This window comes from Tyto alba, unplaced genomic scaffold (genome assembly GCF_018691265.1).
Source record: "Tyto alba isolate M040663 unplaced genomic scaffold, T.alba_DEE_v4.0 Super-Scaffold_18, whole genome shotgun sequence".
Lineage (NCBI taxonomy): Eukaryota > Metazoa > Chordata > Aves > Strigiformes > Tytonidae > Tyto > Tyto alba.
Window position 1 is genome coordinate 27,128,364 of NW_024881280.1, and position 72,089 is coordinate 27,200,452.

Sequence of the window (72,089 nt, forward strand, 5' to 3'; positions counted from 1 at the left end):
ATAAACCTGGGTCCTTCATGCTTATGCTGGGGTATAGTTTAACAGCCTTTCTGCTGTGCAAGTGTTATATACTTTAGATACAATATGTGCTGTTTATTTTTCCTGTGGTATATGGCTTTGATATCACCACCTCATCAATAGTCCCAACAGATGGGTAAAACCAGCCTGTCTTGCAGTCATTTTGCTGATGAGGTACTAGATAACACAAACTGTTTAAAATAATTCCATACCATACAACCAATGGATTTTCCCACTGTCAAACCTTCTGTATTGAGAATCTCCTTCCAATTCTTTATAAGAATTTTATTCTCTACCAGAAGAGAGTCACCTACTCTGGCCTTCAGTAAAGGGCACATCCACGGCATTTAGCCTACCCTCAAAACACAGTTTTGGAAAAGAAGAAAAAAGTAAACTTCTTCACAGATTGTCATCATTGATCTTACAATCTCCTTGAGTTCTAGGGCATCAGAAAAGCACTGAGAGGTTGAAATATAGATAACAAAATAGTATGAGAAATGTGATTTTTTAGGAGAATACTATGTATAATTGATTTAAAAACTATTTCCTGATGTGCAAATTGTTATACAAACTGTTTTTCTGTAGCTAACTATTGCCCTACCTGTTTGCTAATCTCAGGCTTTCAAGTTCCAAACACATGTAGTCAGAAAAAGACACAACATGCCACTAAGCACTTCCCAGCTATCAAAGCAGACCTGGTAATTCCTCCAAAGAGCTTTACTCCAATTCCAGCCTGCCTGCTGTACCGTGGTTTGTATATGCTGCTTGCACAATCCCTGAAGAATCTCTTTACTGAAGCTGAGCTAAAATATTTCACTCTAAACAAACATGGCAAAATGTACTGTCTTTATAAATAAAATTACCCTAGTCAGAAAGCTGTCCTATTACTTCAGATGTATATGTTGAAAAGCTGATTAAATTCCTTCTATCTTTTCCATTGGAGCTCTCAAAGGAAGAGTGTCTCTGCTCTCATATTTTCCAGCCAGCTCAGCAGCCACATTTAATTCCACATTGCTTTTTCTTTGATGTGGAGTGACATGCAGTGGGTTTTGGATGACATACCAGATGAGGAGGATTGTGTTGTTCTTGTCAGTAAGGTGGTGAAGTTTGCATGCAAAGGCTGTCTGGACATTTCAGTAGCCTGAACAGGACCGTGGAGACAAGTGCTTCTCATTGCTTTTGTTTAAGCCCCTATCAGTTGTGATTGAATCCTAATTAGAATTGTGAATTACAAAAACATTAAAATTAAGAATGGTAAAACAGAGTTCTCCCCATCTCACCTGTGGAATAAAAACAGACCAGGAATTTTCTGTTCCCTGATTGTTCCTTCTGACAGAAAAAAAGAAATTTCAGAAATAGAAAATATTGTATCTTCTGCCTATTAACTTTAAGTTTTGTGTTTTTTTTGTTGTTGTTTGCTTGTCTGCTGTTTGTTCTGGCAGTTGTGTAATAGGATGATAGCATGGTGCCTCAAAGGGGTGAAAATAAGATGCCTCCTGAACTTCTGTAGCATTTCCTTTAGTGGTTGTAAGTGGGCAAAAATCCAAGTGGAACCATTTGTAGCATTCTTGCATCTGGTGGGGGGATGACCAAACCTTAGAGAAAACTGGGAGTTCTTTGCTGGAGTGAATATAGAAAAGAAAGAGAAGAGTCTTAGTGGATGAATTAAAAGAAGTTTTCAGTCATAGGCAGCTGTTGCAATTTTAAATTGAAATTTTAGGTCAAAAGGACATCTCTTAAGAGTTACAAATCTACAGTCACAAAACTCCACTCTCCTCAGAGGGGCCAAATCATGTTACACTCTACTTCACAGACAGGAGCGAGACGGATTTAAAGTTATGCTTAGCCAGTTCTTGTCCATTTATTGCCCTGTGATACTTAGTAAACATTGAAAGTAAAGGATTTTACAAATGTAATTGTACTGACTGGCTCCAGGCTGATCTAAAGCTATTCCCTTTGAGCCAGAGCACTGGATTCTCGGAACAGATTTTGCTTCTCTGGATGAGTTTCAAAGCAGATTCATTATCAAATATTTGTCAGGGTCACTTTGAGTGTGATGTGAGTATTAAAATTAAATAAACATTGGAAAATCAGAGACAGATATGCAAACACATATTTTCTCTGTTTTTAAACGGAAACCAAAATTTTCTATTTTTCTTAAATAGTAATGTCTTATCACTTTGGTATATTTCTTTTCATCCTGTCAGGGCTGGGATTTTTATAGATTTTTTTGTTTGTTTTTCTGTGTTTTCTTATTATTTTCAGTACTGATTTTGCTACCCTTTGACAGGCAGACAGAATAAGAAACTGCCTGCCAGATGTTTATAGAGTAAATTTAATCAATAGAAGGCATTGCAAAGCCTTTTTCATTAGCCCAGCTGTGACATATATCTGTAGTACAAGGGGAAACTTAGGCTCTTCTTTTACCATGTTTCCTAAGGCAGTTTCATAAGTCCAAAAGACACGAGTAGCAGAATTTGTTGAGATGTCATATGAATACAGGAAAGTTGGAATGACCCGAAACATACAGGGTCACTTATCTCCAATGCTGTTGAAAGGTAAGAGCAGAAAGGAGGTGGTGATCTACTGTGTCATGTTAAACAGAGGTGTATCGCCAGCTCTCCCTTGACCTTGGAATGAGGCTTTCAAACACTATGAGGTGTGACTTTGATCTCCCCTAAGCATTGAAGAATCTTTTAAGACCCATGGAGAATTTGTCTGAGCTGGTATCTCCAGGAACAACACAGATGACTAATAGAAGTCAGAAGTCCAGACTCCTTCTAAGAGAATGCCTTTATATTAAACCATATCATTGGCAACACACAAACACTGCAGAAATGGTAGAAGTCAGCTGTAAGGTTATTTCTGAACCTTTTTTCTCTACAGTTTCAGATGAAGGCATGCAAACTCCTGCACCACAGGTAATTTCCCATGAGTGCAATTGTATGAAATTTTATTTTGCCTCTATTTGCCTTTTTCTATGCCATTATTCTAAGGATTTTCTCCACATGTATTCACAAGATTATATAGTATATATACATGCAATCATTGCTTTGAAGTGAATATGGTTCAGTTTTGGGCAATTTTGGCAAACACTTAAGATTTTAAATAGGTCTTGTATCTCCACTTCTTCCATAAACTCATCAAAAAATATCACTTTAATCTCCCAACTAGGATTTTGGTTTCCTACAGGAGAAAAAAAATATACCCTTGGTGTTTTCATCCACACTACTTTTCTTAGAAATAAAACGAAACTGGAATATTTTTCATATTCCTTTGAAAATGCAAAACAGCTTTAGCAAACTGGCTATGTTTATTTTGCGTAGATCTACCTACTGCAAGATGCAATACATTAGGGAATGAGTTGAAATGGAGAAAGTTCTTGAACGCACAGTACAGAAATTTGCAATTGGTAATACTGGTACTTTGCAATGGAAGATAATACTAAAATGATGTCTCTGATGCTGTGTCAGTTAATAATGCTGATGTGGTAATTTATGGCCATAGAAAAAATGGTTGTGGCGGGGGAAGGAATTGTTCAGTGCAGGTGGCATGCAGTTACTCTCAGCAGCACCCGCCAAATACAGGATTACAAATGCAGCTATAATTTATGATCTGACTGCACTGTCAATGGCAATGTTACAGAGGGACACAGAAGCAGACTTTAATCAGATGCTCTGAAGCTTAGTGAATATAGAGTTTAGCAAATCTCATGCTGAATTTCATTTTGTTATGGCTGCATGTTAACTGGTACTACTTAGTATGGATGACTATAATGTGTTTAAGTCTGATGTGTAAGCATACTGGACATGCTGCCTCCGATATTCCAGGACCACACTGAGCCAAAGATATGTAAAAGTACATAGTGTATTCTCCCTAACTGTAGTTCTGCAAAACACCTTGGGTAGGTGGCAAAATTTAATTCTTGATTAGACTACTTTTTTTTCTTGTGATAACTGTAGGCGTTTTTGCTATTGTCTTAAAGTTTTATTACACACAAAATCTTCCATACAACTCTGAGCTTGAGCACAGTTAATTATTAGCATATATGCAAGTCTCGTGGGCTGTTATAGAGCCCAAGTCTTTATACAGAATTAACCATATTCTCAAACAGTTTGCCCTTTTTGTACTTTCCCTCTTTCTTTCTAATTCTGACAGTATTTTCCAGAAATTCCATTAATGAAAGCCTATAACTCACTAATTACCAAATTATGTCACTGAAACTGTAGTTCAAAATCTATACAAGTTAATAAAACCTCTCTAATGGTATAAATTGTGGCAATTTATAAGCATAATTAAAAGTACAACTGAGACTAACCAATTTTTCACCTTTTGAACATCTTCCAAGTCCCTTCTGACTTCTTTTAATGTGGCAAATAATGTACCAAATAAAATGACAAAGTAAGACATAGAGATAAAATCTTGAGGATGAGATCTTCAGCCAGTGGTGTAAGTTCTATAGGAATCAGATAGTTTTCTACCTGTGGGTGATTTAAGCCTGTAAGGTTTACCATTCTATCACCATTTCTTTCCTGTTTGTTAATATCTGTGGGCACCACTGGAAAAATTATAACGAAAATACAAAAGAGAACAGGGTCTTGACTGGGATTAGGTGATGCAGACAACTTTAATTGGCACCAGCTTCTCCCAGGGCAGTGATGAGTAAACGTTAAGCCCATTGCTTGTTCAGAAATGTCATAAAACAGAGAGACCTTTTCCTGTACTTGTGTGTGATTGAACACAGTGTTGATTTAATTACAACAAAAAAGTGACTGGGAAATATTTTTAAGAGAGATCAGTCTCCTGTTGTCACCTGTCACTGAAATGGATGGAACTCAGACTTACTATTGAGGCACTAGTTATGAGCTGGTTTGCTGGTGGCTGAGACAATAGGTTGCATATTTTTAAATTGTATCAAGAAGGACCTATTATTTAGGCCTCCTTATTACTGTCAGTGTCACAACATCTTGCATTATTCAAAGAGAGGATTGCTTCCATCCATCAGTCTCCCCTTTGCTGTCAAAGATGCAAATACAGGTTCCCATTGCTTAGGGGAAATTTGTAATATAAAAGGGAGGGAAGAAAGATGTCAGGAAAAGTTAAATGATATAGGATGAAAATCCTCAGGGGAAAGAGCAACTAGAGCTTTGAATTTTTATATGTGCTATATAATGAGGAAGAAAGAGGAACAAAGTTTCCTTTTAAGAAGTGCTGGAGAATTTACATTTGTGAATATATGGATGTCTTCTTCAATATAAAGTTGGGATGTTAGAAAAGGTGCTGGACATACCTGAGAGAAAGAAGAAAAGGAAAAGGAAACTATTCTTATACAAAGATAAATGATCGAGATTTTGAAAATGAAGGCAAGTTCAGAAGTAACAAGCAAGTTGAATGACAGTTGAGCATGTTTCAGAATGCAGTAATAGGGGATATAGCTAGCCAGATTTTTGTAGTAACTTTTTCACTAAAACTGTTGATTTCTTGGAGCAAAAGAATGTTATCAGCATTTTCTTTTTAACCCAACAGTTGTTTTGGAAACGGTTTCAAAATTATTTTCAGTATTTTTTTTAATATTTTTTTTAAAAAAACCCAATTTTCCTTTTAAAAATTACTTTTGTTAAGAAAATAAAGAAAACTTTGCATCTTTTAAAATTATTTTGAACAAAATGATGCATTTTGAGATTGTTGGAATAAGTTTTCTTTTATGACCCCAAACCATTTGAAAATATATCTTTCAGTCTTGAATATTTTTTCAATTGCTAGTGTTTATCCTACTTTGAGAAGGGAATATTTTTGATATTTTGAAACATTTGGGTGTCACTGAAAGAAGTTTCCTGTGAAACTAGAGTGCAATAATCCTCTCTCTGCTACCCCTGTATCTGCTGTTCTCATTCAGGAAACTTTATTTAGAGGAATCCAGGGGCCTATCCACACAAGCCCTCTGTGACTTGAAAGGGACAACAAAGGATTTAAATCATGAAGGTCATAAAGGTTCTATAGATTCTGAGCAAAGCTTCCTGGGCTGACACTGAGGTAGTTATGTTCTCCACAGGCTTAATCTGTACATTTGCACAGAAACACTGTCATTGTAAGGCATGCCAGTCACAGGGCATGAATGATTGGGGTGTATTGCTTTAAGAAACTGTTTTTTGTTTTTTTTTGTTTTTTTTTTTTTTTGTTGTTTTGTTTTGGTTTGGGTTGTTTTGTTTTGTTTTGGGTTGTTTTTTTAAAAGGAAGGAATATAGGACACTTCATCTACTTCATGCTATCTTTTCAGTTTGCTCATGGAATGCTTACTTCTGTTGGTATTACTATTGAAGTTACTGAGGGGAGTCATACTTTTATATTTGAGCTGGGACTTCCAGGTTTTCCTGCTTCTAGTGTTACCCAGAAGGAAGGGCTGCAAATGGAGAGTAGCTATTCATCGGTTGACCAATCTGTTTTCTGTGACACTGTTCAAGGCACTATTTGAAAAATATTTTAATTATGAAAAGTAATCAGAAAAAAATATTCAGGTGTTTTTAATTTGTGAAATCTTAGTGAAAAATCAATTTCTGGGTGATTTCTAAGCAAGGACTGCAGGCTGCACAAATTAAAACAAAACATGTGGTCTTTGCAGTGTCCCTGTAAGTGAATTCTGCTATCACTGCACCTGCCTGCCACTATTGTGTTAGCTTGAGAAATGCATTCTCCATCTATTAGCCTGAAAACCCTTTCAGTCAGAGAAGGACCAGCATTCCATAAAGGGAATTTATTATATTTCAGGTTTTGCTGAAGAATTTTAGCTTATTTTGCAAAGAGAAAAAGGGAATTGATTCAACAGGAATAGAAAAGCTGTTAGAGAAGAGGCCAGTCTGAAGTGTATTGCATTTTCATTAGTGCAAAGACTTTCTATCTCCTTTAGCCTGCACTCTCACCATATGTACAGTGAAGAACAAGGGATTCTATTTCTGCTAGAGCATTGGTAGAATTAGACTAATTGATTAACAGCAATTTCCCTCATCAAATAAATGGAACCATGTGATTTCTCTAAAGGACAGAAAGAAAACCTGGAGGCTGGTAAGGATACTGGTTTGAAATACAAACAGACAGAGACCAAGGACAGCAGTCTCAACTTAACTGCAACTCCTGGGCAAAACATTACTATAAGACTGCAGAGTCCTCTTATAGCTCTTTCTTAAACAGTTTCTTCTTCACAACAGTCTGAAAGGAGGTTAGACAGCTGTCCCAGATCAGATAGCTAGTCTTGAGCTCAGGCAGCTGAACACCTAAGAGAAGAAGATAGTCTCCTTACTTGGAAACTCCCTTGCCACAAAGCAGGTTACTTCTGCACTTCTTTCATTTTCAATGGAGACTTAGTCCTGGCAACCAGTTCTCTACTTTTTGTTCCTTTACTGAAACTCTATCCTTTCAATAATGCCAAGCCTATGGGCCTTGTTTTCTTTCCCTCCTTACCCATCCTCCTTTCAGTGAGCCTCAGTAAGAGCTCTTTCCTTCTGAAGAGTGCTTTTTTTTTTTTTTATTTTTTATGGTCTTTTGTTTTGCATTTTGCATCGAGTTCCTGCTTTCTTCCTTGGATTCTTCTTGTCACTTTCTGTAATGTATTTATATCCAGCAGAAAATATGACTATGGAAGATCTAGATCAGCTATACAAGTTATCTGGGACAAAGCACAGTGTTAGGTATTTAGATGCTAACACAGCAATCAGTAACACCCCTTAAGATAAAACAGATATACTTCAGCCATATCTGTAGGACCAAAGGATAGAGAAGAAAGAATCTAAAAATGAAGAGTGTCTGGTCTGTTTTTTGAGCATTGCTAAGTTAATTTATTGAAACACTAAGACCTGATTTCATCCCTGCAAACTTGTGTTAGCTAATAGTGATCTTGAGTATTTTCTCTGAATCACCCTGACTAAACTCAGAGTTTTGACAGTGCCTTCAGGAGGTGTCTCTCTCCCCTGACTATAAAACAATCCTAAAATGACTTCTCTTTTAGAGGCCTAATATTTGACAGTAGTATTGCTCTGGGTCTTTGTTTCCACAGAGATGTGCAAATAAAATTACATGTAGATTGATTATTGACAGATTAACACATGAAAGCTATTAATTTGCTGCCAGAGGATCATAGATCTGACTATCTGCAAGAACATTTAGAATCATTGGCATAATCAACAATGGAATGATCTTCCCATAGCTAAAAATGAAATACAATTAAAGAAATTTGTGATAAAGAAATAGCAGGCCAAAAATGTAAGCCTTCAATTGCTTTTGTATAGAATCATCTCCTAGGTTTAAAAGATTAGGAAATTTAGAAGTGAAAGGTCAGTGAAAAGAGTGAAACAAAAAGGAGAAGAAATATCTAGGGTTTGTGGAAAACAATATAGTGGCAAGGAATGGAAGCTAACAGAAAGTAGGAAGCTAAAAATGTAAAGAAAGTTAGGGAGGGAAGCCCCAAAGCTAAGATAGGTATTAAAGAGCTATCATCTGCAAGACACAGGAAACTTAAAATAAGGCAGTTGAACAAAAATTTTTCAATACCTCCTCATAAGAATTCTAACAGATGAATAGAGAGATGTGTTAGTAGGTTCTTGAAAATAGCCCTTCAGACAAAAATTGAAACTTTCAAAAGCTATTTTGCTGGTTATACCTGTAAATGGTCTTTTAGGTGAAGGAGAATGTCACGAGATCCAGCTTTAGAAGAAATGTCAAAAAATTACTCATTTGCTTATGACTCTTAGGCTAGCAAAATTTCAGTATTGCTGTATTTGTGTAGAATCATTTCCAAAATGTTTCTCTGAGGCTTGTGTAGTCAAGCAGGTTTACCTATGCAGGAGAAGATTTTGCAACCTATGTTCTCTCCTGTGCTACTGTTTTCTTTTATTCTCTCAACGCTTCCTGGTGTTTGCCTAAAGTTAATTCATCCCTTCCCACCTCATAAGCAGGACCTTTACAAGCTTTTCCAAATGCACTTTAATTGCCTCAGTCTTAATTCCTGTTTAATAGTGTTAAATTTTGTAGCAAATTAAAACCTAATTTCTGAATTTGAACTGTATCATGTCGTGTGACTTACATCTTGACATTACTATGTACCTAGCTACCTGCATGATACTTTATATCCTGAGGAGAGTTTCATGGTTATTTTTAATGCAGTAAAGCACTGATGTTAATCCTCTGCCATTTCCAGACTAGAAACTGTGAAGAGCAAAAGTGGAATATTTTCCTTAGAAGTTTTCATGAAAACAATGGGACTGAAAAGTATTGCATAGTGGTAAAGACTGAAATCCTCAGCAAGGCTAACAAGGAGATGTATCAGAGGCTATTGGAGAGCAAGTTTTCCTAATAATACCCAGTTAGTAATGCCTCAGCCTACCAGTCTCTGGCTTCCCTGTTGAGATTGGAGGTAGGAAGGGAAGAGATGAGGAAAGGAACTTGTGCTCATGCTAAGGTGGAGGGCTGAGACCCCTATTGTTTCCAAGTATTTGGTGAAAAATTCTGGGGGTGAAAAGAACCTGAAAAATGTGAAGCCTTTCAGTCATATGTGGGACAATGAAACTTGTAGGTTCTCTTCTTGCTGCCTTTGTTTTTGACTACAAAACCAGTCCAAAAGACATAAAGAATGAGCAAACATACCGTAAACAGCTTTAATGAAAGGCTTCTACTTTAGTGCAAAAAGCAATGTAGCTGACAGAGACCTTCACTGATGTCTTTTGATTGACATGTGTACTTCATTGAGTCCCACATTATGTTCATGTTATGTGCGTTCTGAGACACACAAGAGCTCACCACTAACAACTGATAGCTCTGAGCGTAAATAAAGCATTTCATTGACCATGGAATGACTGCGCTTGGATCCCTGGCTGATCATGTGCAAGCCACTGCAAAAATAACAGTAGTGTAGTCCATTTCTCTACCATTCACAGTCCTTTCCACAATGATTTTACTATTCATGCACTTTAAGAGATCAAGTGGGGAAGCTGCGGGCTGTTACTGCAGGCTAAAGGCAGGCCTCCTTAGGTCTTCACTCTGTTAATGTGCTGGCAGTGAGCTCTTTCTCTCTCTTTCCCTACTGAGACAGAAAAGCGATGCAATTTCAACAGCTACACTGATTATTCTGCTTGGAGGGCTGTCTCTTGAGAGTTTTTCTGTGAATACTGCTATATCTTAAAGTGATTTCACAAGTAAGCAGGTGAATGTAGAATACCATGCATGCTGACAACTGCCTCTAGAGGAAACCTGGTACAATGACACTAAGCACAACTTGTACTCAGATAGTCTGTGTAGCATCCTCTGTGTGGTCCAAGGTCTACTGATACACAATCATTAAAAAAAAAAAAAGCTTTTTTTTTTTTTTTAAGTAGGAGAACACTACAATGGGACAGGATAGGTCTCACAGTGAAAAAGGATGTTGTTTCATGAGGGACTCTCCCAACCAAAGTCCTTTCCCTTTCAGAACTGACCTATCATAGAAAACCCATGCAGTCTTGTTTTCTACTGTGAACTACTCTTTTGAAGTGAACTAAGTACAGAATTTTTGGCGGTACTCTGAATTAATCGAGGGTGTCTAAATTCCAGTCTACTAGTTTGTATTTTCATAGACAATCCACGTCACTTTTCAGCAAGGCATTGTAAGGTGGATTTGGATCATGCTGATCAGAGTGGAGAGTCACTGATGATATAACAATGGTATAGTAGAATGAAGTAGACTCAATTTCACAGTAAATTTTTCAACAGAGGAAATGTGGTATATTGGAGTTTGTGTACATGTAGCACAATTCCTCTTGGGGTTGCTGGACGCTACCATAAAATGAAAGTCCTGTAAGTAACCTTGGCAATACACAAAGACTTAAAAACAGAGTCACAAAGTAAAATAATACTATTAATAAAAAAATCAAATAGCAAAGACTGTGGAGGTCAATTAAGAAAGCTATTTACAGAATGGATGGAAATCCCAACCACTGGCCATCCAATAATTTCTCTTGCTTGCAGTGCTCAGTTATAAAGGTAGAGATTTTATGTGGCTTACTTAGGGCTTGATCCAATTCCCACTAAAGTTAGTGGAAATCTTTACACTGACTTCAGGGAGCTTTGCATCAGATGTTTAATTTCAGTCAAATCACTACTGCTGCAGTATTTGAAAAGCCATAGATAGGATAATGAGAGAAAGAAAGAGAGAGACTGGAACTATCCTTTTACCAATTACCTAGAAAATCCAATTAACCAGTGATTTAAAGAAGTGGAAAGCAGTGGAGTTAAATAATTTTATTTCCTTCGGTTAACAATAACACATTAGATTGTTAAGATGAAAATCATTTAAGAATCTAATATGCTTTTCATTACCCATGCTGTTTGTTTGTGCATGTTAACTTCAAAAGGGAAACCTGACTAGTCAATTTGCCTTTCCTCAGCTCAAGCTTGCAGACTTGTATATTTCAAAATGCTGGACAGATTGCTTTTTAAAAGATAAATTTAATATATATATATACAATCTTGAAAACATTTTTTTTTTTTAATTCATAATAGAATTACAAAATCATGTTTTGTTGCCTGAACAAAAATTTAAATTTAGGAACTTAAAGGAATATGTTAATTATCCCGGTTCATATTTGCCTCTGATCAATCTTACTTAGCTTGAAGATTCAAGTATTCTCTTCGTTATTTCGTATGTTGTTCCTGATTAAGCCTTAAAAATAGCAGACAGAACTGTTCCATAATTTGCACCTTGACCTCATAATCTGTGTGCTGCTAAGTTCCATTGTTTATGGGATACCCAAACTTTAAAAATCATGATGTAATAAGAGCATCTATAACTTCCTGTGGGGTACCGCATGATTATGGTTGTCATATTCTCTTTACCTTTAAAATACATCAATAACATTAAAATGTTACCATCCAGTGATGCTGCTGCTTAGCAGGTCAAGAGTTAGTGGACCAATAAAATACATTATGGTTTCTGAGTAATTTTTAGTCTTTTCCTATTAATGTTGAAAGCACCCACATGTACTTGTAATTTTTTTTATATTGCCAGGAAGATTATTATTGTTTACTATCTTTCCAGTTGTTCGAAGTGTTGGTATATAGGTCTTAATCTTGGCTTTGTAACATCAAATATTTGGGCTTTTATTTTTTTGAAAAAGAAATCCAAACCATACTAATTCTAAATATGCAAACAGTATTAAGATATTTAATTTAAGATATTGCATACTTATTTACTGCAATGGAATTCTTGAAAATCAGTTCCCTTTAATTTGCCAGGAGCAGAACAGATGGTTTGGTGGTTCTTTTGCAGTAGGCAATGGTATCGTGAAAAAAAGAAAAGGAAACAAAAACCATAGATATCTAGATGTGAAAGGGTTTCCACTGGCATCTCATATTACAGAAGAAGGTGGACTTTGAATTCAGGGATTAACAAATCATTTAAGACATATGTAAACAGTCTATTAAAACATCAACACTGCATGTACAGAACAGATTTTGGAGAGATACCATCATGTGACTGGGACACATGTAATCCATTCACAGATTTTCTTCACTCAGCCACTGGAATTGATCTGGTGTATACAGCCAAAAGTCTAACCTACAGTGTGGGTTTCTGTATTGTGTTTGTGTATATCTCTATGGAGTTTGTATGTACTGTATCCATGCATTTATACTGTGTAGAATATTATGCATTTCCTCCTTATTCTACTCCTTGATTGCTATGGAGCAGGAGTTTCCACAGACCTTCATTACATTATGCAACACCAGGCCTAATCTAGGTAAGTGGAGTATATAGTATGGCACACATTCAAGCTGGACAACCTTTGTTTTACCAGTCTAACAATGAAACAATGGATGCCAGCCCAGTCTAAAAAGAATGAGATAGGATAAAGGAATACTTGCTGTCAGATCACAAGACAAACTATGAATATATTTAGAAGAACAGTGATACCAGAAAATTGTACCATCCCTGGGAAATCCATAGTTGAAGTAGAGTCTAAAACAGTTGTCCACAAGTAAAAGAAATGGATACAGTTAAGGAGGTTAGTCAGAGATCTATGCCTTCTGTAGGCTTCATGATCAGTTTTATGAAAGCCTCAGACTGAATATGACCCTTCTTATATCTGAAGATCTTAAACGTGGAAGGGAAAAGGTTGTAGAGGCTAATGGAGAATAGTATGATTAAAAATGATCTGAATGAGTCTCTGAGTATCCTCAGCAACTAGAAATAAGTCTAATATAACACACCTTCAAGGCATTATGAAAGTATAGTAGTTCTGGTGGTCCAAGACATTAACAAAGGTCCTGTTTGCAGACAGAGGCAGCTTTTTGCAGTGGTTTTGTGCCTGAAAGTTTACACTGTGATATCCATGCACATGCATGCACTAAGAATATACACATCTGCACACTTAAACATGCATATTAGGTAAATATAACTTGTTTGTATTGAGAACTTTTAATACTTTCACTTCTGACATGTATGAGAGCATTTGTAACCCACTTCTAATTAAGCTGTCAGAAAGCATAAAAGTTTCATCATGACCACAGGACACACTGTGTGCACATTTGTTGCAGTAGTGTAAATTTGGAAAGTTACTGCCTGGAATAAATGAAAGGTACACATGCAGCATTAGTGTTGTGAAGACTAGGATCATACTTACAGAATACATGTGCTATACATGAAACACTTTTTCTGACCATGGAAGTAGAAAGGAGGATAATTTTTTTTTTTTAGTTTCATTAGCCAGCAGATTGTAGCTGTCAGTCTTGACTCTTTGGTATTGTCTAAACCTAGTAGCTAAATAAGAATGTGATTTCCAATACACTTAAAAGCAGAATCATATGTCCTCTTGCTCAGCCAAGTGTGTACTTGAGCAGAAGAAAGCAGAGAAGTGCCTTCAGCCCAAGGACATGGAAAGCGTAACCCTATCAAATTAACTATCAATAATTAAGGTCTTTGATGCTTTGAATCATTTAGATAATAAGATTGCTTTGAAGTAAATAAATAACAAATTAGAATTTGTGGCAGTCACAGGTGTTTGGCAAGACCAGCTTGTAATCAAAAGCAAAATGAATTCATTTTACTCTGTGTAATTAGAAAAAGAAATGAAGTTTATATGCAAATTGTAAAGCACTTTACTAAGAGATAACTGGTCAGACAGCTTTTTGTAATTTAAACTTTCATTTATGGGGATAATTTGCAAAGTATCCATTTTCAATGCAATTTCAGTGCAGCTGGTTGAACTATCTTAGTCTTCCTAAGAGAGAAATTCAAACATCACTGGTACCATGCCAAACTTGTTACGGCACAGTAAGGACAATATATGCATTTTTAAACTTGTCTCTCTTTCCCCCCTCTGAAATCACAGCAAACAAAAATCCCTGAATGTGAGGTGGAATTACTTGGTGCCAGTAAATAAGTAAATAGAGAAACACTGGGGGATAAATAAGAAGGAAAATACTGCTAATAATGTGTTTCAAGCGTTTTGTGGGACTGAAAGTTAATATTGAAGAACAATGAGGGCTTTTCCCCAATCTTCCATAGTCAAGGGAAGATTTCCTCACTGGCTGGCATTGCTGAAGCACCTCATACATTTACATTTGAGTATTACTGTCACCTTCGGAAATTATGACTGACACAGAATGCATAAGGCAGAAACTTCTTGGAGTAGTTATGCCAAGAAGAAGATGGAGGCAAGTGTCTTAGCAGTGGAATTGGGTTTTCTGTGAAGCGACGTGGAATAAAGAGAGGAGTGTGGAAGCATCAAGCTAAAATACAGATTCAGATACAGAAGTTGAGAAGAGGATGTGGTGGTGCAACTCCCACCCCATCTTGGGTCGCTTGGTGCTTGGTGCAATTTTCCCACCCTGGGCCACATGCCAAGCCATGATGAATTGGGAGAGGTAGTGGACCAGAGTGTTAAGGCACCCCGTTAATACACCTGGCTTCTGTCCCCTCCCCTACCACTTGAAAACAATAATAACAAAGGCCGTGGATCACAGCGTCGAGGCACTCCCATAATGCACCTGGCTACTGCCTCCTCCAACAGTTACTTGGAAATGGTAATGACAGTCAATCACCTCCTCACATACTAGTACATCTATACATGCATCATGGACAAAAGGGGGTGATACCAGAAGTTCAAGATCTAGCAAGTTCTAGGACTGTGCAACTGGTGGAAAGTACCAGAGTATTTCATCATCTGAGATGGGCTGAAATAGAAAAGTACTTGACAAAAGTCAATTATCTTGGACCCTATAAATAGTGAACTTAAGCAAGACGCTTTGAGAACTCCTGGATTGCAGAGGGCTGTGACCAGCATCTTCCCTGAGTTGGGACACCTCCCAGTCATAGACTCCTCAAGGTTTAAAGACTGTCTGCTGACAAAACAAATGAAAGGCCAGGATGAAGTCAGATTTCTCGAGGCCCAGTCATTTCCTGCTGAGGAATAGCAATGCATTGGGAGTATTTGCTCCAAACTTGAGAAGAGGTAAATTTTAACTATAGACTAGTCTCTTTCATCCACCTGTTTACCTATCTATGTGCTTAAATACACATATTTGCCTTCATGAGTGTGCATGTCTATATTTCACTAGGTGTACTAATATTTCCAAGCTGTTTGTGTGTGTGTGTATGTTTTGTGTTTATACATATATACATTTTTTTTTGTTTAGAATACCTTGTAATAAGTCAATGTGAATCTTGTTGTTCTTGAATCGTAATTTTAATCATAGCATTTTCTGCCAAATCACCTTGTTAATCTTTAAGTTGCTCAATCATTAAGTGCTGCTAGAATTCAACATTTTGATCTACTTCACACCATTAATAAATCTTAAATTGCTGCTAAATCATAACCATGTCAAATATTTCCATCTGCAACAGAGGAATCTGAATAGACATGGAGAATGAAAAGTCTAAGGTAGAGGAGAACAGGAGAGACAATGCATGAAGGCATAATGAACTTGTTTTTTGCAGGGTTTAGTCTTCAAAATTAGGCCGGTAAATTTCAAGATGTTGTGACTGAGAAGCATAGAATTAGCTGATATAACCAGGATTTGTTTTTTATATGTTGAATCACTCATGGCTTGTAGTCACCAGTGTTGGAGATATCGTATCTTCCCACTATTGTGTCCAAATATAGTAAGATATCTTTTTAAGGCATCAGAAAAAGAAAGAAGGAATGAGCTTTCCTTACCGTGTTCTTCCCATCCCATAAACATCCAGTCAACAGTGGCTGCAAATCAGTGATTGTGAATATGACACCCCAACTGCTCTTTGATTCACACTTCTTGTCCTATGTCATTAATGCTACCTTTGTTATTAGCAGAATTTGTTGTCCTTTGAAGAAAAAAGACCCAAATTCTCATGTAATGGATGTATTTGTGAACAAAACCCAGTATGTAGTCTTTACTTGCATGTCGTTTAAAAATATTTGCTTGCTACTAATAAAGTCCTCCTTTCAAGCATAATATAAACAAAAGGATTCCACCTTTCCTTATTGCTGAATGTCCTGGGTTGAGTGAGTGGTGGAGTTTTTTGGTGGCAGTGGAGGGGGTTATCGGGGCGGACATCTGTTTTGTTTCATTCTAGAACTGATTAATGTGCTGAACTGGATAAATGATACAAATCATACTTTTTATAAAGACTTTCAGGAACTTTTTCCTTGAAAGGTAGTGCACTGCAAAAGTGTCTTAAATGCTAACCTCCTGTATCCACTCTTTTTCCCTATTTTTCACAGTAGCTGACCTTTTGGTTTTATACAGCATCTATTTTCTTGATTAATGTTAAAATACATCACCTTTATGAGCAGTTATGCTCCCTTTCTCTCAATAGGTTTTTGCTGGAAGTGACTTCTATGACTATTAATTATTTCCCATAGAATTCAGCCCCAACTAGTAACCTTGCTTATTAAGAAAAAAAAAAAGAAATTGTGTATATAGGGAGCTGTAAGCATTTCCTTAATTAACATATACATACCTCATAGGGGGAATAATTACCAGATTATTTATATCAAAACAGGAAAAATGATCCAGAAAGGCCTAAGAATTCTTCTTACTAAATTCTTTTTGAATATTAATTACAATTTTAAATCGTCTTTTTTTGAGGTCTAAATTGTCATGATGTTGTATTAGCTGTGAAGTATTCTTTTTAATATCCTTTCTATTGACAAATTCTTGGACTACAGAAAAATTTTGATGTGTACTCTTATGTAACTACTGTTGTATGAGTGTAGTGATTAGAGGAAATCTTAAAACCACAAGGATAGAGATATCAGCTGTAGTGAGCTGGCCAAATTTTAGTGGAGCTAGATGCAGGGGTTTTTATTAAAGTGTGTTTGCAGTGTCAGTGCCTTGCAGTATTTCCCTTTTTCATTGCTAGAATTTGGTGTTGCTGTCAAGCAGGTTCCATGTTCCAACCCAGCAGTGATTTCAGTAGTGACAAGTGAAATGATCAATAAGTATCACCTTTGTCTTTCCTCTCTTCAGCAGCTATTTAGACCATCACAACTGCAAGTGAGAAAACAGATCCTCTTGTCCCAGAATTGGAGATATTTTTCTATTGGTAATGATTTCTAGTATAGCATTGTTGCTATTTGCATTGTGTTCTGTTCATCTGTTTTTTCCTTCACTTGTTTATTGTGCTGATATACTTGGCTAAAAGCCTTTTAAAGGAAAGCCCATCCCTGTCTTCTGTGTTTATATTTAGCTTAGCAGAAGGGGATTCTGATCATGTCTGAAGATCTGAGCCAGTATCACAATAAAACAGTTTTTAAAAAGCCATAATAAATACTTAAGTGAGTCTCATTCCATCTAGAATAAGAGAGCGGGACACAAACCTAAGGTGACTTCTTCATGGTGCAGTGTCATGCAGTCTTCTCAAATCCAGGGGTTTAGCACAGAAAACCTTCACCAAAATCTCTACACACTGGGAAATTAGTTTCACAGCTATGCCTTGAAAATGAGGCATGAGATATGTTGAAAAGGGTGGGATTTTAACTTGCATATTTATTCTTGGCAATGAATGTTTCCAGATATTGTTTCTTTTACAAGTTTTTGTTCAGTGAAAGATAAGCATGTTATCAGAGAAAAATAATAATAGATATGACACATATGTAGAGGTTAATATGACCACAAATATCAGCTTTTGAAAACTGCATATTTCATTAAAAACTCAGTGAGGTAAAAAAATACTTTGCACTGTGTCAGACCCCACATGGTGAAGTGATGTCATCAAATTCTCACTTATGCTATGCACTTATTCAAGTTATATGTTCAAAGGGGATGAGGGGAAATTTTAAATAGAGAATCATTATTCACATGATGATTATAGCACAATATCAGCATGATTTGGATGTCCAGGCTCAAAAGTCTAGGGGAATGAAATGCCCAAAGAGTTCAGCCCACAAAGTGCTGCACATTCCTTTCTCCCTTTATCTCCAGCTGTAGATGAGGACATTCATTATTTCCATGTGTCAAGCACAGAAATTGATTGCAAATTAGAGGCACATGCTTTTACTAAAGACAGGAACTGAATTATGATTAGACTGTAACTCCAAATTACACCAGCATATGAAAATATATAAGCTGCAGGGGAGCACAGCTCTAGACAAATTTGTCCTTTTTATCTCACAAACAAAACCTATTCTTTATCCAGCACAAAACCTAGAAATAGTATTCAAAAATGTCACAAAGTTGATACAACACTTCATCTTATTATTTGTCACTAAAAAAAGTCGTTTAAATATTTTTATTTTATTTCATCTCATTCATCTAGATAGGCTTATCATATTTTGTCATTTCTTATTAATGGGTTCTTTCTAAGTGTGAAAAAAACTAAAAAAACCCCAAACAAAATAGAGCAAAAGAGAGAGAGAATAAACCATCATTCAGTTTCAATGCCTCACTCAATTCCAAAGCTCCATTTCTTTTATCAAGAAAAGCTGATATTTATAAACCTGTGTTGAAAAGTGTGGAGTTTTCTTTTTTTCCTTTTTATTTCAGCCTGTGAGTTACACATAGTTTTGAAAGAACTTCCAGGTTCTCTAGTCGAAAGAGGTAATCATATGCCTGAGGAGATATTCAATAGGAACTGGCAACGGAGTATTTCCACTTCTTACTTGTTGAAGAAAAAAATAGTAACTATGACACTGACTTGGAAATAAGAAAATCTTTCTTTAATTGGAAGAGTTCTGCATACACCTTGTTGAAAAGAAACTACAGCCTAGCACAGTTCTGTTTCAGTAGTAAAAAGTCCTTTCATTCTACCGAGAGGAACCTGGACTTCCTTCTTATTCAATCCTGGGGAAGGGAATATTGTTTGAGATGCCAATCCTCATTTTAGCTTCTGTTCCAGATTTAGAATAGTTGGCTGAGAGTACCAGGACTGGATCACAGGAAATCCAAATTTTCTTCTCAGTTTGGTCACAGACTTTTCTGTGAGATCTTAGTCACTTCCTTATATTGCAATATCCTAAAAATAAAAGACACCATGATACTTACCAAACTACTACATTACTCCCAGATTCTTGGATGAGTAATGTTAATAAAAGAAGATAAATTAGGAAATATTTGCAATGAAATCAGAATTTGATACAAGAAAAGACTAATTACAAAAATCCATAGAACTTAGCTGACTGATGAGAAATGGCATCTAAAACTGTCAAATCATTTACTGATATTACAAATAGCAATATTTTGCTTTGGTGATTGCCAGTGTGAAATATACATCACTTTCCATTCAATCCAAATTCTTCCTATTTTGAATTTTTTGTTTGGATTGAAACAGGAAATGTCTTTCAAATCTTAACATTTTCTGCGGAAATTAAATTCTGTATTTATAGCTGTTAAATACTATTTCTAATTAATACTAGGGTCCATTTTTAATAGTGAAAGCTAAACTTGACGAGACAATTGAGAATCCACTTTCACTCTGGGCTAAAGAGAGATCAGACTGTCAGTCCCGTTTTGCCTATCTAGCTGGTGTGACCTGATAGCAGCTAGTGTATCCTTTAGTTTAACAAGAAATTATTCTGCTGGTCTCTATTAACAGATAAGGAATAGCAAAGCAAAACAATAAGTGATATTAATTTAGTGTAGCATAAACCTTATGCCTAATATCAAACACCCAGAAGTTTGTACCACTCTCTCTCCCCCAAAACACAAGTCACCTTGATTCCTTTAATCACTTTTTTTTTTTCAGATAAAAGAAAAAAATACAAGACTTTTTTTTCCTTAGCATTTTGTCAAGTTTCTATGGGTAAAAACAGTGAGTTATACTCCTGAAGCCACATTTAACATGTTTCTTCTGCACAGAGTGAACTGCAATATATCATTTTGGTTTCTGTCAGCTCACCTAGACTCCTAATTTGCTCTGAATGCATGTTTCTCAACTGCATTTATTCAAAGGCAACACAAGTGGCACACTCCTGTCCACCCACTCTCTGGAAAGACGCTATGAGCAGATGCTTCCAGCTGCAATAGTCAGAAACCTTATTTCCTTTATACTTCCAGGAATACACTCTTCTTTTCTTTGAAGACTCTGTGTGTATGTTCAGGGATGGGTGAATTTTGTTAGCAGATGGAAGGTCACAGGTGGTTTCTCATGGAAACATAATTAAATTGCATTGATGGAATTAAATGACTGACAAAGATATGGCCTACTCATCCCACCCTGAATGGGACAGATAAAATGCAGCTCCATACTCCAGCAGCAACCATTTTATACTTTTGAAAAGGGAAATTAATCTGGAGTGAACTCATTTGATGATCCCTGACTCTGAATCCTTCATCAGAATTATTCCTCCATCAGCTTGGAAAGAGAAAGCAAGTAATTCACAATTAGCAGGCTTCTTTTTATTTATTATTTTTTATTAGCATTTATGCCATTCTCAGAAATGCTGATGCCAGAGAGGACACCTTTCTCTTACTAGATAGAATTGACTGATACATGCTTGGGAAGATTATGCTGATCAAAAACAATTAAGGAGGAAGGAAAGTTATTAAAGCCTAAGAGAGCTATCTAATTGTGAATACTGAATAGCATAACATTTACCACAGTACAAGGGAACACATTGTAGTTGTTGTTTCATTTGTATTCCATCTATGACCTCAATTTACACAAAGCAGGAACCTAAGTATATTCTATATAATCTGTGGATCAGGACTTTGGTGTCTGTCACCAATGTTTGCAGAGACGTCATTTTGCCATTTACATCTCTGATTATATATAATTAAAATGGAATCAGTGATGAATACTAGTAAAGGTCTAATGTAGTAAGGTTTCTGAACATCCACAACTCTGCATGTTTTCAAAGTACTGGCTCATTCAAAGCAAATACTCAGAATTCAGTTTAAAGAGACGTCAATGTTTTATAGATAGATCATTTTGCATCAATTGGACCGGTAAAGTAAAATCAGATCTTTGGAGGATTAGGACTTGTTTCATTAACTGATGCCCAATAAGAACCTCAAACAGAAATCAGTATAAGAATTCTCTTAAGAGCTTTATTCCTGTAACATGGGCCAGTATAAAAATTTTCCTCAAAAATCAGTGAACTGTGCTGTAACTACTCAAGTATCTTCAGTCAGCCACCATGGCTTGAAAATCCCATAGGAAGACATACATTATGAGATACTGGATTCTTTCATTTCTAGATGGAAGAAATGAAAGCAGCTTTTTCTATGAATTTCATTCCTTGGTTCCTTCTTGTGATAAAATGCAGAAGTAGAACATCACAATTTAGTACAAAAGGTTTAGAATGAAGTTTGCTTTCAGTATTTGGAAAAATTTCAGGTTTTTTATGTTCTTTTACATTCCCTTGGGAGGGGTCAATATGGGGGAAAGAAAAAGAGATAGATTGCAAGTAAGAGATTCATAGAACTATACAGCTGTTTAAAGCCTTAATCTGCAGAGCTATGAATTCTGAAGCAGAATTATTTCAGATGTATTCTCTTAATTTTGCCTCAGTGAAGGAAATGTATAAATAGATAGGACACATCAAAATAGATTTGTGTTCTCCGTTAATGTGTTTTGCTTAATTGCATGGGTCAAAAGTTGTGACCTTCAGTTCTTTCAACTATTCACGTGCATTATTAGTGCTTGCCCTGAAATTATGAGTAGTTATGAAAACCTAATTAGAGAGTTGTTTTTTTTTGGCATTCTTACCTGAAAAAGTAAGTTTTTCACAAAGGTAACATGGAATCCTGGTGTGGAGTTTTTTCATCATCAAGAAAGAGCATTGCAATTGCTTCTGTGAAAGATATTGTTAGGAGACAAGCCAGTTAAAACCAGCTTCGGTTTTGTTTGTTTTTAAATAATAGTAGATTTGGTTAAAAACAAAGTGTTGCTGGAGTTGTTCTTCCTTGGGTACATATATATGTAAGGGTTTGTGGGCATACTAGATTTTTCTGGAATAGTCTTAGAAATGTCTTTTATGTGACCTCATATAACATTTTACTGGTATGCTATTGCATCCATTTAGAATATCCTGGCAAACACTTACTTAAGAGCAGAAGGTTTTCATGTTTTAGTGGAAGAGAATATGATAACATTTCCCCTCCTGTAGCTGGAAGAATTTCTTCCCTTTTCCTAAGAGAAGAAACACACTCTTCAGAATAATCTTCCACTTGGCATAGCCACAAACACTGAAAGCTATCACATGTTATGTGACACAGAGCAAGTCAGTTTATTAAAAAAATCATGGGGTGAAAGTGACTTGCTTTAGATGTGCTCTCCAAGAATATTTCTACACATGTAGTTTATTCACATTTTGAGATAGTATTAGCAGCCAAGAAATCTTGCTTTGATGTGTTTTCAAATCTACTTAAATCAAGATAATACACATTTAGGCAGTATAAAAGATGTCTTGAGCGAGAGCTCACATCATGAAACTGAACTTGCTTCTTAAAGTATGTGAATGCAAAGGGAAAGGACCAAGGCTTCAGCCTTTGGCAGGGCCCCAAGGAACTATCCCTCTTGGCTGCTCCCAGCTGTATGAGCATTCCTAGTACAGCTCAGCAAAAGGCCAAAATGGCAGAGCTGGAAGTGGGTTAATCTCACCTGCTTGCCAGTGTAACAGACAGGAAGCACTCAAGTCATTTACAGCTGAGAGACAGAATTCAGCAGGTGCTCCAGCCACCTCTTCAGTTATTAGATACTGGCTTCTAGTTGAGACCAAATAGCAAGGGATTAATGCCTAGCTGATGATGCTATTGCTAAAGTTAATCAGTGCTGTGTTATCCCTGCTAAGTGTCTGAGGGGATATTCCTCTTTGAGAACTCATCTGCCCTGCTCCAGGGGAACCACAGATGAAGATGATGGATGTGGAATATTTACACATATAGACACGGATTTCACCTCTGTCATTGCAAGCACCAGTCCCAGCTGCAGGAGAGCAGACACCAGCAACCAAAGCTCCTTAGCATGGTAACCATAGTACATTTTAAGGTTCATACGTGGTACTAGTTTCTACCGAGATAATCAGTTACTAAGAAAAGCCTGCCTGACCTTCAGATTACCTCCATGTCACAGGATTTCAATACTGAATTCAGCCACATATGAGTGGTCACAGTGTGCAGAGTTCTCAGAAAGCCTTTATGGTAGTGACAAGTCATGCAGGATGCTTCCACCAAAGCCAGGGGCACAGGCATGGAGATGGCTATTTTCTATACTGACAAATTTCTCCAGGGTAAAAAGTTAATTTCAGTTTTCAATCCCTTTCTTTTTACAGAAAGTCCCAGATGCATGTCAAATAGCATAGCAACCATCTTGCACAATGCATTGTAGCCTGTCAGAAGCTAAACTGAGACTAACACCTGATCTAGGTCTGTGAGCTGGAATTCCACAGAGGCCTCCAAACTACAAGGCAAAGCTTTACCTTTGAAGCTGTCCACATTCCCTGCTCATTTTTCTTGGAATTGTCTTCAAAGTTAAAACAACTTGGGGATTGTGATATGTGATAATACAGGAAACAGAAATAGATATTTCTGTGAATGTTGTGAATGCAGAACTGACCTGAAAATTCCAGATACTCTTAATAATATGCCTTATCATTGCGGGGTTTCCTCCATAGATTCCACAGCAGACCATATGAAACTTTGTAGGGTATCACTTTCAGAAGGAGGGGGGAAGCTCTCAAATGCACAGCACAATCCACTCAAACCTCTTTTCCAGTCTGAACTACTATTCTGTTCAGCTATATTCACATGCGCTTTCTGATGATGATTAGAGACATTCATCAACTGGATATTTGCTCACTCTGATGTATAGAAAGTAACATTAATCCCATATTCAGCAATAAACATTAATATTTATTATTTGCCATTTTATTACTTTAGTCATCTAATAGAGAGATAGGAATAAACCCATGTGATTTAGATGTATAGTTGCACACTGTGTATAAAGTATAGGGAATGCTGAAAGGTAATTGATCATAAACATGTTGAGTCCAAAACTTTTTTGACAGTGATAGAGTGAATTGTACCATATGCCATTTTATTGAACATGTCCACACAGCTGAAATGAAGTCAAAGTTGCTGACCATATGGATCGTGTTCTCTTGCATCCACACTGACACTGAACTGCAAATAAGTAAAACAACTGACAATACTGAAATTAAGCCACTCAATGAAAGTAGTCTAATGTGCTTTGTTTTATTTGGGCTCCCTTTTAGTTGCTTACACGTTGCTTTCTAGGGGTATTTCAGGCATTCAAAGGGCACATGTAGCCTTCTAGGGGCACTCAAGGCACCTGCAACATTCATATAGCTAATATAACATGGCACCTCTGACAGAGCAACATGCGCCTTTCCAGAACAACAGTTGAAGGCCCAGGAGGAACATGCTGATAGCTAAAGACTCAAAGAATAGAACTGAGACTTGGAATAAATCGAGTTTTTCTCTGTTACCACACTGAAAATGTTTGCATTTCATTCTTGACCAGCAGTACAACGTTGAATACGTTGGAACTCCTTCTGGATCATGTCTTACTGTCCAATGTGCTTCTAAACTTTATAAGGTGCTGTACCCAAAAAGTTAGAGCTCTATTGTACTATTTAGAGTACAAACAGAAAGGACACACCAGTCCAGGGCATCAGGCAAGGTCATGATGACGAGCTGGAAAGTCTATCCATGGGTTGGGGCCCAGATCAGAGGGTCCGTGGCCAAGAACAAGCATGACTGTGAAGGGAACAATAGCTCAAGCACGGCTCAGGTTCAAGAATTTCTACCTGAAATCAGCTCCCCTGGGTCATGCCTTGCAGGCAAATCCCCAGGGATGATAGAGGATGTGCTCAGGGTCCTTACAACACAGTTGCTCATGTACAAACAGGCTACTGTTGAAGGATTCAGCATTTCGGGTAAACCATTTTATCTATCTGCTTCCGGATCACTGCAGATGTGAAGTAAATTACTTCACAATTGCAGAAGTATAAGGGTGTGTAAGGAATTGATTAGGAAGAGTCAGCTCAGAAAAGGTAATTTGTTAAGACATGGTAACTTGATTATTTGTAATTGTTGGTATCTCTCTTAAAGATTTTTGATTTTCAAAGGGTTAACCACCTTCTTGTGTCTCATTGTCTTCTAATGAGGAAGATAGGAAGAAGGGGGTAAAATTTAACTTTCCAGATTTATTGCCTAATTTTTGGTGTGTTTTGTAATGCTCAGATTCAACTCAATTTCCCAAGACAATGAAATGTCTACAGATTGATTTTATTTCATGAAAATCTACTGTTGGAAATGATCTCTGTAGAAGTACACCTTTCTTGGAAAACAATTCAAAATTAGCTGGGTATATTTTATATTTTTTCCAGTTTTTCTTGCATTGACTATTACAACTTCGTGCTACAGACTGGATAAAAAATAGTGTGTCTGTCTGGTCTCTTGTGAAAGAATGTTTCATTCAAACTGGAAAAAAAAAAAAAGGAGGAGAAGACAAACTAAATAAACTGATTTATTTGAAAAAAAAAAAAAAAAAGTCCCTAGTCTTGGAAAAAAGTGATGAAATTATTCAGTGAAATTATTTCTCAAAAATATGACTCAAACCAGTATTGAATGGGTGTCTTTCAGAATCATAACTTGTATCTTCATCTTTATCCAAAATAAATGTCACAAACTTTCTAAATCCATTATTTTGCTGAGTTACCTGTAATGACAGTGTGGTTTAGTCTATGACACATGTTGGCCTGCATAAGTTGCTTGGTTTTTAGGGTTTTTTAACTTTGATTAATTTTAGTAACTATTTTAATAAGTACTATGAATTAGTAGGTACCACAATCCCAGAAGTCAGAGGTTTCTGATTTTTATCCTATTTCTGTCACGAACTTGTTTTGAGACTAAAGTGCTCACTGTTTCGATGCCTTCCATTTCATTCCTCTAAAATAGGACTGAATTATTTTAATTCTACAGTGATGAAATAATGAATACTTACACAGAGATTTGAGAATATAAAGTGCTCTATAAATACCAAGCATTATCGTTATCAGTCTATAGTGGAAGAATGCAGTCCTGGAAGGAAACCAACAATGAATTCAAAACTGAGGGATTAAAACTAATGATTTCAGTGAAAAGAGCAAATTTAGCCTGAGATGCATGTGTTGTATAAACACATTTTTACAGACCTCAGACTAATTTAAAATGTTTCTGAGTCACACAAATCCCAACAAAAGTATAACTATTTTATGCTTTAAGCAACAAAAAGGTCTCAAAGAGTTTGCAGGTCACAAATATACTATAAGACTAATCTAGACCCTGAGAAATGGAATGGGGTTCTAAACAAAGCTTCTATTTCATTTTATTGTGTGGAAAAAATTCAGAACATAAACCTTTAAGGAAAGGAAGGATATGATGTTTGTATTTGGATATCTAGTTATAGCACAAGACAGCTTGGGTGTTTACCAAGAAAGGATTTGCTGCACTATAATCTCCCAGTTAACATTGCCTAACACAGCATACACTTACAGGTGCGTGCACAGTGGAATGACAGCTCCCTCCCCGCCACATTCTACGTCACAGGAACAGGATATGTGTATCCTGGTTCAGTATGGGAGTCCATCGTTGACCTGCAGCATCTGTGATGCTTCACAACACTGTATTCATGGCCAAGCATTCAAGAGATCAAAGTTTGATTTGCTGTCTGACTTTAAGCACATCCTTATCTTTCTGTGTCTCTTCCTTGATTGGACTCTTCTTTTTCCTTGGACAAGCACTACTGTGGAGCAGGTAATGTAATTATTTTATATACTTGTGCTTTTCCGTACAAAAGGGTCATAAATTCAGTCTATTGTGACCTCTGCAATAGTTGTAAGGACAGAAAAATATTATTTCATTCCAATTATATTTTATTATTATATACTTAATTTTCCTGAAGTTGACTTGAGACACAAAGAAAGGGCTTAAGAGCTTAATTTCAATAGGGTTACTGAAATTTAAGCAACAAAATCTGGAGCTGAGATCCCATATCTCCACTCATTTGCCATCGCAGTCAGGAAGCACAAACTCATGAAGGACTATCTGAAAGCCTTATAAACCTGGAATTCTGTTGCTGAAGATGTCCAAAAGTGATACAGCCTGAGCAGCTCTACATAAGGAAGCCCTGTATTTATTATTTTCAGGACATAGTGTTGGGGGAAGAGGTTGCTTCCATTGTTATTAGAACCCTGGGCAAAATAAGTTTTTCTAATGATGCCTGTAATTTTGAATTCCCTGCAAGAACGCTTAGTAAAAAACAGGCAGAAGTCTTAGTTTTACAGCAGTGCACTGAGTAAATTAAATATTCTGACTCTAGGAGCAGGGAATGTGTTGGGTATGGGATTTCTGGGACAGCAGGAGGCTGGGGTTTTTTGGAAGCAAGGAGGGGTGAAATATGTGGGTAAAGGCACAGAGTAGTTCTCCTCCTAGCTTTTTGTCACAACGCATAATTACATTTATTTGGCTGTGGGAAGAAAATACAGTTATAGAGTGTCAGGGGTCGTAATATGGAGAATTAATCTCAGCTCAGGAAAAAGTGTGGAGGTTCTAGGTAAGAAAGAGAGGAAAGATCAGGAGGGAATTGTGGAGTACCCTAGCTAGCAGTTTGAAAGTGGGTGAATGACTAAACTGATGGCATCCTGTGGGTAGCACTCATGATAGGAGGGTTTAGTGGATTAATATGCCTGCACTCTTTCTTCACTTGCTTATCAATTATTTGGATGTTCTTTGGGGAGTGGATATGAGAACATGAGTTTTCTATAGGCTTAACATATTTCAGGGTAGATCTGAACCCAGTCCTTCACTTCCTGGGCTGAGAGCGAAAGTCTTTTCATATGAAAGAATTATTGTAGGAACCTACTGCTATTGAGGAAGGTTAGGATTTATATCTCACAGTCTTTAAAACCTAAAGAAACAGAATTTCACACACATTTGAGTATTTCCTGCTGGCTAACCTGGGATTGTTTCCATGGTATTCTCATTTGACTGGTTTTGTCATGATGCACCTGTACACAGTCTAAGAGAGCAATAAGATTTTAAGATTCCAGTTCTGAGGTCCAGAACATGAGCATGTTGAGGCAGTGTCTTGATAGTTCCTGGGGCTGAATGTACATCTCCAAAATCCTGTTGCAGCCTTACACACCAGACATCTTTTCTCTCACACACTTTTAAAGCATATACAGTAATAACATGAGAGAAAAATGTATTTTTAACAACTCGTTATGTGTTACTAATCTACATTATAAGCAATGCATGCTTTCTACTGTTGTACTATAAAGAGCAGGAATAGTAACCTAAATGAGAACTGGTTGGAAATTTCCAGCAAGCAGTTTTCACTTCACATTGAATAAATAAGTGTCTTCCAAAACAAAGGTTTAAACCATAACTCTCCATAATTTCTGGTACTATAATCACTAGGATAGATAGGCAATTTTGCGCCCTTCTTTTCTTACTCTCTTGGGTTCAATTAATTGATATTTATACAAAATGGAACAGCTCTAGCAAAGGGGATTGATAAAAACTGTTTCATAATAATAAATGTGTTTGAAGGTAATGTATTCAGCTTGTTTGTGTGGAAATGAGGATCAAATCCTTGTTCAACACCAGAGATAAGAGAGCTAGACTTTGCACTAAACTAAGTGGTATAATCATTGTGAGCAATTTTGCAGCATGGTTCTCTCAGTTAAAACTTTTTTTCCCATGAAACCTAGGCTGTATTTAATGGTACAGTAAATCCAGATTTTAACCTTCCTAGTGCCAGGTTAAAGTGAACCTGCATAAGGTGTCATCTGCCTTCCTATAGCCATTGTAAAATCAGCATAAAATCCTTTGATCATGGCTGGTTTAAAAGTAATGTAGTTGTCTGACTACACCTGATCGAGGCACATCACATTTTTTCAGGTAACTAATGTAGCAAAACACATATCCAGTATCTAATGATCACTGATATACAAGCTATCATGAAATTTTTAAATCTAAGAGATGCCCATGGGATGGTAAAAGGACTAGCCATTCATCTTCAGAACGTACTGAAATATGGAGATCCTCAAGAAAACAGATTTTCCTTACAGTGCTGGTTATCCTTAGGGTATTAGCAGGATAACTGACAATTCATACTGTACTCTTCCAATAATATAGTCCTTTCTATCCCCTGTGCCTGAGGACTAATGGTATAGTTTTCTTTTTGATAGAGATTGTTTTAAATTGGTTTGTTACTTACATTGTACCAACAGTATTGGTGAGCATGTTGCCATCTATAACATATTTTTCTGAAATTTATCTCAAGGTTTTACATACATTTTATTCTAACCAGTTCTGTCAATGAGTGCTGGACACAAAATAAAATGTCTAGGTTCTTGAAAATATTATCTCAACAAAATGTACTTCTTGGCACAGATAACCTGGGCATCATCAATGGACATATAGTGGACAGCAGAGGTGTTTCTACATCATTATAGTATGGGGTGTCTTTGAATGTATAAAAAAAGAGAGAAAAGTTAAGGAGGTCTATAATGCATGAAAGTGATTTATTTCATCTATCACTTGACTTCCAAAAATCTATCTTAAATATCTTTAAATGTATTTTAAAACTCACAAAATGCAGAGATTTTTGCTGCTACAGATTCAGACAGGCCAAAATCCAGTACATCAATCTACCCATGTCAGGAAAAATTAAGTTTCTAGTTAATAAGAAGGGCATTTTCAAACCTCACCCTGAATTGTCACCTTTGTCAGATCTGTAGAGACCATAAGGAAAATCTCCAAACTGAAGAAAGACCTTTGCACACAGTCCTACTTTGTGTTTCTTACAGGAAGTGAGAAGGATTAAAAGAACCGTTGACTCAAGCTCAGAGTCATGATGATGAAAGAAAAAGTGATTAAAGATCAAATAGAATGAAATGTGTTTCTTATTAAGAAACTCAAGGACTGGCTATTGCTGCTGCTGAATCTAGAGTTCCAGACAGTGACAGCTACAGTACCACCTAAAGAAACAAATTGCTCTTTTTTTGTGAAGCTAAATCATTTGAAAGAAAGAAAATTAGTACCTCCACTAATCTTCTAACCCAGAAATACTTGCAAAATGTTATATATGATGCCAGTAATCTCCTCAATCAGCAGGAATTCAAGGGCTGAACATCTGTAACCTTTAACTTTGAATCTTTTAATTATGCTTTTACCTCTAGGTATTTATCACATATACCCATTTCCTGATACAGACTAAGACTCCTGGAGCTTTGCAGGGCCACTTTGAGAAAAGTACATTTTGTGACTGTTAGAGAGGTCTATCTGTCTTGGTTTATTTCACACGCCTATCCCACAACAAGTATTCTTGCTGCCTTAGTAATTCTAACAATGAGGCTCCAGGCTCTAGACAGGATGAATCATATTGTACCTTTTCTATAAAAAGCCCCAGAACTTTGCAACACTAAGGAAAAGTCAAGACCAGAAAGTTGGTGACATTTCTCTCACGTGCTGAGTATCAAGCCTTGCATCAGACCAAAGATTGATTCCTGATTGTCCTCCTGATGGAATAGTAAAAGAAAGTATTTGAGACCAGGTGCAACACCTTCTAGCTCAGAATGTGTAACTGTCTCTGTGCAAGGTTGTCTTGACATAGACTACAGTGTGTGGAGGATTAAAACCATATAATTTACTCTGTGTAACTCTTCAACTCTAATCTTTCATTCATGACAACATGGCTCACAGGACCAGCCCTTCTTTTGATTCTTAACACTCCTTGGTAGCTCTCTACAGCTGTGTGTGGAGAGAAGCACTTTTCTGCTTTTCTACTATTCTCTCTTCCTTCTCCCAGAATCAGAATGGTACTCCTGATTACATCCTTACTCTGCCTGAAACTGCTGCATCATCATCAATGCTGATCTGTGCCTTTGCTCCACACATCTTTCTGTCCCTACTCACCTATTTCTTCCATCTCTGAATGTATGAATGTGGGAGGTTGTTTCCTTGCTCCATCCCTCCCTGCTGTCCTACACCTAAGATCGTCCAGTTCCTCCTCTATCTATGTAATGACAGAAGGGAAGAAATGGAGGAGGTAATTGATGAGTAGCTGCTTTCCTCTTCCTTCCCACATGTCAGGGAAAGAAGTATTAACATTAACTCTGCAGATGCATTTTTGTTCCAAATTCCTGGTCTCATTTTTTTGCATCTTCCAAGGTGTTACATGGATATATTTCAATGATCAAGGCCTCTGTGTAGTTCTCTTGCCCTCCTCCTTCACCCAAACGCATGCTGGGTTTTGGATAATCCCTGCCCTATTTTCATTTCCACCATTGATTCCTACTGTTTGGAAACTCACTTCAGCTACCTAGAACATGGCATGACTGGGCTGTATAAGAAATAGGAATGGATGTAAGTAGGAAATGAAGGTCAGGAGTACACTCTCATACCTTGTTCTGCCACCCACTCCCTCTACCAATGCCTTATGCTCTCCTGTCCTGCTCAAGCTGTCCCATGTGAACTCCTGGTCTGCTTCTCAGCTCCCTGTTCTTGGGCTGGGCCACAGAGAAGAGTTAGGGAAGTTGGAGCTTGACAGACCCTGGATGTTGTAATGCCATGAAGTCCCAAACCCCACAGGCTAAGGCTGACAGAGACTAGCTTTTTACTAGATCCCATGGAGGATGCATATGCAGCAATTGAAACAGCTGTGTGGGTGCTGAGCTTGAGTTGTCTCACAGGAAGGTTTGCTACAGAGGGTAGGACGTGGTCGGATGATGCTATGACAGTACACATGGCCAGTGTGCAACAGGCTGAACCCAATGCTGGGAAACTGGCCATGCTTAGGAGCACTGGCCTGAACCTTCAGAGCTCCTGGTGTCAAGGGCTGCACAGGGCCACCCAGAGATGTTTTCCACAGCCACAGGGCACCGGCTGCGTCTGGTGCCTGGGATACATGGAAGCCTCAGCCCTGGGAATGGAGGAGGAATGCTGGATGTCCTGGTCACATGGACAGCATAGGGTAGTTGCTGTGGGGGGAAGGCTGGAAGCTGATGTCGCATGAGGAGGCTGGTTATACTGGAACAAAAATTACCCAGAGAAGTTGTAGACTCTCTGACCTTGGAGATGTTCAAGATTTGACTGGTCAAGGCCTTGATTTATTAAATCTCTTTTGAGCAGAGAGTAGGACTAGGCAACATCCAGAGGTTCCTTCCAACATAAATTATTCTGTGTTTCAATGCATAAGGATATATTAATTTTCTAAACCATTCCACACTGGTGGTGAAAGTTATCTTGGGAATTTTCTATATGAAAATGGTAATATAAATTTAATGTATTATTATTATCATTAGTAGTAGTATTATTAGTATTAGTATTAATATTGTATTAGAGGAAAACTCTGGTAAATATATAGATAGAAGAAAAGGGAGTCCATTTGCCACACAGAAACCTCATGCAAATGCAAAACTGTGTGCAGCAGCATAAGGAAAAAATATTGCAGAAATAACAATCTGACAGTAACTTGCTGCTGCCAAACTGCCATTTCTCTCCATGAATTAATCTTTCATTTCATCTTTGGATTTACCATAGCTGTTGTGCTGGGAGTACACTTACGATTGAATTGAGATCCTTTTACTCTCATTCCTCATGCTACAACATAATAAACACTTTTATTGCCCAAGTTTCCTCAGTGTGTTTATTATTAGGAATCACAGAATTTGTCTTATAGCTGACTGCAGGAAATCAATAAGAAGAAACATCTTTTAAAAGTACAGGAGCTTGGCGGATATTCACCCAACCAACCAATGAATATATTAAGTGCTGTCACAATAAATAAATAAATAAAATCCATTAATATCTGCCAGTCCCTGGTGTCTTAGAAATGAAAATAACTGCATTTTCACTTTTATGTTCTCTCCAAATATTGTCCTAGAATAACTCAACTCTTACTGCATTAGAAAAGCTTTGATTAGCTACTGATACTGACTGATAGGAAGAGCAGTTTGAATCAAATAGAAATAGGAGCTTGAAAATAGTCTGGAAAACAGCATGGTTTTAATGTCAAGAAAAAACTTTCTCTAGCCCAGCTTCTGAAAAAACGTTGTCCTAAGATTTTACCCATTAATTATAGGGTATTTTGAAAAAAAGAGTCAGGTCTTTGTACTTTTTAGGTTTCTCCAGAAGATGTTAAAAATTTTACTATGAGTGGGACACTGTGGCAGCTGAGTTTCTTGATTTTCTTCAACATTAAGCTTATTAGTATCTTTATTTTTCCCAAAATTATATTAGACTTCTAATAAATTACAGTACCTTCCCTTATCCTACTTATCATGAGTATTCAATGTATAATGGTTCTTTCAATTTACTAGTCAAAATGACTACTCCTTTCCTCTTTTCCCCTCTCCTGTGCTCCTCAGAATTCTTTTTGGCTTGCTTGTAGTTTGATAATTAAATTCTGGCTTTTGTTTTTGTTTTGTGTTACACATTTAGTCGTTCAAATTAAATAATCATTTTAAAGAATCATTGAAATTAAAATGCTTCCATTAGAAAATGCCAGAATGAGTATCTCTTGTAAGTCAGGTGCTTACAAATGAGAAAGAAGCATTGTACAAGTCCTAAAAAAATTGTCTGTTTATTTCTTTGAAAGTAAAAGAGAGAAGAGAGATCCTACTTGATTTGGTCTCTGTGGCTTGTGAAATAAACCTGCCTGGCTGAGATTTCTAGTAAAATTTAATCATGGAAGGCAGTTGTGATGTGGATTCAGTAGGTGAAATTATGTCTAGCATGAAATTAAACCTAGAGCTGGCATTATTCTTTTATAAAGAAGCTGTAAAAAGTTACTGTCCTTGGACCATATTTGCTGTCCCAGCCCTGCTTCCTTGACAGATCTGTTTGTCCCTGCAGAAGCATGGTGCTGCAGTACCAGAGATGAATGAACCTTAAGCAACAGTAGTGTTGTTTAGCTTTAATGATAATAGAACTGTGCTAATCTGTCACGTTGGGACTGAAGGCAGGGTAAGGAGTGCTTCCAACAGACACTCATTTGAAATACCTTGAGACAGGAAGGATTAGACTAGCATAGGGAAATATAGTGTTGGACAGCTTTCTCCTCCATTGTCTGTGGATTGGAAGTCTGTTTACATCAAAAACACTGTTATTAGATTTACAGATTTTTTGAGTTTATCATAGTTTTCATTTATTTGTAATCAGGTAATGTTCCTCGACGAGTGATTTATGTCAGCAACTTGTCGATGGGTTTCTTATAAAAGGCAGGACCTTTGTTTTTCTGTATTTGCTGCTCTTGTCAGGTATCTGTTCAGTTCTGTCACACAGTTTATTTCTATTTCCTTTTTTAAAATCTGAGTTTTCTGAGAAATCTTTCTGTTACTCTTCAAAGTGAATTTCTCATTGTCTAAGAACAAAATTATGCTATTAAATGAATTCCTGATGGGTGTGGACTCCAAGATTAATCAATTTGTTTATTCAGCTTCAAAAATCTTTCTCTAACCCTTAAATGTGGATTATTTTCCTGTGAACACACTTAGTTATGATATTCTCGTTCAGCTATTTGATTGGAAGAGCTCAACGGAAAATGCAAATGCATGTGTACCCACAGCATAGATAATATGTCAAAGACAGCTCAAAAGTCTATTAATTTTTCACACACATTGCCTTGCTTATCAAATTTCTCCTTGAGAAAAAGAAATCTGTAGCAGTTCCCCACATTTGAATGAAACTTCTCCTAACTGAAACCATTTGCAAAAGGAAACTAAAGCTAACATATATAAAGACTTTGATGTAAAATAAATATTGGTCTGAAAGACACCTTATTTAGATAAGTTGGAGACTGGGAAGAAAAAAAAAAAAAAAGAATTAGAGCATAAGTGAACTTCAAGTAGCAACAGAAAGGCTGTTTAAATGGATAGTACGACACCTTTTCTTCCTCTGTCTCTTCTGTAATGTGAATTGTTTGTCTTATGTGCCTTGGGAACAGTCTACTTTTTCCCTGCTGTTAATTACTGCATTAATACACTTGAAAAGTTTAGAAGGGAAGACAGGGAAGATGCTTGAAATTATTTCCAAGCAGGTCTTTCAATTCAGATGCTATGTCCTATTTCCAAGCTCCACCTCTCCTGTTCACTCTTTCTTACTCTCCTCAATGTGTGTCTTTGCTGAGCATGCAGAAGGAAGAGAATCTGTGGATTTACAGCACACTTAATTCTCAAGCAAGTGAGGATCAATATTCAGGACATAAGGCCTGCCCTATCCTGATAACTGTAAACCTCCCATCTATCACTGGACACCTCAGGGAAACTCACAAATCACTTGGTTATCCCCTCCTGGATTCCTCCCCATTCCTTGCTTAAGCTTAGCTGAGAATGCTACGTGACTGTTCCTTTGCTGTTCTTCTTCTTAGGTCTTAATGAGAAATGAGAAGAAGCAAAGGACAAAGGAGACTGTTTCTTCCTTCAGTGAGTCTGGTAACACTTCATTATGCTTTGAGAAGTCTCAGTGGTTGGTTTGTTACTTGTCTGTACCTTGCAGGAGGCCAATATTTTCAGTCATGACTGGGGTGGAACTGGTTAGTATGCCCTAATGATCCAGGAAGTAGATTAATGTGTCCAACCTGTATCTTCATCCCAGTGGCAAATTCCCAGTGTGGTCCAACAACCATTACTGGAGCTTGAGGCTGTAACTGCATGCCTGAGGGCAATACTGGGAAACAGAAACAAATACTCGTGCTCCAGGTGGAGTGGGGATGCAAAAGAACTTCCAAAGGAGGGAATAGGCTCCAAAGTGAAAGCTAAAAAAAGTGCTTGAAAATAACTTGTTCTTCAAGTCCCCTCTTTGGGGACTTGGCCTTGGGGTAATCCTCAAAACACTCATGGCACTGCAGTGAGCAGCAGCTAAGTTAAAAGGAGTCAGAAACCGAGTGTAATAACAAGGCAGGCAGAGGAATTAGCATTGCCAGCTGGGGCCCAAACCCACAATACACCAGCAGACAAGGTGGGAACTCCCATGTAATGATAGTAGCCAGTGTTATAAACAGGACAGTGAAGCCCCAGAAAGTCCATAGTGAAGAAGCAGTTTGGAAGTTAAGCCAGGTTAGGGTTTCTGCTAGCTCCTTTCAGCAAGAGTGATTTCCTAGAGAAGCAAATGGTCAGTGGAGACTTTTGTGCTACCTACCCCTCTAGCAGCCCCTCTCCAACTGGAATTCTAGGCTTTGCCTCTCTCCTACCCCTAAACCTTATCCCAAATTTAGCTGTGGGCTGAGACTTAATCCACAAGACAAGAAGTTGTCAGGGGCAGCTGTTGATGCAGTCTAATCCTTCCTTTGGAAGCTGCCTTGCAGCCTTATTGCATCTACAATGTTTGGTTTTGTCTTTCTACTAATGGTAATGCTAACCCCAAGACTTCCATTGAGCTGAGACGTAGTCCAAACCCCCTTTCCATAAGTGAGAGGAATAAGTTGTCAGGGAGTGTTCTTGGTACAGCTTACCCTTCTTCTGTCATCCCTTTTTCAAACTCACTGCACCTAGAACTCTAGGCTTTGTTTCGGTTCCCTAGGCCTAACCCTAAAACTAACCCTGACCCTAAGCCTCAGGGTCGGCTGAAACTTAGCCTGACATCTCTTTCCATGCCCTTGAGGAAGCAGCTGTCAGGAAAGAATTCTTGGTGCAGCCCACTCCTTCTTTTTTGGTCCTTTTCATCTCCACCTCCACATGGAGCTGTAGACTTTGTCTCCCTGCTCACTGCTCCCTAGACAGTTTTTATGACTTTCAGGAACTAGTCTCACTCATCCTTTCTAACAAATATTTTGATTTTATGCAGAATTTATCCCTCACATTTCTTTGTTCTGTTCCTTAGATAGGTATCGAGTGTATCAGAGTGTAACGGTTACCTCAGAGCCCACATCTGTTCTGCAGTCTTACTCCTTATTGTGGTTGCCTATCTGTTCTGTATCTATTGTGTCATGCATTCTCCTGATGAATACCATTTATCAATGATGCATTTATTTCATGCATTATCTTTCTCCTTTTATCAAGCATGTATAAAAACTGTGACCATGAACATCACTCTATTTGGTTAAAGTGAAATGGCTTTTAGAGCAAGTTCTGATGTTTTCTTTTTCTCCATGCAATCCCACAGATGTATTATGTAGCCATGTTATTCTACTGTGAGACTGCAACTACCTTACTCATTACTTTATTATCTGGCCAATCAATATTACTTCAATTATATAGCTACAATAGTCGTGCTTTATATTTTCCTAGTCTTAGCACCACGTCAGTCACATCTTGTTCTTGAGCATTGTTCTTCCAGGAATTTTAGTCCAGATCAGGTAAGATCTGAAATATGGTTTGTAGTGCCATGCTAATATAAAGAGAAAGTAAGACTTAAGTCAGAAATAGCAGCTTCCCTGACTGTGCTTTATTCATGTAAAGTCAGTTAGACTGCTACCGCTCCATTTCTAATACAGAAAATGCCAGATTTCTTGCAAGTGACTAGTGCACTGTCCTGGCACAGGCAGTGTCTGATTGTGCTCGTCAACAGCATGATTCTCTAATGCAGCCTATTTCCTGCATCAATGCTGTGGGCTAATTTTGTGTTCGTTGCTTATGATTATTTTAAAACAGTTATTCTATATTCAATATGTTCAATTTGCTCCAGTTTTAAAAACTCCAAAGACAAAATTGTCAGCAGATTACTGTGAGGGTGGGTGGAAAGGGGAAGTGAGTTACTAAAACAGTGAATGTCACTTCCAGTGTCAATGGACTTAATATACATGCACAAGTATTAGCACATCCTGATTACAGAGATCAGTATTTGATCCACAGCAAACTAAGCTCTAGATTTCGAGTATGGATTTGCTTGTGCAGATACAGCCTTAATATGATGTTGCAATCTAGATTCTTAAAGCCTTATTGCTTAGATTCAAGTGCTTTTGTGAGTAACTGACCTTTGGTCTTACTAAATAATTTTCTTTCCTTAATTTTTATGATTAAAAGTTTGAATCCTTGAACTTTAAAGGTAATGATAGCAGAAGATATTTTAAATAGTTCTTCTTTATTTTAATTTCATTCTGTAGAAACTAATAATTAGCAAATTGTTCTGATTTGCAAATTCAGAGGTAGCAATGTTTCAGGAATCCATCAACATAAAAAGCTTTTCACAAACACATTCTTCTCTTTGGGCTAAAGGTCTCTTAATAAAGCCCTTATATGCTTCACCGTAATTACTGAAGTTCAGGGACAGTTCTTCTCATTTAGTCCTCTGGCACCAAGATCTGTCTTAATAGTAAGGGTTTCCTTATTACTTGCAGGTGCCATTATAGGGTGAATTCCGTGCCCTTCTAATTCTGGTTTTCATGCTGAGACACTAAATGATGAAGCTTTTATCTCTCTGAAAATCAAAACTATTATATTTCATTTTGGTAGTTTCTGTAACTATCTCTTGGCAAGCCTCTGTATAGTATGTGCCCTGTCTATTTAAGGAAAATGAACTAATATTGGCCTAGATTGCTTTTTAAAATCCTCATCTAGAGCATGCACACATTTTGAGGTCTTCCCTATATAACTACTCAGGAAACAAATGAGCTTTTAAAAACTATTTATTACCATTTGTCTTGATAAGCCACATAACTCATAGTTTTATGATCAAAAAGAACATTAATTACACTTAGAATCAGTTATTCTGGAGTCTTTTCACCCAGCAGAGGGTTTCTTTCTCTGACAAATCATGTTGAATTGATGGAGCTAAGTTTATTAGGTTTTTGGAAATTCTAACACTTAGCATGTTATTTCTTCAATACATTTAATCAGTTTTTAGAAAGTTCAAATCTTCTCAAACTTTTGTATTGGGCGTCTTAGTGAGTGAAAACAAGTGTTGATTATGAGAGATGCAAGGTCATGATGTTCTGTATTTTCTACATAATTTCTACCTAATTAGTCTCCTTAAAAAAGTGAAACCCAAAATTTATTAAGAGGAGTATTACATGCTAACCTTCATGTCCATAGCTAGAAAAATGTAAACATTTAGAAGGAAGAAGAGATTCCTCCAAGAAATTCGGATAATACCCATAATCTTTCTGCCAGAAGTCAAGATGATATCCACCAGCTTTAAATGGAAAAGAACAGAAAGAATGTATTTGGTGAGTTTGCCAACACATATAATAACCACAAAGACAGATAGTAAATAGCAGAAAACGCCCCACAGTTAAAAGTGCATTCTATGTCCAGTTGATGATTGATAACGAATGGGACAAGCCAGGGAGCCCTTATTTCTCAACATCTTCATCAGTGACCTGTGTGATGACACAGATTACTCCTCAACAAATTTCCTAATCATACTAAATTAGGGGGAGTGGCTGACACAGCAAATGGCAGACCCTCAGAGCAGAGGATTGAGACACTGTGGCATTAGGCCAGCAGAAAATCCATACAGTTCAAGAAAGAAAATGAAAGTTTCTGTATATGGGGCAGAAAAAAACCCCCATGTATTGATGATACCAGTTGAGATGCAACTGAATGAGTAGCAGCCCACAGAAAAGGACACAGGTGTTAAGGTGGACATCAAGTTAAATATAAACCAAGAGTGTGCTTCCATTATGACTAAGGCAACCATAGCTGTTATTAGAAATGTGACTAGCAGAGCAAAGGAATATATTATCCCCCTCTTCTTAGTGGTAGTGAATTCACATCTATTACAACCTAGTTAGTATTTGGTTCCCTAGTTCAAATAAAACAAATGAGAAACTGGTCAGGGTTTATTAGAAGCCTATTAAGACAGTCAAGAACTACAGGAATATGACAAATCTGGAGACAAATGGGCTTGTTTAATCTGGCAAAAAAAAAAAAAAAAAAAAGTATATAGTATCTTTAGCTATCTGAATGTGCATTACAAGGTTGATGGAGCCAAATTCTTTTTTAGAATCAAAGTAGTGCAGCACTGGAACAGGGTCTTGAAAGAGGATGTTGGAGCCTCTGTCCTCAAAGCTTTTATACACCTGGATAGACAAAGCCATGTCTGATCTGTTCTAGTGTGGCAGTAGTCACACTTTCAGTGAAAGGTTGGAGGAGAGGTTTACAGAGGTCCCTTCCAATCAGGATTTCTATGATTCTATGTTTTAATCAGATAACTTTGCTTGTGAGAAATGTACATTTTTAAGTGGATAACATGGAAGCTATACTAAATGACTTCTAAAACTACAAGTCAGTTAATTTGTACTGGTCTTACAATAATTAGGAGATTCTTCAGAAAAAAAAAATTATAAAATATCAGTGCACTTATTTGCATTTTGCTGTACTTACTGGAAATGATTAAAACATTTCAAAATCCATCCTGAAATTTAAAAAAGAAGGCACAGTTTTTGCACACAAATGTATACTCCATCTTTAGTACTTCCAAGATTTAAATTTAATGATGTGAAAGAAAAATTATCTGCATGATTAGAAAAAGGGGACAGGTTGTATGCTGTAGTTTCTCTCTATTAAGATTTCAGGATGGACATTCAACTGGCACTTAGGCAAATAATTTCTACTGACAATCAATGAAAGAGAACTGTTTAAACGCTACTACTGGCTTTGAAATTCTAGCATGGGATTCAGTTTCAGAACCCTTGAGCTCATTTTGTCAACATATTTGTAAGGCAAAGAAAATATTTTAAATTTATTCTCCTTTGAAAAGTGATTGTAAAAAGACATTAAAGAACACTTGAACCATACTGAGCCAGGAGAAAAAGTCCTGAAGAGCTATTCTTCTGACTCTTCCCAAATAGACTGACAAAGATATAGAATGTTAGAAAAGAAACTTTGGCTTTCCACCCAATGACCTCAAAAAAGAGAATAAAATATTTATTTCCCTTGAAAGTACTGACAGATTCACTCTTGTAGGCTGCTGGGAATAGAAGTAAAAAAAAAAGATTGTGAATGGCTTATTACTTCTTCCTAGATTCTGGGAGTTAAAACCCTATTTTTTTTCCTTCTCCAAAATTTGAGAAAGGTATGTACATTTTACGTGTTTGTTCTTTCTGTGAGAAGCAAATTTCTTGTACATCCGTTCTCTGAATATTATGGAAATAGGTCCAGAACCTTTCAAAACTTCCTCCCTTCTTCCACATTGTCTTCAAAATGTCTTTCATATTGCATCCACTTCTGTGATCCATATGTAGTCATATTGCAAGGTCCTGCTCCTAGGTGGGGGCAACACTCAATATTGTTGGGGGATGAAGGGATTGAGAGCAGCCTTTCAAGAAGGACTTGGGGGTACTGGCAGATGAAAATCTGGACATGAGTTGCATGAGCTGGAAATGTGCATGCTCATGCAAAGCTCAGAAAGCCAACTGTGTCCTGAGCTGCATCAAAAGAAGTGTGGCCAGCACATTGAGGGAGGTGATCCTGGTGTCCTCAGTACAGGAAAGACATGGATCTGTTAGAAAGGGTCCAGAGGAGGGCCACAAAGTTGATCAGAGGGATGGAACACCTCTCCTATGAGGACAGGCTGAGACAGTTGGGGTTATTTAACCTAGGGAAGAGACAGTTCCAGGGAGACCTTACTGCAGTTTTCAATACTTAAAGGCGGCTTATAAAAAAGATAGGAACAGACTTTTTAGTAGGGCCTGTAGTGATAAGACAAGTGATAATGGTTTTAAACTGAATGATGGTAGGTTGAGACTAGATATAAGGAAGAAATTTTTTATAAAGATGGTGGTGAAACACTGGAACATGTTGCTCAGAGAGGTGGTAGATGCTCCAACCCTGGAAACATTCAAGGTCAGGCTGGATGGGCCTCCGGAAATCCTGACCTGGTTGAAAATATCCCCGCTTATTATGGAGATTTGGACTAGATGGCCTTTAAATGTCCCTTCCAACCCAAACCATTCTATGATTCTATATAATAAGAAACAGAATTCTTACAAGACCATTAATTCAGTACACTAAGTACAGTATTGATTGAAAATAGCAAATATTAAAACTTAATTTGTGGAAAAAAAATTCTGATGTTTTCTTACTTAAATAAATTCTGAATTCTAGTTTTCTAAACAACAGATTTCCTGTGATCACTTTTTAAATACTATTTCATAATAGTGTCAGAAAAGTGCATGCAAAACTGGACATACATTCACAGATACAGTACTTGATATTGTAAAAAATCAGATAATTTCAATATCTTATGTTACTAGGCTATGTGCATATTGGACTACTGTTCCTGCCTGCATTATTTTAAATATAATTCATGCATGTTCAACAGTCATCCTTAGACTTTTGGTACCTGTTTTGTGGAATGCAGCCCTCATATTCTTTGATGGAGTAAGTTTACTAGTAAAAAAAGAAAATCTTATTATGTGTTTTTTTTTGCAGAGCCTGAGCATGTGTGAATATGAAAGATGAAGAGAGAGGGGTTATGTAAATAATTAACCTTTGAAAATAACTCTTGCTCTTAGAGTGTGCATATCAACATGATATAATTACCTGATTTTATTCACTGTTGGCTGGAGATTGCCATAGGTAATTTAAACAGTGAGCCCACATTTGCATAATGTACAGGCAGCAGGTTCTTTCAAATCCTCCCTGAAAGGAGGCCAACATGTCTGTGTATCTACTTGAGATGGACCAGTAGTGTTTAAATTTTCCATTTCTAGGTTTCTCTTCATCTTTAATACCTTTTGAAAGTCTCTTAAAAGGTATTACCAATACTTTGATCTGAATTGAATTAACTGACCTCTGATCAGGTCAAATCTAATCAGAATTTGAAGAAAACATAAGCTGTATTCTGGTAGAATCTTAGTGGAGTTTTTGAAAACCTTAGTTTGGATTTTTGATCAGCCTGGAGCTGATTTTCTAGTCAGCTTTCCAGGCTTTGTTTTGAAGTAAATGTCTTTTGAATGAGTCCAGATCAAATCTGATTCTCTACGGGGCACAGTTCAACAGACCAAATGAGGAATTTTGAAGATAATCAGAAGACAGTTTCAGATACAAATAGGTAGAAATTTTCTGAAAATATTTTTCCCCTCCGGTTATACGTAAAGACAAGAGACTAAGAAACAATTTTTGTCATTAAAAAGCTGATGTCTGAGAAATTTGAGCTCTTCTGTAGTATGCCAGAGACTGAGTAGTAACTGGAATAGGAATTTCGTCTTCTTTTTCATAAGAGCAGTTGACTCACTTTGTGTTAATTGTGATGAAGAATGGGAAAATAATTTTCAGGGTGTAGAAATCCATTTCTATTCCCAAGTCATTTTACAGACTGAGCTTGTAAGTCAATGGGTTAAATTTTCCTTCAGATTTCAATTACAACCAAATTTATTAAGAAGGACACCCAACTGAATTAGAATTAAAAAAACTCTCTTCATATTGATCCTTAACAAAAATAACAGTTTATCTCACAGCCTTCCTCTGTATTGTCAGACCCATGGGCCTGGGAGCCAGGCAGCAACAATAAGTGAGAAATGACCCAAGAGTGAAATACTTGCTTTTCTATTGCTTACCAGTGTGCATTGGCATTATTCATTTGATTGACAGAGTAACATCCCTTTCTCCATAAAAGCTGCAGTTTTGCTTTATTTATTTAGGTTTTAAGCCAATACTCCAGTTTCATAATGTGTTAATGTTTGCTTGTAAGCAGTAAAGCGAATGCTTGTGCATTAACTCTGACAAGGATGAAATTATTAAGAGGCTATATCTAAACCTTTATTATAGGCATGACTCCTTTTATTTGTCCACCATCCTGAATACTATGTAAAACATAACAATGTGCTGCTTTTGAAAACATAAAAATCACCTTAATGTGGAGGTGAAGAGATTAAATATCACTTAAATATATGATATCTGGTCTCCAGTGAAATCCCATTCATCTTCCCTCTATAGATTCTTTTTCACAGCTGATACTCCTTGTAGCTGCCTTTTGTTTTTTATTGCCCGTGGATCTTTATTCTGTTGTCAAACATTAAAACATTATTTTTTGTTCACTTTGATGACCAGCAGAGGAGATTAAAGCTCTTTGTCTTCTAAAATGTAGCAGTTTTCTATTCATTATGTCCTGTGTCAAGCTGTCTTCTTTATTTTAGCACTTCAAGTCCAGTGGGGTCAAAAATCTTTGCTATCTTTCCAATATGAACTGCTTTTTTTTAGGCTATCCCACTTCTCTTTCTAACTTCTGAAATTAAGATGCTATTCAAGAAGGCCATTTAGGGAAGATCCAGCACGATCTATGTTGCAACCCCAGGAAGAAAATATGGGGATGAGGATTTTTTCCTAATTAAAAGTAACTGAGGAGGTAGATTTTCAGTTCACATGAAAAATATATAATTACTGTTTATAAGCCCATTTCAGAACCCTGGGTAAAAACCACTATGATCTACATATTTTTAAATATACTTTTTCAAAGATATAAGCTACTTTTAAATTAAGTCTTTTTTTCTTAGGAATTTTTCCTTTAGAAACTCAGAATAAAATTTCTCCGATTAGCTGGAAACATGATTTTGAAGGATATTTTACTTTATTATCAGATCAATTCCAAATGCTAAAAACTGTAGAAAAGTACAGCTTTATACAGTTAAATAGATTATTTATTGAAAAAATAAATTTACAAAGAAGTGCAACTAATTCTGAAGAAGGCACATGCATATGGTCTTCTTGCTAATTGCTACAAACATTTTTCTCCTGGAGACTGTTTGCTTTCGTACGCTTGTTATGCAGATTCCTCCCTCCCTCTTTCCTCATTTTCTGATTCAAGTCCAAAATCTTTGACCTGGAATAATTTACCCTTATAGAAGGATCCAGTCTTCAAAGAGGTTTCAAATTATTTACTCTGCTGAGAGTTGTCTGGGGTACAGGGTTACGTGAAAGTTATCTTATTTGCCTTTAATATTATTTCTGTATAGTAACAGACAGTAGACTCTTCTAAATGGTGGGCAGTCTGGTGAGGCTTAACCCTCTCAGGGATGTAATCAAGATTTTTCTCACTGCTAATTATCAATTATGTTGTTTTGCCAACAGAATTGTTTGGATTGATATTGAACTGCCCACTGTCATGGAGAAAAGCTTGATACCTCAGTATGCAGTTAAGAGTTAAAACTGTCCACTCTTTTGAGTTTATGGACTGTCCTGTACAAGAAAGAAATAACAGTTGTCATTATTAAAATAAATATATATTTCTCAATTATAATAACTATTTTGGAGACTACCGTTGTGTATATATAGTTATTTTCCCAATATACTGTGGGTTTATCAACTGAGTTTCGTTTGCCATTTTACTGAACGGACCCTTAGCGTTAAGAAAACCTCCCCAGTTATTTGACAGCTATAGGTTTTATTATTCCAAATAATTTTATATAATCTACATATTATGACATTTTATTATTTTATTTAAGTGCTTTTCAGAATAATTTTTAAAATGTTGAATTGTACAATAGAAAGCCACTGTTACCTATCAGACTGTGTGAAATTGTCTATTTAGTCTTATCCTTGTCTTTTATTCAGTGGCATACCTATCAGCAGACCTTCTCTCATGTCCCATGTTCTATCAGTTCTTTAAGAGTGCTTGGTCAGGGAAATTGTCAGAACTTTTGGAAAACCTAGACTATATCATCTTAGTCTATATAGTTATGGACTCCTCTAAAATCCTGGTTCTAAATTATTTTTAAAAGATTTTTATGTCATTAGGCTTCTCAACAACATCTTTTGGCTTGTCTCGGGCATATATAATTTGCTAGACTTTCTGCTTACCTTATTGATTTGCTGGCTTGATGGTGGATTTTCCTTTGGTTGTGTCTGGTGACTGTTATGGAAATTGGTCTGGTTCTTCCCCCTTTGTTGGAGTGCTGGGGGGCCTGACTTGCCTTGTTGTCACCGTAAGCTCCCCCTGTGAAACAGCCAACTGCTGCTTCTCCTCAACAACACCATTGTGTGTAAGCATTAATTTCAGATTTATCATATTTGTATGGAAGTATCTGTAGATTTAGTCTTGGCCTAGTTGACTATGGGTAAATGGGGTTTTATTTGTTTAGACAGTGATTTAACTGTGTCTTTAAATGAGTGAATTCAGTGAAACTGGCAGCAGTTTGGCATGAAAAGCTGTAGATATGGAAGCATATTCATGAGATATTCAAATAATCTGCATTCTGCTATCTCATTTAACAAGCCCAATTTACAATTATGCTATGGTAGAGAATTTAAAATCTTCTGTGATATTTTTTCACTTTTTACATACACCCAGCACAGAATATACAGCACTATTTCTGTCACTTTCAAGTTTGAACAAGTGTATTTGTTTGTTTTTTCACTTGACTTTACTCCCTAGTCTTCATTCTCTCTCTCCTTGCATTAATTTTTAATTTTATCTTTCTCTTTTGTGGAACTTGAAGTCAGCAAGATTTGAGCTTGGATAGTATTCTGGGTCTTACAGAGAGTGACATTTGATCTTGGCAGGTATTTTCTGATACTGCACAATTAATAAACTCATAAAGTAATTGCTCTTAATATTATCTGGGATTTACTTGAACAGTATCAAAACTCCTGTTTTGTCCCAAGACACTTCAAACAAATATATAGTGTTGCCTGGCACAAGTATATAAATTGATGGGTAGGAGACATAAAATGATTAGACCCATCTTGGAGAAAAGAAATAGTAAAACTTATGAGGCAGTTTTGCTAGTAATTTCTCACTTGGTTAGTATCACGTACAATTTTAGCAAAACAAAATGCTGTTTTGTTCTGGGGCCTTTTGCTCTAAGAAGTGACCAAAGAAACAAATGAACTCATGTATAAAAGAAATTCATTAACTTGCTAGTGCACATGATGTGACTTTCTGATTCACTGCTTGCTTATATATGAGGTCAGACATTAACTAAAGAAAATTGGTAATGTCCCATCAATGTGACCCTGCTGCTGAAGAGATAGGGAGTAGGAGAAATTATTTATTTTCTTCACAGCTGTAAAGACTGGTAAGTGATAGTAAACTTAATCCAGTTTTTTTCTCACCATAGCTTTAATTCTAGAGTACTGCATGAAAAATTTGCAAATGTTATTCCCCTGTTCACCTTTGAATTCTCTAGCTCTGTGACAGTGAGGTGAGCAATTTACCTTACTTTCCACTGGTAAGATGCAAAGTAACCCAACTAACTATTCACTAGTTTAGATCTTTTCTTAAGAAAATATCAAATGCTGTCACTCAGGAGAACTCTCTCTAAAGTTAATTTAAATTAATATACTGTATTTCATACATTGTACAAGCTATATGAACTTCCAGATGAGACCCACAGCAAAAAGACAGTGAGCCAACCCAAAATTTAGCCCTTTTGCTTGTCTTAAGCTCTGTGATTCAAGAACTGTTGGAAGAGGTTAGCATTTCTCTCTATCCAAAACTCAGATTTTCTGAGTTAAGAAGGAGAAAGAGAGGTTACTGAAGAACGAAGAAAGGAGTGACAACCTGCAAGAGATTCTGCAGAGGATTTATTTACATAATCACACTTGTTAAAAATCTAAAGGAAAATATTACCATAAGAGACAACAAAAATTGGAAGAAAAGCCTGTAATTTCTTAAAACTTACGTGGCCATGTTCATTTCATATGTCAGACTTGTTTTTAGCTTCTCTAATGATCATTATATGCTGGGTATTTTATTTAAAAACAAAACAACAACAAAAAGACAACAAAAAGTATGCCATTCTTATCCTACTTGCATAATTTTGAAAAATGTAGTACTAGTGGTACAAATCAAGCTTGAGATGCCTTGAGTGGTTAGCTAGTGATTCCAGTTCAGACATCATTGAAGTTCTCTGGTCTCATAGTGGACACAATAGGAATGATTTTTATTAGAAAAACACTGGGAAATTTAAAGCAAGAGTTCCGTGTCAGTGTATTTAGTGTGACACAAACACAAGGTGAGAGAAAGTCTGAACTCCAGAAGACTTGCGGTGTTAAATGGAAAAGAAATATAGTGAGATCACTTAAAAAATCAATTAACATTCTATTTTTCTTGAAGTGAAGGGGACTTCCAGATGAATGAGTACCACTGCAGAAAACAATGACATGCTTTACAAGTGAAAGATTTTCAGAAGCAAGTGAAAACCCATAATTTATTTCCTAATTTAAACTTTCTTTGCTTAGAATTTTTCATCTGAAAAATATTGAATTTTGAAGGAAAGCTAGAATATTCCCCTAAAACTTTTAGTCAAAGCAAAAATAAACATGAGTGATCACTATTATATTGACATTTTTCATGAAAGAAAAAAATAATAAAGAAACCCTCATGTGCTGACTAGCTTTACTCATAAATGGACAGGAAAGATAAACCAGCTTTACCAGACAACATGAAAAAGCACTGGTAGAGATGGTACTTCAACAAAGCTCCTTTAAGTCCTACTGTAGCAAAATAAACAGAGACACAAAATGTTCTGAGCAATCTTTCTAAGAGGTTACTGTTACCAGAGGCACAGTCTTTAAACAATTCTCTTCCTCCCAGAAAAAGCTTCCCCAGCACTTCTGGGAAAAGTCAGGCAATTTTCAGAGACACTCTTGGTAGTCCCGATAATCTGTGGATAAATAAAGACCATATGCCCAGGACTGTGACTCTTACTATCTTTGAAAAGTACCTAGTCAGTGTTTCAAGGACAAGAGCTATAATGTTTAAATAAATAATAAAATCCCTCTAATCTTCTGCATTTCAACATTTGCTATCTTACTTGGATTACTGTTCAATAAGGTGCAAAGGACTGAAGGGTTAATAGTTTAGAAAGTCTGCTCAAGTAGATACATCTTTTTCAGCTTGACCATCCCATATATGAATATTGTTTGAATGAAAAGCTTTGTGATAAGCCAGGTTAACACTGTGGCCACTGTTCAAAAAGTGACCCATTTTTTTAATCACCACACATTTGTACAAATTTTGAAGTAGAAATATTGGGTGGCAAAGAATGGTATGACTTTATTTATTTAAGGATAGAATGTTTTTCTGTGATGCTATCTAAAGAAAGAAATTAAATAATATCTCAAAAAAGGCCAAGTTAAGCATTATTCCATGCTTAATAATGTATTCCAATGAGGGAGGTATAGTGGCACTGAATACTGGGTATAACACACCACATAAATGTTTAAAAAAAGTATTATCAAGTATTTAAAAAAAGTATTATGAAAGAACTTGTAGTAACTCTGACTAAAAAGATGTGACTTAAAGATTGTGACATAAACTTCTTTCCTTTTTTTTCTTGAAAACAATAATTGGGGAAGCTCATAAAACAATATATTCATTCACTTTGCACAGGCCTGTGTGTTAGGATATGCCTGCCTGCATATGTTGCATATCTGTTGCTAAAGGCTTAGACAAAAAGAAGTGATCAGAGAATATGGTGAAAAAAGATCAAGAAATACAAAATAAGACATTTTGCACACACTTATGCCACTGAATGTGAAGAGGGAGAGAAAGAAGTTCTACTGAAAACCATTCAATTTGACATTGTTTGAAGAATAGCCCTTTGTGATTAACCTTAGCTAGGTCTATATGTTGGTAAAGGGAACTAAAATATTAGTTATACCTTTTCAATTGCCTGGTTTCTTTGGAATTTGGAAGAATGGTGTTCCTTTCTATCTTCAGTAGACAGATGGACAGTAGAAGGAATGCAGAGAATGCATTACACCTTGACTCCAGTTACTCCAGTGTTCCAGTCTCAAAGGTAGACTGGAAGTATGTAAGGATGGAAAACTTCCAACAGAGCAAGAAATTAAATTGTGCTATCAACTTGAGCATATGGAAGTCTTTCACTTCAGGAACAAGAGAAGATCATGCAGGGGAACTACAATTGTGAGTTACATATTCTTTTCTCTGATTTCTTCTGAGGTTGTGCAAAAGCACTAAGCATTTTCCAGAGAGTTAAGTCACATCACAGGAAGATCTATATATGTAAATTCTAGTATCTGTAGTCATCTTTATTACTTGTTTCTCTTCTAATTCCATTCCATCTTTTTTTAAAGGTGACATGAATGGGAGCCCAGTTACTCAAGATTTCTGCTTACAGTGTTTTGTCAACTGTTTTGGGCCTCTCTTTTATTTCATATTCTGTTTACTTTTTCCCTGCTTCACCCTGAGTAGATGTTTCCACTGAATTATCCACAATAACACCCATGTGAGTCTTTTTCTTGAAAGTTTCCCCAAGTGCAAAGCACATCAGCATAAGCTCATACTTGCCACTGACAAATCATCTAGATGCAACAACCAATATCAGAGACAAAATATGAGAAGAATGATTTTTTGCAGGACATGTATCCGCAGCAAAGGACACATCAACTTCATTGTATAAAAATATACTTACCAAAGAACTGCCATATTATTTCCCAGTAAGGAAACAGCAAAGACTCATGTTTCATGTCTTTTCACATTAGTTTGGTGTCACCCAATTTTTCTGCATGCCATCTTATGCATATGCGATGCTTTGTAAATTGACATTCAAGCAGAAGAAAGTGGATAGATTGAGCATGTTCTTAACCTAGGTTTTATGAAATCTCATCAGTTAGGAAGGAACAGATATTACAGTAACACTTCTTAATAACCTGAGGCTGTCCAACATGCATTAGCTGAGTTAATTTGAATGGATTTAACTCCCCCTTCCCTTTCTCACTTCCTGAGACCTCAACAGCTTATTTCAGCTGAATACAAATGAGGAAAATGTGAGGGAAACTTCTTTTCTATAACAGTGAGGTTTCTAGTTTAAAGTACTGTCATGGTTTAACCCCAGCCAGCAGCTAAGCCCTACACAGCCACTTTCTCACTCCCCCTCTAGTGGGATGAGGGAGAGAATTGGAAGGGTAAAAGTGAGGAAATTTGTGGGTTGAGATAAAGACAGTTTAGTAGGGAAAGCAAAATCTATGCACAAGCAAAGCAAAACAAGGAATTCATTCACAACTTCCCGTGGGCAGGCAGTGGCTCCTATTGCTCCAGCTAGAACTTGTCCTGAATCATGACCTTTTAACATGCATGTTGAGCTCTAATCTGAGTCACGTTCATGACAGTCCATAACCTTTGCCAAAATTGATCCTTAGTTGCACTCGCTCATTATATTTTTTATTTTTTTTCAAAAAGGCATTGTGAGCTTTATGAAATTTGTTAAATTGCCTCCTGCATTTTGAAAGACTGTCATTCTACCCATCTTGAAGGACTATTTCAGTACTAAACTACAAAGGCTTATGTTATGTCAAGTGAAGCATGCTTTTTGATTGTTTCATGATTATCTTATTTTAAACCTGAAATGATCTCTTGTTTCAAAAACAAATGACATGAGTTTTTACATTGTCCTGTGTGTAGGAGGCAATGTCTGGGAATTTTCAAGTTCCATGTAACTAATTTAAAACTAAACCAGGTTACTGCTTTCATCCATTTTCTCATTATAAATTCATTTATTCAGCCTCCATTCCTTACCTTTGCTGTTTAGATTGTAGTCTTGCATTTGTTTTCTCTATGTCTTATTCTGTGACAGTTCTTTCCTATACACATATGTGCCTATAGAGAGTTTGCGTGTGCTGGTAACAAATTGTCACAGCAGGGACAGGCAGAGTTCTGTTTTTTACTGACACCCAAGCCTGGATACCATGGTTTCCTGCAAAGATTTACCGATTTCCATTCAATGTTGGCATATTTTCAATCTGAGACTATTCTACTCTGGCACGTAATGAACAGCCATTCTTGTTCTTCTGAGTAGACCATTAACAAAATCAAGAAACAAAAACATTTTCCTGTTTCACATAATTGCTCCCTGAAGTGGTAAATGATTCCCATATACCACTTGTTTTGTGTAATTGTATTGAGCTTCATTAATCACAGTAACTGGCAAGTGCAGGTCCTTCCTGATCCCCTTAGTTTTGTGTTGTCCTGCTTTGTGTCCTGAAGTACATCTGAGAAAAAGCCTGAAGCAAGGCTGAGGCCCTTGAGGAAAAAAATGACAGAATGTGGGCGAGATTTTTGGAAATCACACACACGAACAAATATATATATATATATATATATACACACATATATATATAGCAAATAAATAAAAATTCTATCTTGGCTTAGGCCATGTACATTTTAACAATTTGATGATTTGAGGAGCATAAGTCACATTATTTTTTGAGGCCCCTCTCTGTTAGCATGACTCTTTGACAGATGCCAGGTTAGTGAAATAGTTAGAATTTTTCAAGATAAAATGACTACAGTTCCTTGGGGCAGGCTTTCTAGGTACCTGTCATCTGGTCTGCTTTCACCTGACTACTAGTAATGATGCACTAAGATGAAGGAAGAACAGAACAGCATTTACATTTTTCAGGTTCTAACATCATCAAGAAGTGGTTTTCTATAGGCTTCAAAGGAAAGAAGCAATTTGCCACTCCAGGAGATTTTTCAGACAAGCCCTCCAGCGGCAAGCAAATCAGGGACAGAAGCAATGCAATACTGTCTGGAATTAAGGGGGACAACAATACAGCATTGACAACTGTCTGGAAACCCAGAAATAACAGGACATGAAGCCTAGAGGTAGTTGCAAAAAAACCTCAAACAAATTAAACCCAACCACCCACTGCCCCAGATGAACTGTGGCAATATTAATACAAGAAGCCTCTATCTAGCATGGGAGAAATGCAGAGACAGGAATCACTTTTTCTTGGTTACCAATTAGTTGATTTAGTTTCAATAAAATTTTTCATATCTTGTCCGTAATGAATTTTTATGTGCTTTGTAATCATATTTGCCCTCCACATGTGGAGAAAAACATCAAACAGAGGCTACCTACCAGAGCCAATAGTACATTGCAGAAAACCCTGTGTGCCTGTGGCAGGTGCACCCGCCCATTGAAACTGTGGCTCCTGGCTGTTGAACCTCTCATGTGCCCTTGTTTTCAGGGCTTTACGGCAGTTGGGCTCCTTGGTCATTAGGGGCTGATATTGACCACAGGTCAGGTTTGGCTGGGGTATAAATGGAGTCCCTGGGGGAGCCATTTGGAGCTCATCCCTCCCGGAGCAGTGTGCTGCAGGTAAGGACTCTCCCCTTGGGTTAGGACGACGCCCAAGGAAACTCCTCGGGGTTCCTACAGGATGGGACGCTACCCTGAGATGTTCCTTGAGGTTGAGAGTCCCCACCTTCTATTAGGTGAGTGATTGAGCATTTTGGGTTGTCGTTAAACCCCTGGTTGGTGTTTTGGGTTGTTGTTAAACCCCAGAAGTTTATGTGGTGATAGTTTGTTCTCCTCACATGGACATTTGGACCTGCTGTTTGTATGTTTGTGGAATGTTGATTAATTGTGTATATTTTTTTTTTAAATTTTTTATTTTTTATTTTATTGTTAAGTGGTTTGGGAGTTTCTGCAACAGTGCCTCTACCTATTTGGTGACATAGCAGCTTTTGCATGCATATGGAAACAGCCTGCCTGTGGTTGTTTCTGTTGACACTTAGCAGTCTGGGACACCTGAAGAAGAGATAAGGCTTAAGAGGTACAATGTGGGTTTTTTTCCTAAAGTTTAAGTGATGACACTCTTTGGTCATTTGTATCCTTCTGGCTCTAACTAACTACTTGGATAGGTCAGGCTGTACAACTAGTGTTAAACTTACCCCACACACAGCTCACTTAATAGCTGCAAACACATTGAGGTTCCTCGCTGAAACATGTTAGAACTTCATCCATCCAGTTAGGCATGTGTGCAGCTTTCTTCTGGTGAGCAATCCCACAGAAGGGGATGGAACAACTCTGGTGCTTATGTTTGTGTGTGGAGTGGCTGGAAGAAAATAGGCATATTATGAGCGATCCAGACCAAGGGGCCTCACAACTGCAGCTGTTGTGAAGGACATGTGCAAGGTCAAAAAAGATAAGGAAGTTGGGGTTTTGAGAAACTGCCTATGTTGCAAAGAGGTAAGGATGTTGGAATGTAAAAAACAAGATAACAAGATGTAGAAACAGAATGTAGGTATGCCAGAGCAAGGCATGTGAACAAGCAGCTTTAACCTATTAGCAACCAAAATGTAACGTGTGCTCTTTGTGCTAGTGTGTAAATTGCTGTGTATCCTTTAATAAAGCGGCATTAACTTGATCACATTGATCGTGTATGTTGTGTCTGAGACTTCCGTGTCATTTGTGCATCTGCTCAAATGCTCTGGTAGTTTGGAGATAAAGTATGAAATATTCTTACAGGATCCAATATGAATTAGGGAAGTAATGCAAGGACAATGAAAGATTGTTGAAAGTAACAGGAAGTAACATGCTGAAATAAAGAATATGAGTTATCTTGAGATACAATAAATAAGATTGGGGTGAGATTCCATTTAGACATATGTGAAAGAAGTCGGTCAAAGCCAAATACATATCCCCTATAAACATAAAAAATTATATGGTTAGCTACATAGAAAATCAAATATGATCTTGGGTTAAAAAGCAAAGCCTTTGTTGCTGCTACTAGCAGCCTGATTCTATTCATTGAGTTGATGATGCCTTAAGATTTGGGGGATGAAGGTCACTACCCACCCAAGGATTATGTTAGGTAGAGGCAAATGTTTTTCAAATAATTGGCCCTGTGATACACGATATAAAAGTCTCTGTATCCAGTAGCCAGTTGATGTAGGTCAGCTGAGGTTTGTGTCAGCATTTTTCCCTAGTGTAATTGTTTCCTCAGCTTTGTATTTCTGTAAAGTGGTTTTCTTATTTCACTCGTTAGCATATTCTCTGGCTTGTTTCCTCCTCGTGATCTTTATCCTATTGCTGTGTATGAATGTGTGTGTGTATTTTCTGTTTGGTAGCATTTTTTCTCCCTGCTGGGACACATAATTGTTATTTGGCAGATGAATGCTGGCATACAGAATCATTTCTCTGAACTTTTCAGGAGCCCAGTTAGCACATGGCAGTGGCACGGAGGATTCCACTCTAGCAACCCCCCCTGAGCCACTCTTCACCATTGTGTAAATTTACAGGGAGCTTGGCATAATTACAGTTTTTGCATAATTATAAATCATTTTTGTTTATGGAAGATTAATTCAAGAGATGCTATTACCATATGCAAGGGGTTACCTTTCCAATGGAAAGGAGACAAATGTTTATGAAGGTATGTTGTATGGGTTTGGTAAATATTTGCCAGAACATGAATATGTATAATTCCCAAAGTGCAGTTCAGAGAATATTCAGAGATACTAATCAGTCTTGGTGACAGGATGGGACTAATGAAATTTTACTTGCTATGAGCTGTGAAGGCAAACCCCATTCCCAGAAGAACCTGCTGTTGAAAATATAGATTATGTAAAGAGCATGAGCAAGATCCTGGTGCAAAGTAGCACAGTTCCATTAGTTGATTGTATCTTAGTAAGCTTTCCTTTTAAACTGTATGATTTGGAGAACAATCCTTTCCTCTTGCATTTCAGTTACATAGTTTGTGCTGTAATTAATAGTCAAATGGTATATGAGGGAATTCACAGTGGGGCCTGATTCTTTTCTCCTACACTACTGTTAAATCAGGAATTGAAGTCAATGCACTGTAGTCTGTGTTTTCATCTGTGCTGATGAAATTATGTAAAAGACTTTACTTTTTTTTTGTGATGTCAATAGCTCTCCGATGAGCTAAATATTAAATTAATATTTGTCTTGTTCTCTGTATCTTAAATTGTTTCATCTTGTTATGCTGTCAATCACTTCCTTCAGCCTCTGCAGTATTTTTTCTGTCTTCCAAAGGAAACAGAGTTTAAGATACCACATGGAAGGAGTGTATTTCTGTATTTGTGCATATGACTCTCAGCCTCACACAGTTAAATCTGGAACCTCTTAGTCTGTTTCAGTTTGGTCAGACACAGAGCTGTCAATTCCAGTATTCCTACACCTCTTATAAAAAGGTGTCTGTAGAGGAGGAAGAGAGCTTCTTAATGCTTACAATAAGAAAAAAGCTTCAGCATGACCTCAGCCTTTACTGGACAGTAGAGAATCAATGCAGGGGCGGGGAAAAAGAACAAAATACAGTAAATACCTCAACTGTTGGATAAACACTGGTCAGAGTTCACTGCATGGTCATTTTCCCCCTTTATGGATTTTTGTGTATATAATAAGGTGGATGCTGGAACATTTCCTGCAGTAAGATCATGTTTCTCTCACACATATTCTGTAATATCTGGTAACAACTTCATTCCTAGTGCAGTTTTGGTACAGCCAGTGAATCACAAGACCAGGTCATTAGGAAATGAGGCTCCAGGTTCCTGTGGAGTAATACACTGCACACAGAGGCAGGAATTAGACATCTTTTACTGCATCCCTATACAAAGCCTTACTCAGTCATCCATAGTGATCTAATTGTTAATAATATTCTGGTAACTCTCTGGTCTCTAAGAGATGTCATGATAGTAAATAGGCTTTCTTAGGCAGTTCTTATGTTTTGACTCTAAACCTGATTTTTTTTATCATGTCAGTGTAGTTATATAGACAATTAGACATAGAATACACAAAAGGTTTTTATAGACATAATCTCCCAGGTAAAAAAGAATGATTATCTGTTTTCATGCAGTTTAGTGGCCAAATAGAAGGTTAAGGTACATATGAAATTCAACATTAATGCTAGATTTCTCAGTGAAGATCTAGAAAGTAGAGACTATTAGAACTGAAAATCTGCATAAAATATTTGCTGTTGATCATTTTTCAGAACCAAAATATTTTGTAAATTCATTGTAGATTTTCCAAGTTACTAGCATTTGCTAATTGAAACATTCTGGGTTTTTTGAATTCAAACTAACTTTGTTTCAAAATGTCCTTCTCTTGACCTAAAAGATACTTGAGCAAGGCTGTGTATGAAGCAAACTCTTTCAGTGGTTTGACATAAACTGCTTTTGTTGTTTTAACCTGTTCAAAATTTTGAAAAACAACTTGCCCAAAAAAGTGATTTTCTTTATTTCCCAGTATTGCTGATTAACTGAAAAATCAGTCCATATGACTGTGGGATTAACTCAATAAGACCTGGCAGATAGAAGAAAAATGTGGGAGGAATTGTGTTTTACTAAGTCTGATTTTTACTGCTTTGCTGCCTGACCTCAGTGAATAGATGATGTACCAAGACATGATCAGACTTCTTTAACAGACTGTAATGTCTTGGAGTAATACAGATGCCACGTATACTGCATTCTCCTGGTTGGATTGTTATGGTCTGATTACCCCTTTTTTTGTTTGGTTTTTGACCTTTTCAAATAAACCGTGTCATATCCTAGTGATTTTGCTGGAGACTTGAACTCTGTAGAGGTTTTAATCAACTTTGCCTGTTGCAGCATGCAGATAGAGAATGAGGAAGTCAGTGACCTTATCCAAGCTCTGCAGTTGAAACACTGTAGAAAAAGATCCCGTCTACTCTAATGTGTTTCTGGCATGTTCCATTGAACCAGTCTTAACATAAGCGCACTATCAGAAGTTTTAATTACTAAAACAGTGAATGGTTTCAATAGCCTCATAGAGAGGGTATTTCCTCCCTTCCTTCTTCTTATGTGTGATTCTCTTAACTATTTCAGAGATAGCACTGTTGGACAGAAGATGTCAACCCAGAGGGGTTTTGAAGGTTAATTACCAATTATACATAAACTTTGTTAAAAGGAAAGAAAGAACAAAAATTGAAAATAACAGTTTAGACAAAGCAATCTCTCTCTCCTTTGCATCAAAGTGTATGCATTCTGAAATTTTGACTGAAACGGAACAGTTTAACTTAAATTCAGGCAATCCTGTGAAGTCATAAAGGCACACAGTAGTGCTGGGAGAATCATTTGATGTATTGAAGAAAATATCACAGGTCAAGAGGGATGGTCTACCCTATGCTTTTTATACCCCTGCTGATTACCGTTTACTGTGACTGTGGTGAAAATTAAAATAATGCATACTATTTGCACTGAAGTTAGTGCCTGGTCATTTCCTTTAGCTGTCAAGAAAGAGTATGCTGACTGAGATAATTTAAGACTGCAAGTCCTGTGAAATGCATTAAAGCTGACCTGAGTTGTCATGTGTTACACAAAAAATGGATTGAGGCTTGTGATTATGAAAAGGTCATACAAAAGGAAACCTTTTAATTCTTCTGATCATTTGACAGAGTCACTCAGTAAAGCTATGTAAACATTTCCTAGATGAAATCTTAAATATTCTCTAATATTTCTCAAGTATTACTTAAGAGCATAATGATTAATGATAGAAAAGGCAGTTTGAACTTGCTGAAACAGAAGTAGAAAACAATCTCTATACCATTTTAAAGATATTAGTGTCTTCTAAGTTCGGCAACCTGTCAAAGGTTTTGGATCTTTGTGACATCAAAAGCCAGCATTTTTAAACATGGCAAGTAGAAAATAGGAGCAAAGGAGTTATCAGATAAAGTATTTCTTTATGTTTATTTCATTCTGTTTTAATGTAAGCGTTCCATGTTTCTTTTCCATACTTCCATACTTCCTCTGCAAAGGAAATTTCCTCTGAATTTTCCTACACAAAATTGTCCTCTATAGTTTGAGAAGAAAAAAAAAAAAAAAAAAAAAAAAGACCTGTTGTGCATTTTTAGATCCCAAGACATTTGTCTCAATGATAACAAGTTAACTCCTAGGTTATCATATAGGTAGTTACACTTTGCCTTCCTAATTGTTCCTTAGATTTGAATTTTACATGATATTCTTCACCTATTTGTTGGACCTTGAAGCATCTTTAATGGAAGCTTTCTGCTACCTGCAGAATTACTTGTATGGATGCTTATCAGAGCAACAATTAACTTTCTGCTCTACAAGCTTAGCTGTGGAAAAAATATTATACAAGATGCAAGAGTGAAAGAGATGCTGATCATATCACATTGGGAAGGGAAAGGAACAGATTGGTGCAGGTCTCCCACAGGTACAGTAAAGTTTGGTTTTCAGTATGTGCAAAGCAGACAGCAGTGGAACTGAAGCTGGGGGCACCTCTGAACACAGTGACCCATCTATTTGTGATTCCTTGGGAGTTATAGACAGAAAACCAAAACACTGAACCAAATGACTATTTTGCTGACATTTTTCCTCTTTGGAAGGAAAAACTGCTCTCCACTTCCAGTGCATAATGTGACTAGGTTGTAGGATGGGTGAAAAGTCAGAGCAAAGACTGAGAGTGGGTGGTATCAATTTATGAATGAATCTACATCCTCGTGTATCATCCTGAATACCTGTGAAAAAGATGCAAACTATTTCTAACTCAGTATGGGATGTCTTACTGAGTCCTCTGATTTTTATCTTTTTTTTTTTTTTTTTTTGACTGCCAGTGTACAGTGAAGCACACTAGAAAAAGTGTGTGTCTTACCTTCTTTTGTACTTTATCTTAAAAAAACCCTGGCAACCTGCCACTTTGCAGTGAGTCTAAATGTTTCAGCCTACTGGCTGTAGTGTTCTTGAGGGATTATTACTGACAACTGAACTGGAGTTTATAACTGTTCTATTCTTAATGTAACAACAACCTATAACTTTAGAGTACTTGGAAGGAGGGATAGGGGAAATGTCTATGTGCTTCGTTCAAACTGCCTAATACCGCTGGCAAAAAAATAACTATTATTTTTGTTCAGTGCTTTACAGGAGTTGCTTTTATTTCCAAAGCTCTTAGAAAGATTAGTTGCAACTACACTGCTGACTTGTATAAGTGCCAGTCTGATGCCAGAAATGGATTTTTTTCTCTATTTATTCCCTTTTAAAATTAAGAGTTATGCCTAAATTGCTTCTTCCTCAAGTCCAGAAATATATTTCCTTCATCGCTCCCTTAAAAAAAACCCCTTTGATTTTCCCAGGGCTCCTTACACATACAGCAGACTGTTGGTCCATGTCTGGGTACCACCTGCTTTGGTGACATTAAAACAAAGGATTGTGGAAAGCATCCAACAGTGAAAACAGCAGAGGACTGTCCTGCCTCAACTGTCCTGACACTGTGAAGGTTGCTTAAATAAAAACAGTTTTTTATTCAGGGACTTCTTGTGGCACATGATGAAGTTTCTGGGAGTCCAAATGGAGATCTAGAGCTGAACTGTCATAAATACACCTCAAAATCAATAGTGCTTTTCACATATAAAGTGACATATATTGTTTACACCAAAAAAATGAGGTTCAAAACTTATCAGGTACTTCTAGGTACACTTTTTACCTTGATCTTGGGTCTTCATCCATAAAACGTAACTGGTAGTCCTGTTTACACTGTATACGGGTCTGAACCTTTTGGATGATCTCTAGCTCATTTCTTTTCAAACTCTGGAACCCCAAATATTAGGCTAACATTATCTTTGAGTTAGTTCTATCATCTGGGAAAATTCTGGAATGTAAACTGAAGGCAGGTCAGCTCAATTTTGCAATTTGAGGAGACAATAAGTCACAGCTGAAAGATAGTCTTAGAAGTTTGTTTCTGAGCCCCAACATGGAGAATGCAGTCAAAAGGCAGGAATGGAGAGAAAACCAAATAATTTTCTCTTGCTGCTAGGTGTGAGAGTTTCTTTCACCACCTCTGGTTTCAGACCTCTCTTTGGTTGATGCATGTTCTGGGAACAGAAGGAAGGAGAAGAAAGTCATAATCAAACTATGGTCTTAATCAGATAATGTAAATATGTGTCATCAGTGAATTATTATGCTGGCCAAGACAAGGCCAGGATATGAGTCCAGGCTTCAGGTGGAGTATGAACATACACAAAGACACATTCTCATACTGTCTTTCAGAGTTGGAGATCAACTAAAACTTATGAAGCTTCTAGGGAGCACTAGCAAAAATCCATGAAGAGGTTGAAAATTCTGTAATCAGAGCAGGGTGTTAATAGCACCCTGTAAATAGTACTTGAGGTTACACGTTTATAAATTCTATTTAGGAATAATAGTTCTGTTTTATGTGTTGAGAGGGGCAAATACTCGCAAAAGAAGAAACACTGTGAAGCCTTGGAATAGGCTCGGTATATTGCATAGTCAAAACAGGAAAAAATAGTGCAAATTAATTCAGGGACTCAATTATCAGAGGTATAAAATGATTATAACATGTCTTGCTTTTATTTTATTTGTCCAAGTTTAACATTGAAATACATGTGGGTATAGGCAGGTCTGCTACAGCAGTTTGCTTTTGAATACTTAAATCTTAATGAGAATATTTGTTTCAGTTTTATTAGAATAGTAGGTGTCAGAATTAGCACTTCTGTTTCCCTGTAGTGAGATAGAGCTGTTTCATAATTTTTTATTTTACTTGTGAGAGGGAGACATCATGGATAGTGCACAATCTGTAGAGTACACATCGTTATTGCTCTGGCATAGCAATATATCAGTGTAGTCAATCTTCTGAACAGGCTTTATGAACAATTGCTTGGAACAAGTGGTAACAACTGAATGCAAGTGTATCCTTACTTAAGGATGCAAGTACTTCCTTATCTAGGTGTTCATGTCCAACTGGATGTGTAATGTAGCACTGATACTTCAGGAATTATTTGTCTATAAACCAGATTTTTTCTCATTTAAAGGAAACAATATCAATATCCAGTAAAATCATCTGTTCCTCTGCCATAATTACTTACTGTGTAATTTCATTAGATGACAGTAGTTTTATTAAAGGAACTCGTTGATATTGAGTCCTGTTACAGCCTCCTGGTAGTTCCCAAATCTTCCTTTGAAATTTATTTTTTTTCCATTTAGCAGATTTATCTGTCTGAAGCAACACAAATCAAATTTGTTTTCTGTTTACTCATTTTTTAATTTATGAATTATTCACAAAATAATTTATTTTTTTCTATACATTTTTAATTCCTGAGTATTCACTGAGATATTGCATTAACAATTATTCATTAACTGTGTGCTTCAGATAGTCACTATGTAAGCTGTGCAATTTGTCACTTAAATTACATGGAATGTGCTTTTGCTTTCTTGTAAGATTAATCTAATATTTTAATGGCTGAAAACCAAATTATACTAAGGAATAACATTTGACTTTCACAATTATTTGTATTTAACTGAATACTATTTGTAGAGTATGTAAAACACCTTAGGAAGCCCCAGATACTCATAACTAATCTCAACAAATATTAATAAATGAATCTTAAAAAAACCCCAAAACAAAACAAAACCAAAATCAAAACAAAAACCTCAGTGTGTCTGTTCTTAAAACAAAACCATAAAAGACCAAATATTTATTTTCCTCTACCACTGGACTTAATTAAAAGTATGCATAGGGATACAAACACAGTTTGATTTCCAGAAACAGAACCAAGATTTGGCTATAATTTAACTGCTTGTCCTATCTCTGTAGATGAGTGAGAGTATACATCATTTTTCATATGCATCTCATGGATGAGAAGGTCATAATAATGAAGTCAGTGTCTTGGAAAAGAGTTCAAGAAATTTACAAAACTACATTTTCCTCATATTTATTATTACTGAGAATGATACATCTAAATCTGGGTAGGCGTTTTCTAGTTACACCATATGTTTTCTCCATAGAGACAAACAAAAAGGAACTGGGAAAGACACTGATTTATTAATGAAGGCAACTCAGTGCTCACATCCCCATTTTTGACAATGAAGGAAAATATTGCCAGACATAATGCTTTCTCAGTAAGGATACTAGGGAAACATTGCTGAATGTATATGTTTTTCCTCAACTGCAAGTGTCTATACACATTTGTGAGGTGTTAGATAAAGAAAGCCATCTGGTCATCTATATATTGATTTTCTGTCAAATGGGATAGTTACTTCATGTATAATGTTGGCAAATTTGTTTTATTACTGAAATTTTAATAGATAAATGTGGAAAATATCTGCTACAGCTGTTCATTTATTGTAAAATCTGATTATTTTCATTAATAAAATATTTTAATTTACATTTTTCTTATTAAAACTCACTTTTAAGATGTTGGAAACCTTGTCATATACATGAATTAAGCTAGAGGATGAAGCATTTAAAATGGATAAGCAGTCTACATTGAGTTTGTTTACCCCTTTGTAATGACTAAAAACCAGTAGATATCTTACAGGCTGGTTATTTCAGGAGAATAAAATGATGATAGAGGCAGGAATCTATCCAGTATTATCATTTTTATTTTAAAAGAACATATAAAATACAGTTTCTCTAAATACAGAAGAAATAAACCAGCAGGATTCAGTTACTTTTCCTACATCTATAAACTTATTTTCTGACAGATAGCAGCCCAGACAAGTCCCATTGCTTTCTCTCACCTTTGTCTTTTTAGACTGTCATTTTGTCTCTTTGATTACCTATTTTTCTTTCTTCTGCTTCAGTTATGTCTCTATGAAATAGTACCCACTCCCTATATAATGCACCATTTACGGCCACTTTAAAACAGTGTTGAACCATGTAGAAAGCTGATTTAGATAAACCTTTGTTTTGTCCATTTTTTCCCCAAAACTTTTAATTACTATTTTGTTGTTCTAAATAGTGAGTTGCTACCAGCTTCTTCAATGAAATTTAAAATGGCTTTGTCCATAATAGTAATTTCTTGTTGTTTTCCCTAAAAACTCATGAGGAAATGTTACAAGTTGTGATATCACATCCTGAAATTTTACTCATAGTCATTTTTCATTTTGGAGATAATGCAGTTTCTCAGTTAAGATGAATCAATTTTGGCAACCACAAACAGCAAAAGTACTTAAAAATAAAAAATTTCAACTTTCTTGTTTCTGTTTCAAAAATAAAGGTGTAAAATCCCAGAGGAACAAAATGTTCAATATGCACAAAATCACCTGAAAGGGAATCACTGAGCATCTTAGTGTTCCACATGAAATATTTTATTCAGTTTTTCATCCTTCTGACTAAAATACATGTTGCTTCAGACATCAAGATCAATATCACATAATGAACATTTGAAAATTGCAATTGTATGGTGTAAAATCTTGAGACCAAAGAAGTTCCATTAGGTAGCAAATGTTAGTCTGAGCAGTATAGTAGCTATGAACTTTCAAATCTTTGAATTCACTGACAATACGTTATTGAAAATTTAGTAATGCTATGCTAAAAATGAAACAGAGCTTATTTCCATAAATTATTTGAAGCTTCTTCCACAGAAGTATAATTTGAATCTTTCACTAAGTTTTGGAAGACAAACATAAGAATTTGGGAAAAACTCACCTGTTGCTAGATATTGCTTTTCCATTTTCATGTGGATTTAATATGCCTTGTCTGGGTTCTACCTTAATGAAAGCTCCCTCATAAACAAGTGAAGACACAGTCCTTTATTAGAGTTGTTCAGCAATATTTCTTCTCATTATGCAATATGTTGACAAATAAATAGATAAATGCGATTGCATATGTTTCCCATTGACTATTTAGATTTTCAGCATTACTGTAAATAAAGAAAAGTTTTATTCTGTATTAGAATTGCAGTCTGATTCTTTATGATCTCAATTTTTTTCTTCACTTAGTGGGGAGATTATCTCTCCCACGATACCACAGAATGCATGATACAACTTTGGCCATTAAGTTTATTTTTTTTATTTGACATTTAATATCCCAGAAATATTTGCTATGTATGGTGAGACAATAGAATATATTTGCAGAGATCTGTTGTGATCTTGATGGATCTCCTAAATATTCTGTGGTGTAATTCAGGATGGAGATGGATAGAGAAATCTTAATGGAAGGCTGCCAGAATTGGATAACAAGTGTGACCTTGATCTTTAAAACTCTTCTCCAGATGAATGACAGAGTGCCTTTACAAAAGATTTGACCTGCTGCTCTCTCAAAGGAGAGATAACACCTGAGATCTTCTGGGCACTGGCAGAATTATTTTCTCTTTGCTACACTGCACTCAATTCTAGACAAGAGCATAGCAGTTCACTTTCCCAAGGATGAAACTCTCCTGTTTCAGAAGTTCTTCCTCTGAAAGTAACTATCACACACCAGAGCCTTGTGTTAATTATAATGAAGAATCTGAGCAGTTTAATTCTATGATGGCATAACTGTAAGTGCAATCAGAAACAAGATACAGAAGACACATCTCTCACTCCCCCCCGCCCTTACCCCTGTCCGCTGCCTATGACTTTTTTTTTTTTGATCCAAACACATAGTCCAAAGCTACTGCAATGATTTGCTGCTTCCTAAAGCACTCTATATTTGTACATAAATGAAAGTAACTAAACCAGTTCTGTGATGTTCAGTTTGAGCATACTGCTTAGTTGTACTTTCAGTTGTGGTTTTATTCTTATTTTAACATAATTTTCTGAATAATTCACAATTAAACTTCAGTACCTTCCCAAATCCTTTCCCTTAGTGGAATAACTCATCTGAACTATTAACAAAGAAAAGCTTTTGTCTTCTCATTTGCTGACTTGCTCATAATGTAGCTAATACATAGACTTCTGGCAGTTACTGATGAATAAGCATTAATAATGCAAAGCTCTAGAATGAAAAATGTCTCCAAACACACAGCCATCTGCAACCAGAGATCCCACAGGCTTGATATCTGCATTTTGTGTTGGTTTGTCGCAAACCTGAGTATTGCAAGCCTCAGGGAGACATTTTTTCTGTTAACTAATGTTTAGCTGTTAAATGTGGTTGTTAAGTGATACTTTTACCATAACAATAGGGAAGACTATTTGTAAAATTTTTATAGTAAAATATTTTTTTATATGCACTCTAAATTTTTGGAACATTTTTAGTGCTTTTATTTTTAACATCTACTGAGACTGTGCAGATATTAATGACTCAAACTCCATTATGTTCTTACAGTTATACTTATTTTTTACTTATATGACAGGTGAAAAGACTGAAACAAAGATTTTTCGAGGTAGACTGACAAAGTTATGGCTCTATTGCCAATAGGCTACAGTGCCAGTGAAACTATTGGAATTGTACCTCAATTTCCCCCCAGGAAGCTCCAGACAGAGCCTAGGTGCAAATTAACATGTGTGCTGGATGAACAGAAGCAGAGGATACACCTATGGGTTACCAGACATTCTGGGCACTTAAATCTGTAATTTAGAACCTCAAAACTCTTGGCTGGTGTTGGATGTGCTTAAAATCTCATCATGCTTACTTTTCCACCGATAAAACTCGCTTAGCACTCAAATGTCACCTTTGACTAACAGCTTTGAAAGACACTGAGGCTCAGTGATGGTATTTATACTTGATGATACTTAATTATAAGTATAACTCTTCTGTATTACATTAACATTTATACTGTGGCTCGCCTTAAACTTTTTCTCCACAAAGTGTGTTCTTGATTTTTCTTGTTTGACCATATATTTTTATTTCTTGCTAAATGCAATAAAAATTGAAACAGACAAGTAAGAGAAAACGAGCACTTTCTAGCTCAAAATAATTTGTTTCCGTATTTGCAGGTCAGAGTTACTCCCTGTACTGGCAAAAACTATTTTTGAATTTTCTCTTGTAGCTCAGAGCCCTTACACCTGTTGAAGTTGCTATAAGTATCATTGATGAAATAGTTTGCTGTGTTTCAGCTGGGGAGTCTATGCTACCAGTAGTGCTTTTAGACTCATCACCAGTGTGATAGATATTCAGATGCCATCAGGCCAGGCCTGCAACACTGATAATTAGAAAGTTCAGCCTATTACTTTTGAAATGTGTGAATCTGATCCAATAGAACTAGGAGGAACAGAATATTGAACCATACAAATTAACACGTTTAAGTCTATGCACACACTAAATTAATCTGAATTTTTAGTAGGTTTATTTATACTTTTGAAGTTGTAAATCTTTGTAATCTTATAAGATATTTATATTTCTTGTATTAGCACAACATCTGAATGCCTCAGTGTATTGATGTATTAATGTGTTTATCTCTCTCACACTCTTGGGAAGGAAGGTAATAGCTCTTTGTTGTTCCGGGGGAATAAAATCAAGACTGAAATATTAGGTATTTTCCTTAAGGTCAAACAGAAAATATGTTGCAGGATACTTACTTCCTCTTCCATGTTCCTTATTAATAGTCTGACTGTTAGTCCATCCTTCTTTAACTCCCTTTTTTATGTAAAAAAAAAAAAACAGCTTTCATTCTGAATCATAGTGAAATGAGGTTTTGCTTCTTTATGTATTTAGAGGGTGAGGAACACCTGTACTCTTATGGGAAAGTCCACTTAAAAATATTTTGTGTTATTACAAAAATAGATAAAATACCCTTTTGATTTTTTAGCTTAAAAAGAAATTATTAACATGCTCATTAATTAGTTGAATTTAGAAACAGTTGATCTGTAGGAGGAGGACTGTTTCTGACAGAATTCCTTTGAATATAAAATTTTAAATAGCCTATGAAGCTTTCCCACAGTAAGCATAAATGAAACAAAGGTACTTTGCAGGCATAAATTCGGTAAAGGATTCTTGAAATCAAGAAGGTGTTAAATAGAACTTGAGATGATAAAAAACCAAAACAAAACAAAAACCTCCTCAAAAACCTGATTTATCAAGAACTAAAAAACCACCTAGACCTTTCTGAGTTGAGTGCTCCCATCATAATGGCCCTTTAATAGCAATCTTTTGTTGGATGCTGGGCAGATTGCTAACTTCCTTCTGGGAATTGATTGAAATAACACTGAAGCTAATCAGTAATCAGACTTCTCATCCTCTATTCAGGATGTGTCCTTTTGGCTGTGTCAAGAGGGCTGTAGCACAGTGACCCTGAAACAGTCTTCTACAGATTGAATGCCTTTATAAACTGGCTATACTCTGAATGGAGTAGATTGAACTGTTGGAAGTAGCTCACATCATCTAGTCGGCTTCAGAAAGTCAATATGCTTGGTGTGCCTGGAAAATCTTGAGTTGCCTGTCACCCATCAGCCTTCAGGAGTAACCCTTTCAATGTAGCTCTACAATACCCTTTCTAAATAAAGCAGAGAACATCTTTCATGTTCTGCTTTACTTAAAAAGAAGACAAGATATTGAGCGTACAGGCTCATATCCTTGAAAATATGTTAGCATTCATCGGAGATAAGAATCAAAATGATTCTGAGGATCTGGGTTGTATGTTTGGTTTTAAAATGAAGATGACCTAGTGGACTGTCTAGAGTCTTCTAAATGAAATTTAGGCACAAGAAATAGTTTTGTATAGTCCTAGTAGTAAAGGTCCTCCAAGTAAGGTGGTTTGGTAGTGGGCACTGCATGGATATCTAGATATATTATACATTTTCATATTTAAGAACTGAAAATTGATAAATGGAAGAATGAAAAATGTTAATGACATCTTTGGTTTTTTTCAAATCCTAATAGATCAGAAAATATTAGTTATGTAAGTATTTTGATGTTGAGTTTGACTAAAGCAATTCTACTGACATATGGAATAGTCAGAAAAATAACCCTTATCCAAATACATTATTTGGAAAGTGTTTTTTCAAAGCATTTAGGTTTTCCAGAAGTTTTGTATAGTTTTGTAAGTGTTTTCTTTCAAATAACAGAAATGCTGCATTTGGAATGTGAGACAAAATCAAAAAGTTAAATTTTGCCTACTCTTGTGCACATTCGCACATTGTCTGAAATAAAGACGAGATACAGGTTACGCAGGGGAAAAACTCAAATGAAATTTCAAAGATAATAACTGGACTACATTAAAGCATATAATGAATGCTAGAAGAGTGGCAAGGCTCGGATGGGAAAGAGGTTTTGAGATCCCACAGATGATTCCATTAAAAGAAATGCAGTAAGATAGGCTCTGTTTTGAAGTCCTGACACTGATAATCTCCCCTTTGATTAGTTTTCAATGCTTATATGGGAGAATTTAAACAGAATCAGGTTCTTATAACAATATATCATGCTGGATAGACAGGAGTTAGTGTAGGATTGGAGACTGAATAACTCTCTTGCATTTTGTTCAAGCTAATGTGTTCTACTGAAAAAAGGGTAAGAAGCCCTAAGGAATGGATAGAGCCCTGGTTTCAGTTATTCCTTAGTGCGGCAGCTGGACACAGTGATGAAACAGAATGTGCTGGGATTTCTAAGGACTAAAGTGGGATTTCTTCCTGAATAGAGCTCTGGAGGTATTTTATCCTGAGGAACATCTGTGAAATGTACAATTGCCTCTGTGCTCTCATGGGCAAATATACCTGCAATGCATTATTCAGGGCTGCAGCTGGGGGAAACTCTTCACGCAAAAGTTTTTCTCAGTGAAAAATTAATCTGCCTGAAAAAATTCACAAATTAATTTTGAATTTTTCATACTGTTTAAGCTAGAAAAATTGGTGGAAAACCAGAAAAATATTAGTAGTTTCCACTTGTCATTTCAAAATGATGTTTCAATTGAAAATATACCTCAGTTTAATAAGGAGAACAGTCTTTGTTTGCAAGACAAATAAAAAAACCTCAATCTAAAATGTTTATCAACTTGAAAAAAACCCAAACCACTAGTTCATTTAAACATTTTATTTCAAGAGCTTTTCCTTCCTTTATGAAAAAACAAAAGAATAATTATTGGAAAACAACCTGAAATTATTTCCATTTTGTTTTTTGTAATTTGTAATATGATTGGTCTCTCAACAGTATTTAGACCTGTGCTTAAAGACACAAACCAAAGTTTAATATAAAATCTTTCATACTTATATCATAAGGTGGTTGTATCGCACTTTTTTTAAGGTGAAAAATATTTAACTTACAAGGACTGTATAAAACTCTTGATTAAAAAGTCTATTTATTTATGAACTCTTCTATTACTTTAACAACTTATATCTGATGGTCTTTAAATGACTGTAAACTCAGGGCTGCCAACTGCACAGTTGTTAGATATTTACAATAAAATCAGTCCCATTAATTTGTTAATGAATTGATATTGACTTTACATTTTATGAGCTGGCAATATTTCAAAAGTCATTGTTACCTCATTTCCAAAATGAACATCAACAAATTTCCCTTACTGCAGAAAATATAAAAATCAATTAAAAAAAATCTAATCAATTTAATACCACCTGGTTTCAAATTATGCTGATGGCACCAAATCAAAAACTTCACTCAGCAATTAGGGTTGGAAAGTGGATGATTCTCTCTACATGCTAACATGTTGTGAATAGAATAATGGTAAATAAAGATCTAGAAACAAATTAGAAAAAATAATACATTTTAAAAGAGCATAAAACCTGAGTTGAACTGTACAAGAATAACAGTTCTTACAGGTATTTTGCCTTGTCTCACAAGAATACCCTTTTCTGAACTAAATGCAGAGGTTGAATAACATGGAGTAAGGAACCTTGTTGGAAAAAAACAAGGTTTCTCCACCAAATTGGTCACCAAATAAAAAGTTAAAGGTCTCTGGGTTAATATGTTCATAGGAAGCTTACTTAATATTTATGTGCAGCTATTGCTTGATATCTGAGGGTAAAAATGTACTAGTGAAAGCTTTTATGATAACCATATCACATCAGAGCTCTGGCTAATTTCAGCAGTTTCTGAAAGCTCCTAGAGCTTTGAATGCTTCTTTCAACCAAACCTTAACAATGACCCTTCTGAATCTCGACCACTGCCACAAACTGGCTAGGATGTAGCTATAGGATGATGACTGACAATTTGTTGTCTGAGAATTCTGAAGAGGTTTAATCATTCTGCTTTAGAAATAAAACTAAAAGAATTTATGTGAAGAGGAATGATTGCTTTTTGACTAGACCTATGGGTCATGAACCTGGAAAATTGATGTGGAGCCAGGAACTTTTGTAGCATAAGATCTTGAGCAGCCACGAGTCTTGTGGTTTCTAGGCTTGCTGGTCTGGGCTCATGCCTTCTCACTTTAGTCTCTTAGCTGAAAAAACTTAATTAAGATGTTTGTTGGTTACTAGCTCCCTGTACAGTTAATGGAATGAATCTCTTCAGGTGAATCTCTTGGCCCAAGATGTTACTCACTCTCTTAAGATGCTGATCTTTCTCCACTGACTAGAGAGAAAGGTTAAAACACCTGGGTTGTAATGTGTATTTCTTTTCTCTGCCACACAGGCTAACAGAAAACTAAATAAACAAGCTATCTTTTTAAAGAATTTATTCAAAGTCAGTGTGATCTTATGAAATATTTAGATTCAGTGAATGTCCTAAACAAGTACTCAAGGAAAGTATATTTTCTGTTCTCTTACACCTTACCAGGAACAAAAATGTACGTTCTTCACATCTCCAAGCAGGTGAAATGTTTGAAATCATCTTCCTGTGTACACATCTGTCAAATTCTTCCCTGGCTTAATGACGTTTGAGTCTATTGAACAATTTCAGCTATAAGATAGTCAAGATAGTCAACCAAAACTCATGTTTGGAAGGCAACAATCAAATGTCAGTCCTATTATTAGACACCCATGAATACACACAGGAGCAAGCTACAGAATACTGCAATTTTGCTTTCCATATAGCTAATCAGAACATTTCTAAATTCTCTTACTGATCAGAGTGCAGAGTCAACCTACAGATCCAGCATAATGAATAGGAAGAGTCTAAACAACTTCTATAATTCCAGGACTTGTTACAGAAGATATTTTAGTTCTCATGACAGATAAGCTCAGGATGCACTCACAAACTGTCCTCTCTCTATAGATTGTCTTTTGTTTTTCTTTTTCTTATTGTCCTCTGAATTTATGGGGGACCTTGTAATCAAAAGTACCAATTGTTCCTAAAGTACAGGAAAAATATAGATAAACCAAAGTAACTCCAGTGACAATACTATGATGTTCTGTTTTTTAAAAAGGCCAAATATCTATACAGGTCTATAGACACTGTTGTTTTTTTTTTTTGTGTGTGTGTTTGTTGTTTTTTTTTTTTTTTTTTGGTTTTTTTTTTT